The sequence below is a fragment of the Antechinus flavipes genome, chromosome 3 (assembly GCF_016432865.1).
Source record: "Antechinus flavipes isolate AdamAnt ecotype Samford, QLD, Australia chromosome 3, AdamAnt_v2, whole genome shotgun sequence".
Lineage (NCBI taxonomy): Eukaryota > Metazoa > Chordata > Mammalia > Dasyuromorphia > Dasyuridae > Antechinus > Antechinus flavipes.
In genome coordinates, this window is record NC_067400.1 from 558316197 (window position 1) to 558388285 (window position 72089).

Sequence of the window (72089 nt, forward strand, 5' to 3'; positions counted from 1 at the left end):
TCCTGGAATTCACATTCTTATTACTCTGCGCCCCTAGGGCCCCTTTTCCAACCTATTGGATTTTCCCCCTAAACTTTCATAATTCTCTTGCATAGTTTATTTTCTTGTGTTAGTTTTTGTATCTCTTTTTCCAGCTGGTTAATTCTACTTTTGAAGGTGTTGTTTTTTTTCAGTGATTTATTTTTTTTGTATTTGACCAATTATATTTTTTAAGGAATTGCTTTCTTCAGTCAATTTTTTTTCCTTCCTTTTCCAAGCTATTGACTCTGGAATATCTTATTTCTTTTTCATTTGTTTCTACCACTTTTATTTGCCTCTTAAAGTCTCTTATGAACATTTCTAAGAAGGCTCTTTGAGTCTGAGGCCAATTTATATCACTCTTTGAGATTTCCTGTGTGGACATTTTATCCTCATCCAAGTTGATTATTTCTTCTTCCCTGTCATCATAGTAGCTTTCTATGGTCAAGTTTCTTTTCTGTTTCTCGTTCTTTTATTTCTTCTTTACTTTTATGATTGAGTTCTGCTTCTGATATAAAGCGGTCACTGCCCCAAGCTTCCTGTGCAGCTCTGAGCCATGGTTTTCACTCAGGGGAACCTTGTATTTGCAGGGTGTAGCTTTGCATGCTTTTTTTTGCCTGATTTCTCAGAGTTTGGCTTCTGAGCTGGTTACTAGGGGATCACTCACTGTGTACTAAGTACATCGTACTAAGCCAGTACTGGGGGGTCTTCATTCCTAAGATGCTATGAGTAAGTCCCCCCTCATCCACTTTCCCAAAGTCTATCTGAGTTGTGCTGAACACCCTTTTCACCTCAGTGATACTCATCTCTTTTCAAGTATTTCCAGTCTACCTTGAGTTGGACAGTGATTTCATTCCATTACACTCTATTCAGAGGCTTGTTTTTAGGTGGTTTTAGGAAACTGGGAGAACTGAAACAGCTTCCAGGCTTTACTTCGCCATCTTGGTTCCACACTGGAAAGTTCTCTAGAATGTCTTTCTTATGGGAGAAGGATAAGACATGGTTGTTGGGTTTTGTTCAGGAAACGAGTTGTAGCAGTAGGCAGTTCATGAGAGTTGTTAAGGACCTAAATTAGTCTTGCTGAAAATAAAGAGTTGTGAACAATTCAGACTGATGTAAAGGAGAATAGGCTTCCTCACAGGATAGTGAGCATCCCTGCTAGATGTGAAGCTAGATGATTTTTGCTAGGGAAGTACTTATCTCTCTTTCCAAACTGTCCAAGTTAGAAGGAGAAAGGGAAAACATTCTTTCCCTGACATGTACTCCTACTCACTCTATGAAACTATATTTTGTTATCCATCCCTCCTTCTATTTCTTTGGAGCTTTTTTATTTTTCCTTAAGCAGAAAGTCATACATGGCTAACTATAACATGCTGATGTCCAAAAAAAAAATTGTGGTCTGCTTTTAGGGGATTTCTCTAGTCAAAATGATAGTCTTAGAATGGACTGTCTGTGAATTATGAAACCATTTCAGAGCTGTCCCTGCTTGTACACACACGATCTTAGTTCTGGAGAATATAATCAGAAAGACATCACAGCAAGAACTTTTTTCGACCTGATGGATTAAAATTATGAAGTTCTTTTATTTCCTCTTTGCATGATGTGGAAGTCACTGACCTTATGATCTGAAGTATTGTTGCTGAATGTGATAATTTTGAGAAGCAGAAGTATTCTGGGAAATAAAAGTAAAAGGAACCTGACATCCTGTTTGCTGCATTCTGAGGGGGAAAGGGTACAAGTCCAGTGGGCTTGTATGTAGGGCTATATTTTTCTCTTGGAGTATCTAGTCTTCTAAGTCTCATTTATCTCAGACCCCATACCCATTTCCCCTAAAATTGATGACAGCCTTTCCTCTCTTTGACTGTTTTTCTGTTGAACTTTTCTATGATTGTCTAAAAAACTTTATGTGCATTTATTTGATGTTATGGGCCAGAACTCTAAAACAAGGATTCTTATAAGGCATTAAGTCAGTGAAATTGATAAGATAACCGTTATCTAGTTTAGCATTGTGCTTAATAGTTCTCTAGTTCAGTACATGTACTTAATTCTACAAGATTTACACCTATGATAATGTAATTATAAGAGGGCATATAAGCTGGGACAAACTAAGCCAGAGTAAGAGCCAGAGCAGACAAGTGGAGTAGAGGCGGGAGCTCAAGCTCTTGGAGCCAAGGAGAGACACATTCATTTCATCGTCCAGCTTTGTGGTGACTGGAGGTTGAAGCACAAGCCTGGGGACGGAGAGAGAGATTCATTTCCATCTTCATCAGCTTTATGGTGGCTGGCCTGTCCTCTTGCATTTTCTCCACTGAAACCAAGTCCCTTCTGAAGGCCACGAGAAAGCTAGCTGAGCACATGGCAAAGGAGATAATAAAGACATTTGGACTTTAACACCTGGCTATTCTTGTTGTGATTACTCAACTGAAATGAAGGCTGCTCCAAAGAACCTCCAGAAAACCAAACCAGAACATTACAATTTGACCCTTGCTTTGTCAAGAAAGAAAAGGATGAGATACAAGAGATGTCAATGTATACCCTTGATTTTTCACCTTGATATACTTATGTTCTTGAGCATTCCAACTGTGAGAAATAGCAAATTCCTCCACCTTTTTATTCCATTTTCAACCTGTTTCCTTTTATTTCTTAAAAGCAAAAAAAAAAAAAAATAGAAAATTTATCTGTATTTGATATTGTTTCAGGGTATGCACTGTTTGATCAATGGGCTTCTTATTCTGTCTATTTACTTTCTGATTTATTCTCTTCCCCAGCAAATCTCATTTCATTTTGCTTCATTTCCTCTGGTTTTCTTTCTGTGGGTCACTCTCGTAATCCTTATGGCCAAGCTATTTTTACTCTGAGGTTTTGCCTATAGCAAGGAAGAAAGAAAGGAAAGAAGAAAGGAAAAAAAACAGGATGGATTTATTAATTATCAACAGTTTGCCCAACATTATGCTAAGCATTTTCTAAGTGGAGGTAGGTGCTCTTATTATGCCCTTTTTATACTTGAGGAAACTAAGGCAAATAGATGTTATAATAAAGACTGCAAAGCCTGGAGTCAAGAAGACTTATCTTCCTGAGTTCATATCTGGCCTCAGACACTGTACAAGTCATTTCATGCTGTTTGTGTCAGTCCCACATCTGTAAAATGAACTGGAGAAGAAAATGGAAAACCACTCCAAGATCTTTGCCAAGAAATCTCCCTATGAGGTCATGACAAGGTGGAAATGACTGAAATGACTGAACAACAAAAAGACATTTAGATGGTAAATAACTTGCCCAGGGTAACACAGATAGTGTCTGGCACCATATTAGAACTCAGGCTTTCCTGCTTCTAGGCCCAATGCTCTGCCTACTTCTCCACTTAGGTGCCTTAGACTTTGGTGGTGTTATTCTGTTCTTCTGGGTTCAACCCTTGGAGTTCTCCTAACTGGTAGTATTTCTTCATTATGTTCACAGCTATCTTCTTTTTACTAATATATAAAACCCCAGTAACCGGACTGTGATTTTGTGGCAGGACCTGGCGCTTGTACTCTTGCACTCTTGTACCCTTGCACAGGGTGGGCACATCATTTGTTCCCTTTCCCTCAGTAGCCTGGATGCTGCTATCATTGTTATACAATTATTGATGAAATAGCCTAGAATAGGCCTCACCTTCTGCTATCATCACTATCTTTTCACTCCATCACTACCATCAAGGCTAGTACTAACTTGGGTTCTTTCACTCTTTCCTTCCCCTTTTGTAATTCCCACTTGGGAATTGTCTTCCCTGTTGTGACCCTGAAAGAGTCTGGTGACATACTGGAGATTGTGTTAGGTCAGTGTTCCTGGGGACTCCCTTCTCTGCCACCCCCAATACATTTGGACCCTCTGGTACTACATCTGGATCTATTTCCTTCTGTGCCTACAGCAGGAACACTGACTTTGAACTTAGGGAAGGTGTACCTTGAAAAGTTCAGCAGAGTAAATATGGTCAATCAAATTGTGTTTTATGTGTGTATATTTTATACATACATATATGTGTGTATATGTATATTTTTAATATATATAAATATGTATATATATAAAATATACATATACCTATCGACATATATATGCCATAAAGATACACACATATATATTTCAAAGCCTTAATTAAATAATTTACTTATATGAGTTATAAGAATTAACATAATAAAATTATTTCTGGGTGGAAAAAGTAGAACTTCAGATTTTTCTGTTAAAACCCTTCCCTCCCCCGCCCCCCCTCCTGCCCAAACCTGTTTTGCAATATTAATTTTGAATGTGGGTTTGGGAGGAAAGTACTGTTCTTCTTTAAACTTTTTCTCCTTGGTTTGAATTTTTTTATGGTTCAAGTGCCATTTTTTGTGTAGGGGCCAAATACTTTTCAACATATTTCCAGGGAGCAGCTAGGTGTTGCAGTGGATAGAGCACAAGTCCTGAAGTCAGGAAGATCTGAGTTCAAGTCAGGCCTCAGACACTTAACACTTCCTGGCTGTGTGACTCTGGGCAAGTCACTTAACCCCAATTGCCTCAGCAAAAAACCAAAACAAAACAAAACACATATTTCCAAGCCAGCATAAAAAGATCTGACAACTGTGAGTACATGAGACCATTTGTGAGGAATTAAGAAGGAAAATGAGGAAAATGAACTTAATGTCTTAGTCTCAGCTCTTTTGTGGCTTCACAGCCATTCAGGCCCCATTTACCAGTCACTCAATCAAAGAACTTTTATTTGAATATAGAAGCTTTCAAAGGAAAAGAAGACAGAGTTTATATTTGAACCCTAATCTTAGGTAGGAAGGATGTCATCCAGTTTACCAAATACGGGCATGGAATGGTCAATCTTGGGCTCCAGAATAATTACTTTGGCAGCTGTACAGGTAAGAGATGGGAGGGGGGAGAGATGTGTGCACCAGACCAGTAAGGGCATCCCCTAATAATTCAGATAATGGGTAATGAAGTAGGGCAGTAGATGTGCAAGGGGGCAGAAAGGGACTCATATGAGAGATATTGAAGAGCAAGAAGCCACTCGATCTGGCAAATGAGTGGGCAGCTGGGAGAATGATAGGCGATGAGAATGACACTGAGATTGTGAATTTGGGTAACTGGTAGTATCAAGGTTCCCTCAACAAAAAATAAATGAAAAGTCAGAGGAGGGGTGGGTTTGGGGGTTAGGATAATGGGAGCAGTTTTTAAAATGTTGAGTTTGAAACGTGCATGGGACATCCAATTAAATCTAAATGAATGTAGGCAGGAGGTCAGGAGAGTGGTTGAAAATGGAAATACAGATCTGGCAGTTGTCACTTGGAAACAATCATTAAACATATCAGAACTATGGAAGTATCATTGAAAGAGCCAGTTAAAGACCCAGAAATTCAGATGTCAAGTTTGGCTTCAGCTACAAACTGATTGTATTATCTTAAACAAATTCCTTAAGTTCTCAGTTTTCCAGGGCAAGTCTTCATGAGGAAAAGCTACAGATGAGAGGTAGCTCTTTATTGATGGATTATGCTCTCTACAATTATTGACTCATAGATGTAAGAAAAATAAAAATATAATTATTATTACAGCTATATCCCTTTGTTTCTAAATCAGGACTATCTTGTTTTGATCTTTAAAAAAAATTTGTTGCCCAAGTTTGACTAATTACCATTTTTACGGTATAATTTGAATGGTGATAGGGCAAGTTCTACTTTTCTCCTTGTTTTTTCTTTTCCGGAAAATTTCTCTTAATAATCACTTCTGTTTTTTTTTTTTTTTTTTTTGAAAATGCTTTCACTTTCTGTTCTCCTGGGTGTCCTGTCTTAGTGACTCTCTCCAGTGTCGTGGGGTTTAGACTGCAGATAGACGAAGCTTCAGTCCTGTGGAAGGCTAGTTGCAGTAACATCTCTAAAGATGGAGGGGCTTAGATAAGCCCATGCAACAGAGAGAGCAGATACCACAAGTCCTGGAGAGCAAGGTTGGTGGGGAGTGCAGGGATGTGGGCATCCTGAGGGAGGAGAGAATGAGAGAAAACATGAGTTTGAAATGAAAACTAAGTGAGCCAAAGGCTATATGAAAGGAACCCATAGGAGTGATGTTAGGCACAATCTAGGCTAATCTGTTCATTTTAAAAATGGGGAAACTAAATGGCAGAGAAAATAAGGGACTTCTGTGGCATTAATAGTGGCTTCAGAATTCAGAGTAAGAGAGATTAAGAAGCAGAAAGAGACAAACACTGGCACAGTTAATCAATCATTAAGCATCTATTAAACACTTGCTATGTGTCAGGCACTGTATTATGTACTAGGCAAACAGAGACAACAATGAAAGAGTTCATGCTTCAGGGAAAAAATAAGGAAAAGAGATAAAAAACATAGCACCAAGGGGAGAGACTCATAAATTGTGAATCTGGCATGAAATATATGTAAACAGTAAGATATAGACAAAAAAAGTGTTGGGGACAGGGCAGGAGGATGGGGAAGAAGGAGGAGAGACAGAAACATAGACACACAGACACACACACACACAAAGAGAGAGAAAATGTTAGCAAAGACAAATGCAGCAAAGAAAAAAGAACAAGGAAGATAAGCAGATAACAAAAGGCAGGAAAAAGAGAAATAGAGAGAAGAGTTTTGCTGGGGTCTGATTATTCAGGTAATAAGAGAGATCAGAATATTTAGGTATATCTGATGATTCAGGGATCTTGAGTCAGAGGCTTCAAGAGTTTTAGGCAAGCATAAACTTCTGAAAGTCTCTGGAGTACCTAGGCGCCCCTAAGGTAGAGTATTAGTGTATTCTCTTTTCATTTACCTTTCTCTCTTTCATCTGGACCCACATCTTTGAAATCTTCCTATGGGAAATTCCCTTATGGGTGGCTCTTCAGGGCTTTGCTTGCTTTCCTTCCTCCAGGAAAGTGATATTAGGAACATTTGTTTCATTTGTATAAAATCTTTTTAATTAAGGTAATTGAAATTGTCCATTTTCCACTACTCTGTTCTCTAGCTCTTGTTTATTCATTTTTCACCTATCCATAAATCTTGGAAATAATATGTTCCATGTTCAAATTTTCTTGTAATATCTCTCTTCACATCTAGATCATGTATCCATTTATTACTTTATCTTGGGAAATGGTGTAAGATATTGAGATGTGCCTAATTTCTGTCATACTGCTTTCCAGTTTTCCCAACAATTTTTATTTAACAAATAATGAATTCTTAAAACTAAATCTTATCTTTATACTTGTATACTTTATATAACCTACAAGGTTACTGTTTGTCATTTTTATAACACAATAATCCATCACAGTCATCTACTATAACTTGTTTAGCTCCACCCCAATGAGTAAACATCCCTCAATTTTCCATTCTTTGACATTACAAAAAGAGGTGCTACAAATCTTATTTTTTACATATGGGTTCTTTTCCTTTTCCTTTAATCTCTTTGGAATACAAACCTAGTAGTAGAAATGTTGCTAGACCAAAGGCTATACACATGTTTAGGACACTTTTGGCACAATTGCAAATTGTTCTTCATTAGGATTAGACAAAATTAAAACTCCACAAACTCTGCAATCGTGGGCCAATTTATTTTCAAGTGAATTCTAGTTTTTGTTATTTTCCTATTCTGTCCTGTTAATAAATCTGATAGGTGTGAAGTGGTACTTCAAAGTTGTTTTAATTTTCGTTTTTGTAACTATTTGTAGTTTGGAGTATTTTGATTCAGCTATTGATAACTGATTTATTCTTTTGAAAAATGATTCTTTATACTTTTGATCATTTATCAAATGAAGAATTACTCTTATTCTTATAAATTTGGCTCTTACCAGACACTTGCTTGTTTCCTGCTTCCTTTTCAATTTTGTTTGTATTTGTTTTGTTTCTGCAAAACCTAATTTTATATTATTAAACTCCTCAACTTTGCCTTCCATGATTTTTTTTGTCTTTTATCATAAAATTATCTCTTATCCATAGATCTGACAGGCAATTTTTTTTCATGCTCCACTAATTTGCTTATTATCTCACTCTTTATTTCCACATCATGTACTTATGTGAATCTTAGCTTTAGTAAATGGTGTGAATTATTGTTCTATGCTTAGTTTGTGCCAGAATGCTTTCTATTTTCTTCAACTGGTTTTGTCCAATTGCACTTTCCATCCCCCCTTTTTTTCATTGATTTCCCTGATATTCTTGATAATTTTTCTTCCAGATGAATTTTTTAATTTTTTTCCAGCTCTATAATTCTGTTAATTTCAATAGCACAATACTGATGAAGCAAATCAATTTAGGTAGAATCATCATTTTTAGCATATTGGCTCAGTTCACTCTTGAGCAATACTTTTTTCTTGAATTTTTTATATCTGTTTTTACCTATGAAAAAGTAGTTTGCAATTGCATGCATATAGTTCCTTGATGTGTATTGACACCTTCAGAAAAAATGTACCATGTATTACAGCATAAAAACTTCAGAAACAAATGCAGAAAAGAAGGCATTCTATTCAATAAAGAACCTAGATTCCTAATTCATTCTTTCATTCATTCTAATCTACCTCCAGAAAGAGAACTGAGAAACTGAGGAAATGATACAAATGTTTTATATTATTTGCATTGAATTTAAATGGAACTTATCTTTTTATTTCTTTATGATTGTTTTTTTTTAGTAACATATAGAAATCTTATAATTTATATGGATTTCCTGCATTCCCTGAAAACTTTCTTAAAAGTGTTAATACTTCACACTAGTTTTTGAAGTTGATTCTCTATATTTCTCTGAGGATTCACTAAATTACTCTTCTGCAAAGAGTCATAGGTTTGTTTCCTCATTGAGCATTCTTAATGCTTCAAGTCTTTTCTTATTTTAATTCTGTAGCTCTCATTCCTAGTACAAAATTAATTTCTAATGGTGATAATAGATATCCTTTCTTCACTCTGATCTTTTTGGGAACTTTCTGTTCATCCACATTACCAATATTGCTTCCTTTTTGTTTTAGATAGATGGTAGTTATCATTTTAAGTACAAGCTACAATGACTCATATGGTTTCTAGGGTTTTTTACAGGAAAGAGTGTTGTGTTTCGTCAAAAACCTTTTCCTCCATCTATTGAAGTAATTATCTGTCTTTTTTATATGATCAATTATACCTAGAGTTTTTTCTAACATTGGACCAGTCCTTCATTCCTAATAAGATTCACCTGGTCATATTTCATGATCTTTGTGATAAACTATTTTCTTTTTTAAAAAAATTGCAGCAGAGGCAGCTACATGGTGCAATGGATAGGGTACCAGCCTTGAAGTAAGGAGAATCTGAGCTCAAATCTAGCCTCAGACATTTAACACTTCCTAGCTGTGTGACCCTGGGCAAGTCATTTAACCCCAATTGCCTCAGGAAAAAAAAAGCAACAATATTCATTAGAGAAATTGAAATATAGTTTTCTTTCTTTTTTTGTTGCTCCTCCTACTTCAGGTATTAAAACTGTGTTTGAATCATGTTATGAATTTAATTTACTTATTTTTTTCTCAAATACTTTATATGATATTAGAATTAATTGTTCTTCAAAGTTTTGGTAGAATTTACTTGAAAATCCTTTTGTTCCTTGGGATTTTTCCTCTAGGAAATTTATTAATAGCTTGTTCTAATCCTCCTTCTGCAATGGGATTATTTAAGTATCCTACTACTTCATCTGTTAATCTGGGCAATTTATTGTTTCATGAACACCTATTTTATTTAACTTATTAGTTTTATTGGTACATACCTGGAAAAGATAGGTATTAATTATTGATTTCATTTTTTTCTTCTCATTCTAAAAAAATTTAAATTGTGTTCTTTTATTTTCCCCACAAAACATGTTAGTTTAATTTATTGTTTCTTTTTTTATACTTTAATTTTTTTTGATCATTCCTTTCACTTTCAATTTTTTTGTGGTGTTTTGTGGATAATGTTTAGTGGGTTTCTATTTTGCTCTCATTTTTTTTTACATTGAATAATTCACTGATCTGTCATTTATCTTTTTTATTGATATAAGAATATATAACATATATACACATATAGATACATATATACCTACTCATATATATGTATACATAGATATATTTTTCCCCAGCTACTCTTTTGGATACATCATACAAATATGGTAGTTTTCTCACTTTTTTCATATTTAATGAAATTATTCATGATTTTCACAGAATTAAAATGAATAAAGAATTCCTCAGTTCTCTCTCTGGAGGTAGATTAGAAAGAATGAGAGAATGAATTATGAAGCTGTTCCCAAGGTTCTTTATTGAATAGAATGCATTTAATATTTCTTCTTTCCTGCATTTGTTTTTGAGGTTTTTATGCTGTAATACATGGTACATTTTTCTGAAGCTGTCATATACTGGTGAAAAATAGACATACTCCATTTTGTTTACACTTAATTTTTTTTCTTTATTGTATCTTGATGTCTCATAGAATCATTAGGCTCCACTTGCCCAATTCTAATTTTTAAGGATGTTTTTATTTGTATCTTGAGTGTCCCTGTCACCATAGCATGACATAAGGTTTTAAAATGCAGGATATGGAATTTATGTTTTTATCTTTAGTTCTGGGCAGAAATTTTCCAAATTAGCTGAAGATGAACCTATTCTAAGAAGATATAAAAGGATGCAAAAAACAGAAAATGAGACCTCAGTGAAATGAGGGATATTTGCTATTCTTTTGGGGAGAGAGGATGGAGCCACAAGATTCATTTAAATTATTTTCTGTTTTTGCCCTGACTCCTCTACTCTAGCTCCTTACTAGTCTCCAAATGCTACAAACCCAAATAACCTAGCCTTTGTACTTCCATAAATACAATATATATAATATATATATATATAGGCAGCTTCAGGGACAGAGTATATATATTTCTTTGGGGTTCTTCTTACATTTGACACCTTCCCAAAATACCTTCTGTGCCATATTTCCCCCAAAGTAAAAACAGCTTTTGATTGATGTTCTGTACTGTCCTATAGCCATGGCCACACCAGGGAATAATGAAGATGAACCACATCCTGATGACCCAAGAAGAAGAAACTTGGAAGACAAGTTAAAAGAATTGGGACTGGATGCCCAATGTTGGATACCTAAACTGCAGGAACACCTGGGTGTGACCTCTGTCCAAGCTTTACAACATGTACAATACAAGGAAATCCTGGCACTAAAATCCCAGGCAAGCCATCCTTGGGAGAAACGGGCACTGGAGAAACTTCTTTCACCGTGTAACAGTCGGGGATCAGAAGAAATGCAAGAGAAACACTGGGAGCTAGTGAAGAAGAGACAAGAGCAGGCACAGTCAGCCCTGAATGAACTGAGAGAGATGCAGGCAGCAGGTAAAAGCCGTGAGGAGGCGATTGTGAGGGAGAAAGAAGAGGAGCTGAGGCAGGCTATGGAGATCCCAGCCATGTACTGGCCTCTCTCTGAGAAACCCCTAGTGGAAGTCATAGAAAACATGAAGAGAAACCTCAGTCTCATGGAAAACACTCTGTCCCATAGAGAGAATCTTCCTGACAGGGAGCTCCTCAAAAGGGTGTCAGGTGGCCTAGCCCTGCAGGGGATTTACCAAACCAATCACCCAGAGGATCTTTTGGAGAGAAGAGAAGAACTGATCACACTTCCAGAGAACTTCTACCTGCTTAATCCACAACAGAGAAGTGGGATGGAAACAAAGGAGTTTTTGTCTTCTAGAGAAGAGTCCATATTTACCCAAGGCATGGAGATATTGGGCTTCAGTGTTAGCTTCTTGGCTAAGGGTGGAGGCTGGGGATTGAACCTAGAGGCCAGCACCAAGGACAGCAGATCTTCTGACTCCAGAGATGTCCAAAAGTCACACTCTGAGGAAACTTACACATGCATCACCAAGTTCAGCTATATCCCCCTGGCCTCCTGCCACTTTGCACGGGATCAGCTCCACCTTTCCAAGTCAGCTTTGCAAGAGTTAAAGAAGCTGGAGGAACTTCTGAGCCACTTGAATGGTGCAGAAACCCATCCCCTGCTGAAGCAGAGATGTGAGGCATTCTTTAAAAGGTTTGGCTCTCATGTGAACCAGGGTCCATTGCACTTGGGAGGAGTATTCTGGTGGAAAGCTGTAGCTGCAGGTTTCAGGTCAGAGGCACTGCATGACGTGAAGCATCAAGCCTCAGAAGCACTCGATATATACATTGGAGGCAGCTACAGTGGTTTTGGGGTGACAGCTGCAGCCAGTACAAATGTGTCAAACTCTCAGTCTCAAATGATTTCTCAGAATACAAGCTCCACTAATTTACAAACAAGATTGGAAATGTCTTTTTACCAAACAGGAGGCCCCCCAGAGGCAGATTCTCTCCCACAGTGGAAAGCCGGTCTTGTGGCCAGTAACCACAGCTGGTGTATCATTGACCGAGGGTATCAGCTAGTGCCTGTCTGGGACATAATTCTGTCTAACCACAGACAAGATTTTCAGGATCCTCTTCAAGTGACTCGTTGCCTCACAAGCATTTATACAAACCTGACTGGCAGACATGTAAGCATCCAGGATGGAGAGGAGCTACTGAGTGCAGGGAGGGATGCCAGGTCACTAATAGAAGAAGTGAAATCCTGGGAAATCACTGAGCCTCAGGAGAAACTGATGAGACTGATCAATTTTCAGCAAAAGCTGAGTGAGAAAACCAGAAACTATAACATCTGGATTAATATCTGTCTTACAGACCCAACTTTGCAGCAGTTCTTGGTGGACGTTGTCAATTTTTGCAAGGACTTCCCAGTTGAAGAAATCAAATGCATTAAATACGAGTTGCGCAGCCTTTTGTATCCTCATATCTATCAAGTGAAGGACTTCCCACAGAGGCACTCAATTATGCAGTGGATTTTCCACTCAACAAAGAAGAAACAAGATATCCGTGTCACAGAGTTTGATGATTTCATTCAGCTCTTAGAAAAGGCAAAGAATGACCTTCTTGAAATCAATCACACCTCAGAGTACTTAGAAAAGTTAGAAGAAGCTCAAAGAAAGGCCACTTATGAGCTCAGTTTGTCTCTCAGATCTTTTCTGAAAGCCTTAAAAGAGACAGAAGAGACAGGCATATATCTATTGCTACTCTGCATTGCAGCTGGTGCAGGGTACAAGGAGGAAAGCCAAACCTTCCACTGTCTCCTTGGATATGAAGAATTAAATTTCCTGTTATGTGAAATGAAAGAAGCCCATGAAAAATACCAGGGCCTTCATCAGAAATCTGAGTATAGGGCTCAAGCATTCCTACTGCTCACAGGGCTCACAGTGACTCCTGGACCTATTGCTGTGTCTGCAGAAGAAAAGAAGCAATGTTTAGAGCTTATGCAATCTCACATGGGACAGTCATGGTCCAAAGAAGTACTTCATGTCCTCTTGAAACCGAGAGTCAGTCATGATTGGGAAACTCTGGAGAAAGACCTGAATTTGCTCATCAATGGAGAACATGAGGCTACAGTGAACTGTCTACAGATAGAGCAGGTGAAAAAAGAATTAGAAAGTATCTTTCAGGGAAAGAAAAAGACCCAAGAACCAGAACCCTGTACCATCAAACAGCATGAAGTGATACAAAATTCTGACTTTCTAGACTTAGCTAAGAGGCTTGGGCTGGAGGATTTCTATCCAAGGAAGATGGGCCGAGCAGATTTCCATGTGATTTACAAGGCTTCTGTGCATGACAGTCAGCCAGACACAGAAAGACAATTGCCATTTTATTTCCTACAGAAGCTGTTGATGCTGGATTACCGACTGAGATACTTGGTGTGCAAAGGTGATGGAGACACAATGGCCAGTGGGACACTGACTCTGACAAATCTTAAAGAGGATACTTCAGATCCTTATGATGATTTGTTTGATGACAGTGACACTTCTTCTGTTCTCTTGTCCCCAGACCAGCCCCATATTCACCCAATGGATACTCAGATGATGATTTTTCACTGTGCAGATGATTTCATGAGACAATACATTTCAAACAAACTGGCCATTTGTCAGTTTGCTCTCCCCTTTGTGGTGCCCAATCCCTGTTCTTCAGTAATAGAATTCCCACTGTGGTCTCTCAGCCAAATCAAGAGAAGCTGGAGAGAAGTGAGGAAATTAGGGGAAGAAGACACAATCATTAACTTTAATAACCAACTCATCTCCCAGGCACCCATCCCCATTGTGTCCTTTATAAGGGTTGTGAATTCTGCTTCTTCTTCCAAATCTCAGATCTTGAACTCTCTGCTGAGTAAGCACAAACACGATGTTTTTTTCCACCGTGACTGCCGAGGCAACAGCAAATCCTGCCTGTTAATGGGAGGTCTTGTAGAAATCTCCTGGTTCTGTCCAGGGGGGAGAGAGGAGGACAGATTTGAAAGTTGTGTTGCCTTCACTAATCTGCATGGAGATGCCAAAGATCACGAGGCGCAGCTCAGATTCCTGCAGGACATTGCTTCAGTCACAGTGGTCCTTGTATCTGCTTCTGATAAAAGTGAGAGCACCAGGAATATGGTCCGAGACCTGTGGAAGTCTACCAAACCTTTGGTATGTTTGTTTGATGACAAAGAGAAGAGTGTGGGCAGTGATGTTGGTGAGAAAGTGAGGATTGGGATCAGGAATAGAAATGAGGCTGAATTAATGGATGAACTCTCAGGTGTCATCAAGCGGTTGCTGAAATCTTCAGGTCCCTTTCTCACTCTGGAAGATGGTGCTAAAATTGCTCGCCAGCATGGCTTTCTTGTAGATGTGGACAGGAAGGAATGTCGAGAGGCCAAAGAAAAGGCAGAGGTTGTGGTGGCCCTCATGAAAGAAATAAAATTGTCTGAAATGAAGGAGAAATTGCTGCCCCTTCAGGGAGAACTTTGGCACCGGTGGTGTAAGAAGGATAAGGAGCTTTGTCACCTGAGAGAGAAGGGGAACCGCAGCCTTGAACAACACAAAAGTGAGATTGAGGAAGAAAAGCAAGGCATAAGACAGGCCCAGCTACAGAAAATATGTCCTCTCAATGACTTGATGCGATCAGTACTTGAAATCCTTCACTCTCACTCAGGGAAGGACAACAGCACCAAGCTGTACTTCCTTCAGTGGCTCAGCATGTTTATGGACAACTTGACCAGAGGTGAGTTGGAAAAACTCCAGAAAAGGTACAACCACCTGTGGTCCTTGAGGCTGGCAGAAAAGCAAAAGGGATCAGTGAATGTGTCCTTGAAAGATCACCAAGTGGAACTAGAGTCTGTCTCCAAGGACATCAGGGATTCCTCCTTGGGTATTGAACATCTCCTGAGAGAGGTTGGCCAGATCTATGAAGCTTTGGAAGAAACTTCACCACAAATGTATACTTTGTCCTTCTCCCTTCCTGAAATTGCTGCTGACCTGATGATTTCTGGGTACCCCATTGAGCTGATGAATGGGGATGCTTCCTATGTACCCCTCACATGGGTAGCAGCTGTTTTTGACAGATTAATTGAGAAAACTGGAGATGAAAAGATCTTTGTTCTCTCTGTTCTTGGCCTCCAAAGCACAGGGAAGTCCACTCTGTTGAATGCTATGTTTGGCCTGCAGTTTAATGTCAGTGCAGGGCGATGCACAAGGGGAGCTTACATGCATTTGCTAAAGGTGGAGAAGACACTCTGGGAAGAACTGGGCTTTGGTTTTATCCTTGTGATTGATACCGAAGGACTCCGGGCCCCAGAACTCGCTTGTAAATCACAGAATCGGGACAATGAGCTGGCCACCTTTGTTATTGGACTTGGAAACCTGACCTTGATCAATATATTTGGAGAGAATCCTTCAGAAATGCAAGATATCTTGCAAATTGCTCTCCAGGCCTTTCTGCGAATGAAACAAGTGAACATTTCCCCAAGTTGCCTCTTTGTTCATCAGAATGTGGGTGAAATCACTGCCAAAGATCAAAACCTGGAAGGAAGAAGGAGACTGCAGCAGAGACTGGATGAAATGGCAGTCATAGCTGCAGAACAGGAACAGTTGTCAGATATCAGCCACTTCAGTGATGTCATTCGGTTTGATGTTAATAGGCATGTCCATTACTTTGCCCATCTGTGGGAAGGGGATCCTCCAATGGCCCCTCCCAACCCCAGTTATAGCCACAACATCCAGGAACTAAAAAGAGGAATTCTTTTGGCTGCCAAAAAGGAATCTAGAGGCAGCATCCTGAAGGTTTCTGAGGTGAAAGTCCGCATCCAGGATTTGTGGAAAGCCTTGTTGAATGAAAACTTTATCTTCAGCTTTAGGAATACTCGGGAGGTCATGGTCATGATCAAACTTGAGACCATGTATAACCAGTGGACTTGGAACCTAAGAAGTCATGTGTTAGGGTTGCAGAACCAACTGACCAATCAGATTCAGAATGGGGAAATTCAGGATCTCCCAAGAAGTTTGATTGAAACGAATATTGCAGAAAAATATGAAGCTGTCAGGCAAGAGCTTCAAACTTATTTTGATGAAGATCCAGAGAATGAAATCCTGATGCAGTGGAAGGGAAACTTTGAGAACAAACTGAGAAATCTTCAAGAGGCACTTGTTTCAGAAAGCATTAGAAAGTCCACTGATCTCCTTAGTGCAAGGAAAGGTCAAGATAAACTGAATAAAAAGAAATCAGAATATGAAAAAGAGCTCTTATTAAGAAGCAGAGATGTGGCTCTTTCCTATATGGGTAAAGAGGTAAGTGAGGAGGAGCTGAGAGAAATATTCATTCCACTCTGGATAAAATGGGTCCATGAAGTATCCTCAAATTCTCCTCCTGTGGAAGATCCCCAAATTGATGTGGATTTGGAGAATGTCTTTCTGGACCATTTTAAACAGGAGTGCACTGTAGTAAGCAAACTTTGTGATCGTGACCGTTGGAAACATTTTTCCATTAATTATGAGAAACATGTGAAAAAGAAGACGAATTGGAAAGATTTTTTCTTCACACTCTCCTTATCAGGGAGTGATAAAGTGGCTATAGATGAAGCTACGAAGAAGATTATTGAACTAGTCATGGAAACTATTGAATCTAAATTGAGAACGGGACTGGATTATAATAAAAGTTACTTCCATGAACTACTGCAATTGATAGACAAGCACACTGATTCTGCATCTGAAGAAGCAAGATACACATTTACAAATGAGTACAAAATAGATTTGTCCTTATGCTTATGCCATAGAGCAGCAGCTTTTTTTAGGGACATGCACACAGCCTTCAAGAAAGCCCATTATCCTGTCATATATCAAGAAAACAAGAGAGAGGATTTCTTTATGTGTTTTAAGATTTCTTGCCAAGGTGCAACCTCTATCACAGCATTTGTTGACTTCCTGTGGAGTAAGCTCATTGCTTCCTTACATATAGCCATTCCAGAAAAGATAGCCCTTGACCTTGCTGGGAACATTAGGGCTAACTCTCCTGCCTTTAATGGAAACAGATCCAACTTGGAGAAACATATTCTCATCTCTTTGGCTGAAGAAGACAACTTTGAGGATTATTGGGAATACATTCATACACCAAAGACATTTTTTGAGAAATACATTAAAAAAGAGATCAGTGTGAGTAGGGGAAATGAGACACTGAAGAATTTTGTAAATAATAATCTGGAACATTTTAAGAAAATCATTTTCTCTGCTATTCATGAGTCAACTCTGGTGGCTAAGGACCAAAATAATTCTGCATCTGTGTGGCTAGACACATTGTGTAAAAATCTAGGGAGTCATTTGACCCTTCCAAGAGAAGAGCTAAGAAATATTGAACACCAGGAGATAACTGACATTGAATTCCTCAAAGAAGCCATGAATGAATATCTAGATACAAAAATCCAAAATTTTAGAGAAAATTGGGAAAGGATGTTTCTAACGAAAATTGATTCTGACACTCAGACCATGCTCTCTGATCAGCTTAGTGGCTGTTGGAAGCAATGTCCTTTTTGCAAAGCAATTTGCACAAATACGGTCACAAATCATTGTGAAGACCACAGTGTCCCCTTCCATCGTTCTAAGGCTGTTACTGGCACATATTGGCACAAGACTGATGAGTTTTCAATTGATTTCTGTACCAGTAGTGTGGCAAGTAATACTGTGTTTATTCTTCCTGATGATAGACGTATCCCATATAAGACTTATCGTGAAGCAGGTGGTGAATATGCCACATGGAGCATCACTCCAGACACATCTGCCCAACCATACTGGAAATGGTTTGTGTGTCACTTCAGATCAGAATTGGAAGAGAAGTACAAGCTCATATTCAAGAACAAAGGTCAGATTCCTGAAGATTGGCCCAAAATCACCAAACAATATGTGCTGAATGACATGAATAAATAATGATTCTTAGTGACACCGAGAACCCAAATGCAGAGCATTATGAGAACTTGTTCTCCCAGGAATTTTTCCAAAGATGAATATTGGAAACATAGCATTACTAGACATAATGCAGTAATCATCAAAGCTCTGTACCATTGGTTTAAAAAAGTGTGAATTTTTTCAGCGTAGACAACCAAAAACCCAAAACACTTGTTCATAGTCTGAGATTTCAATAAACAAAAAAATATAAATTATTTATAGATGAACCTTTTTTGGGAAAAAATTGTTGGAAAACTCTCAAGAAGAACTTCATAGAAATAGAGTATCAGTCAGCATCAAATATCAGTGTAAGTAAAAATAGATGTATAACCTCCATAATAAAAGAATCTAACCTTAGAAAATTATCAAAGGAATAGAAAAGATACCTTTCTTTCTATCTTATCTAATCTTATACATACATTATATAATATTGAAAATATTTTACTCCTAAAATTAACATAGATCTTATAGGAAGCATTTGGGTTAAATGGGAAAATATTTTTACATCAACTATTTGTGACAAGGTACAAAAAAAATCTTCAATTAACAAATACATAATATAAAAAAGTTCCATTTTCTATTAGATTAAATGTTGAAAGGATATAAATGTATAGAGTTCAAAAGAAAATGTTGAAGTTTTTAGTAACTATTAAGAAAATAATCCTGAAAGCCACTATTAATAGAAACCAGAATTGCAACAACCCAGAGGTTTTACCTAATACCAATCTAGCTGGCAACAATGACAAGAGATAAAAGTAATTAACTATTTTTAGGCAGTGGTATTGTGGAAAGGCAGATAGAGTAAAGGTACAAGATTACAATGTAATTGGGAAAATATTTAACAAACTACATGAAAATACAATAAAACACAGATAATATGAGGTTCTTTAAATCAATATGCATCCACACAGATTGATATTCATGACTTATTCATTTCCCTTTCTATTTGAATTTGACATATTGTACCAAAGCATCAATGGGTGGGACTGTGTTTGCACATAACCATTCTGGAAAATTATTTAAAATTACACAAATTAAGTGGTGAACATGTACATATCACTTCATTCAACGATTCTGTTCTGAGACATAAACCCTGAGATTGTCAAAAAGAAAAAAAGAAAGATTTGTTTCAGGCCAAAATAATTCCAAAACCACTCTTTATGGAAGGAAGGAACTGGAACAAAGTAAAGTCTATCAATAGGCAATTACTGAAAAAATTGTGGTTTCAATGTAGTGACATATTGTGAAATATTAATTATAGAACAATCATTTATTTTTATTCATATGCCTTAATTACACATATAATTTAGTTCTTATAAATCATAGTAGATTAAGAAGTATATATGAGATTTTCCATCCCTTGATAGGTCATTGATTCCAGCTATATCCCCTGTTAACCAAAATTATCCCTGCTATTGGAAGCCTTTTTTTATTTATGTTTCTTATTTCTATTATGAGCCTTATTGTAGATTTAAGTCATAGTTATTCCATGATCAAATATAAAGGAAAATACCCTGAGGATTGCTCACTGTCAAAATTCCCCATTCTCATGAAAATTTCCTATTTCTGTTAATGAGTGCTTTTAAATATAGGTTTCCTCTTTGACTATGGAAAATCTCAAAACCATCTGAACCCCACTGAGAATCAACATCATATACTAATATGGGATTCATGTTTCTCTTTTATTAAAAAATTAAATGAATATGCAATAAAACAAAATTAATAGTTGTTTTTCTAAGTTATTATGCTTTCACGTAGATTTATATTCAGTATTTATTTGTCCCTTTTTCTATATGAATTTGACATGATGCACCCAGTATTTCACCAATATACTAATATACCAATGCACCAATACAGTTTGATGTTTCTCATGTCTATCTATTAAAAGTGCTTTGTCAATTCAGTTCTGCTTCCTTGTGCCAACTTGGACCAACTTTTTTTTTTTTGATAAATTGCTAGGCATGGCTAATAAATGGATTTTGTTTCAATTTATTTTGGTATCAGTCTCCTTCATTTACAGATTTGAATCATGACATCATAACAGGTAAAAATGATAATCATGCTGAATCCAGAGAAACATGAAGAAAGTTTGTCAATTGATGTAACATGAAGTTTTATGTATACACACACACACACACACACACACACACACACACACACACACATATATATATACAATGTAAATTTAAAAAAGCAACTAAAACAAATCAAAATGAATGTTTGCAAATTACAGAAAAGATATGATATACTTCTACCCAATTTAAATTTTTTTTTCTTTTCACAACAGGGGCAGCTAGGTGGTGCTGGCTTATGAAAGGCAACTTTTTAGAATCTGTGATATATAGAGGGCCATTAATTGCTTCTTAGAAGAATTTGATGTCCATTAACTCCTGGTGTCCATTTTAGAAGAGTCACATGACTTCCCAGATGATAACCCACTATGCCCAGCCATATATATACAGAATTGTTTTTTTTTAGGGTCAAATGAGTACTCCCAGTGATCACACAGTATTTTTAACACTACAGATACAGATTAGTTTTGGTCCTTAGAAACTGTGGTCCTCTCATGAGTAGTAAAGATAATGACTTTCTTGAGAAAACAGAAACTTTTGTTGAATTTTTTTTTCATTTTCTCATTCACTTTATTTCAATCATATTCCTTGACATATACTTCAGTGTAATCTTAAAATGGTATTTCATTTTCCCCTGATTATACATAAAGGTAATTTTTATCCTCCATTTTTATAAAAGTTTGAATTCTAATTTTTTCTTCCTCCTTTTCTTCCCTCTTGTCTTTCTATAATGATTTTCAATTTGATATCATTTTCATATATACAATCATATAAAATATATTTCTACATTAGGCACAGTTGCAAAAGAAGAAACAGATCCAAGAGAAAAAACCACCACCAAAAAAGGAAAGGAAAATTCAATCTGCATTCAGAGCCCTAGTTCTTTTTCTGGATTTGGATAGCATTTCCAACATGAATCCATTATAATAGTTTTGGATTATTATGTTGCTGAGAAGAGCTCAGCTACTCATGGTTGAAAATTACACTGCATTGTTGTTACTGTGAACCAGGTTTTTCTTATATCTGCTCATTTCACTTTGCATCAGTAGGTACATGTCTTTCTAGTTTCTCCTGGAATTTGCTGCTTATTATTTCTCATTGCACAATATTATTCCATTACCATGATATATCACAGCTTATTCAGCCACTCCCCAGTTAATGGATATCCTCTCAGTTTCCAATATTTTGCACCATGAAAAAGGCTGCTATAAATATTTTTGCACATACATGCTATCTATTACTTCTATCATATATCTTTTGCTGAGTCAAAAGGTATTCACAGTTTGGTTACCCATTGGGCATCATTCCAAGTTGCTCTTCAGAGTGATACCAACTCTACCAATAATGCACCAGTATCCCAATTTTCTCATAAACTGTTCAGCACTTATCACTTTCATTTTTTTTAGTTATGTGGGCCAATCTGACATTTCAGTGTCATTCATAATTTTTAAATTTTGGAGATTGAATCTAATGCCTCTAACTCTTTTCCCACAGCGATGAGATTATGTTTCTCCAAGTTGATTCTGTTGCCAAAGAAGGCCAGGTCAAGAACTATCTTGCTTCAGATGACTTTAGGGAGGATAGTAGTTTTAGAAAACACTGTGACGGACGTTGCACCTTGGTAGGAAACCTGAAAGGTCATGAGGTAGTCTTCTTTCTTATTTTCTATATATGTAACAATATTGTTCTCTTGAATGATGAATACATATCCTCAAATTTATCCATTGTTTTTTATACACACATACACCCCCCCCTCCCCCATATATATACATGAAAAAAGAGAGAGAAAAGAAGAGAGAGACACAGACATACAGACAGACATACAGAGATTAGGAGGGAGAGAGAAATAGACAGACAGACGGACAGACACACATAGAGGCAGAGATAGAGAGACAGAGACAGATTAATTTTGTTTCATTTGCAAATGTGTATCTAAACTCATTCTTTTCCAACTACCTTTGTGACAACAGGCAAAGCACTTGACTCTCTATTCCTTAATTTCCTTAAGTGTTTGAAGTAGAGGTTCTTTCACTTCCCATTCAGATGTTATGAAAACTTTCTACATACTCATAAATGGATGAAATAACTTACCCCAAAATTGCATCTTTTTTGTGTATCCACATATAGCATTTAGTAATATGCCTTGCACATAGTAGGTTTTATGTATACATATAAATAATATACATACACATATATGTATATGTATATGTATATGTACATATACTGATATAGAATTTCCCAAAAATCTTGGTTCAGTTTTAAGATTTTTGCGGGAACAGCTAGTGTGTATACCAAAATTTGCCTCAATCACTAACTGTTAGATCTTGGGCAAGTCCCTTCATATTTATTTGCTTCAGCTTACTTGAGGGGCTATTCCCTCCATCCTTCATCCCCATGACACTCACCCAAAAATAGGCCAAAAAAAGTATGTGGGATGGTCCATATATTTCCCAGAATTTATTGGGCCATAATAACTTCCTATGACCAGACTCCAATTTCCCCAAATCCTCCACAGGTTTTTCTGTAGATTATAATTACCTTGTTGCCATGTTTAATCCTTTCAGTCTATTCCAACTCTTCCTTTAATATAGAAGTGTTTTGTCATTTCCTTCTCAATGGAAGTCTCTAAGACTTGTTTTACAAATGAGGAAACTGATGTAAACAAGGTTAAGTGACTTGCCCATTTTCACATAGTGTCACAATATTTGAACTCTTCTTCCTGACTCCAGGCCAATCCATTGTTAGACTTACCTGCCCTGGAGGCCTTTAGACAAACTCTGATCAGGAGTCCTCTGATCTCTGTGCATTCTGAGAAAGGTAGTTCAGATTCTGTCACTGTGCAGACAGGATTCCAAGTAGCTCCAGGACTTTGAGAACTGTCAGACAAGTGGGGTGTGTCACTATGAATAAGTCAGAGACTGCTGGTGTTCATGTCAGAGAAGTACATCCTAACCACAAGTGTTCCCTACCTTTGAGTCTCTTCTGTATTATTCTTATGAGTGGCTCTTCTTTCCACTGAGCCTACACACATTTTTTAAAAAAATTATAGCTTTTTGTTGATAGAACATATGCATGGGTAGTTTTTCAACATTGTCCTTTGTAATCACTTCTGTTCCACCTTTCCCTTCCTTCCCTACAACCCCTCCCATAGATTAGAGGCAGTCTCATACATATTAAACATGTTAAAGTATATCTTAAATACTATATATATATACATATTTATACAATTCTCTTGTTGCACAAGAAAAATCTTATTTAGAAAGGTAAAAATAACTTGGGAAGAAAAACAAAAATACAAGCAGTCCACATTCATTTCCCAGTGTTCTTTCTCTGGGTAGAGCTGGTTCTGTTCATCACTGATCAATTGGAACTGAATTGGATCTTCTCATTGCTGAAGAAACCCACTTCCATTAGAATTGATCCTCATATAGTATTGTTGTTGAAGTGTATAATGATTTCTTGGTTCTGCTCATTTCACTTAGCATCAGTTCATGTAAGTCTCTCCAAGCCTCTCTGTATTCATCCTGCTGGTCATTTCTTATAGAACAATAATATTCCATAACATTCATATACCACAACTTATATAACCATTCTCCAATTGATGGGCATCCATTCAATTTCCAATTTCTAGTCACTACAAAAAAAGGGCTGCCAGAAACATTTTTATACATATAGGTCCTTTTCCCTTTTTTAATATCTCTTTGGGATATAAGCCCAGTAGTAACACTGCTGGATCAAAGGGTATGCACAGTTTGATAACTTTTTGAGCATAGTTCCAAATTGTTCTCCAGAATGGTTGGATCCGTTGACAACTCCACCAACAATGCATCAGTGTCTCAGTTTTCTCACATCCCCTTCACCATTCATCATTATCTTTTCCTGTCATCTTAGCCAATCTGACAGATGTGTAGTGGTATCTTAAAGTTGTCTTAATTTGAATTTCTCTGCTCAATAGTGATTTGGAACACTCTTTCATGTCAGTAGAAATAGTTTCAATTTCATCATCTGAAAATTGTTCATATTCTTTGACCATTTATCAGTTGGAAAATGGCTTGATTTCTTATAAAATAGAGTCAATTTTTCATATATTTTGGATATGAAGCCTTTATCAGAACCTTTAACTGCAAAAATGTTTTCTCAATTTATTGCTTCCCTTCTAATCTTGTCTGCATTAGTTTTGTTGTGCAAAAGCTTTTTAACTTGATATAATCAAAATTTTCTATTTTGTGATCAATAATGATCTCTAGTTCTTCTTTGGTCACAAATTCCTTCCTCTTCCACAAGTCAGAGAGGTAAACTATCCTATGTTCTTCTAATTTATTTATAATCTTGTTCTTTATGCCTAAATCATGGACCCATTTTGATCTTATCTTGCTGTACGGTGTTAAGTGTGGGTCAATGTCTAGTTTCTGTCATACTAATTTCCAGTTTTCCCAGCAGTTTTTGTCAAGTGGTGAATTCTTATCCCAAAAGTTGGAATCTTTGGGTTTGTCAAACACTAGATTGCTATAAATATTGACAATTTTGTTTTATAAACCTAACCTATTCCACTAATCAACTAGTCTATTTTTTAGCCCATACCAAGTGATTTTGTTAACTGCTGCTTTATAATACAGTTTTAGATCTGGTACAGCTAGGCCATCTTCATTTGATTTTTTTTTTTTTTCATTAGTTCCCTTGAAAGTCTTGACCTTTTGTTCTTCCAGACGAATTTTGTTGTTATTTTTTCTAGGTCATTAAAATAGTTTTTTGGGAGTCTGATTTGTATAGCACTAAATAAATAGATTAGTTTAGGTAGTATTTTCATCTTTATTATATTTGCTCACCCAATCCAAGAGCATTTAATTTTTCCAGTTGCTTAGATCAGACTTAATTTGTGTGGAAAGTGTTTTGTAGTTTTGCTCATATAGTTCCCTTGGCAAATAGATTCCTAAATATTTTATACTATCAGTAGTTACTTTAAATGGAATTTCTCTTTGTAATTCTAACTGTTGGATTTTGTTAGTGATATATAAGATGCTGATAACTTATGTGGGTTCATTTTGTATTCTGCAACTTTGCTAAGTTGTGGATATTTCTAATATCTACTAATTAGTAGAATCTCTGGGGTTCTCTAAGTATACCATCATCTCATCTGTAAAGAGTGATAATTTGGTTTCCTCATTTTACCTATTCTAATTCCTTTAATCTCCTTCTCAACTCTTATTGTCTGTGATGACCACGTATTTTAAAATCAGCCGGAGTCAGGAATTCAGGTTAGGGGAAAATCATAGATCTTTATTCTTAGTGGAGGTGAAGAAGGATCGAAGTTGAAGGGGAATTGAAGGTGAAGGGGGATCAGAAGTGAAGGGGGAGTTGCGATAGCAATGCGAGCAGCTGTGACAAGAAGCCAGCCAGCAGTCTCTCTTTCAGCTTCCCTTTGCACTCCCCTGCCTCCACCCACCAAAATCATCATTTCCTATACAACACATCAGGACTTGCACAAAGAGTGGGCGGGGGACATTCTTTCTCCAAGCATATATATTAATAGAGTATGGTCCAATTACTAGTTAGCCTCATGTGCTTGGGACCTCAGTGCATCAACTCGAACCTCAGCCCATTACATCTCCTGCTTTCTTTTGTTTTAGAACACAAGTGATCATGCCATCCCTGACTCTTCAGGGAGGTCAGAGCCCCCAAGGGGAGGTGATCACACCCTCCCTGACTTCTCAGGAAAGGAGGTGAAAGCACTAAAAAGGAGATAATCATGCCCTCCCTGACATCTCAGGAAAGGAGATGAAAAGCACCAAAGGGAAGTGGGGGTTGCTAATGGGTTTCTGGGCTGAAGAGTCTTATTATGCACAAATCCATTAGCATGGGAGGTATTACGCAAGCACATAGCAATAACGCAGAGGCTATTAGTGATGACTCTTCTCTCAGTCAGTGGAGGCTTGATGTGGTGTACCAAACATGAATTGTACAAGCAAGTAGTGATATAACAAACAATATAAATCAACATGGTGTTGTAAAAGATTGCCAGAAGTCCTAGAAGGAGGGTATGTAAACAGCAGTCACACATACGCTTTCTTCAGCAGCCAAGAGATAGTCCAAAACCAATCTATTGTCCATTGCTTCACATGTCAGGGAATCCAATAATCCCCCCCAAGTTTTTGAAGTCCTGCAAAAGTCTTTTTATGTGTTAGGGAATCCAATGATTCCAGCAGATTTTGAAGTGCTGTAACAGTCTTGTTACAGACTCAGAAAATTTCTCAGAAAATCCAATGATTCCTGAGGGCTTTCAAGTCTTATGCCTCAAAGAATCCAATGATTCCTGAGGGTTTTGAAATCCAACAATTTTCGATGTCCACGAGTCAAACACCATAACTGCCACACTCTTTCAATGGTAAGCACAATCAGCAACAGAACCACCCGATATTTCTTGGGCCTTCTCCTTCGTTTCAAGGGTGTGTTCCATCTCTCTGTGATGGACAAGGCAAATATGGCTCATTAGCACCCATCTGATTCCTTCTTCATCTGTAGAAATACAAGCAAATCCTCTCCCCCAAGCAGTTAACCTATCTGGTCCCTTCCATTCACCACTTTCTGGGTCTCTCCACATCACCTGGAGATTATCTAAAGATAGTGGAGCTGCTCCCACTGGACACTGCCCTTATAAAACTTGTCTGCTGGAGCCAGTGCATCTTTGTCAAAAATCAAGAAGTTAATAGTATAAAGGGTTAGATTTAAAGGTTCTCTAGGGTTACCTGTGGCTCCCCCTTTCTTTTGTTTTTGGAACAGCGTCTTAATATCTCTGTTTCTCCTCTCTACTATTGCCTGTCCTTGGGGATTAAAGGGTATGCCAGTGGTGTGTAAAATCTTATACTGTGCACAAAAGTGTGCAAAATGTTTGGAGGTGTATGCAGGACTATTGTCTGTTTTTATTGCTTGTGGCACACTCATTATGACAAATGCTTGCGTGAGGAATTCAGTGACCACTCGGGCTGTCTCTTTTGCTGCTGATATGGCAAAAGTGAATCCTGAAAAGGTGTCTACCACAACGTGGATAAAAGATAGATGACCAAAAGATTTATAATGGGTCACATCCATCTGCCAGATTTCATTGGGTCTCAAACCACAAGGATTCTTTCCTGGAGGCAGTATAGGAGTGTGGAAAGGAAGGCAAGCTGTGCATGTTTTTACTATGATCCTAGCTTCCTCTCTTGTTATACCAAATTGTAAACGTAAAGCTCGAGCAGCCTGATAATATTTAGAATGAGATACCTGGGCTTCTTGGAATAAAGGAGTATTGATCAACATAGTTAGAAGGTTATTTGCCTTTGAATTACCATCCAAAATAGGACCTGGAAGTCCATTATGAGAGTGGACATGCAAAATATAAATCTTACCTGGATGCTTCTCAGTTGCTCTTGAAGTTTCTTAAAGAGCTGATATATATTAGAAACTGCAAATGTTATTTGGGCTGTGGCAATTCTTTGTACCACACCTACTGAATAGGCTGAATCAGGTATTATATTTATGTTTCCTGGGTAATAAGTGAGAGCTAACATGATCACATATAATTCGTTCTGCTGAGTGGACTGAAAAGGAATTCTGACTACTCTCTTTATAGTTAAATCATGAGAGTATACAGCACAAATATTATGTGTGGATGTATCTGTAAAGACAGTTGGACCTTTAAGAGGAACTTTAGAAATTTTTTCTTCAAGAATCCATTGCCAATTATGTAATAGTCTGGTTATCTTTAATGGAGACCCTTGTGTAAAATTTGGAGCCATGGCTAATAAAATTTGCCACTTTGGGATGGTCTCACAGCACACATTAATTTGTGTATTGGTGTAAAAGGTGTATATCTTGTCAGGTCTTGTCCCAGATAATTGTACTGCTCGCTTAATGGCCTTTAATAAAATTCTAGTCACATAGACTGGGTAAGGAGTAAGGCTTTGTTCTGGTTGTGCCGGAAGGTTCACCTACTGTATCACACTGTCTCCTTGATGAAAGACTGCTGTGAGTGCCTCTTGTGTGGCAAAAACTGATCTTTCCAAGGGTTTTTGAGTGACTCTTTCAACCACATTGGATAAAGCCAGTTCAACTTTTCTCAAAGCCTCTTGAGCTTCTTTTGTAAGCTGGCATGGTGAGTTTAAAGCATTGTCTCCCCTTAAAATTTCATACAATGGTTGTACCTGATAGGTAGTCAAGCCTTACATTGGTCGTATCCATTGGCTATCTCCTATCAATTTCTGAAAATCATTTAAAGTTTTTAGCTTCTCTGTTCTTAAGGAAAGTTTTTGTACCATAAGCACCTTAGGGTATACTTTGTATCCTAAATATTGAAAAGGAGCATGCCTTTGAATTTTTTCTGGAGCTATGTACAATTTGTAATTCCTTAGTGTTTCTATGGTCTTTTGTAGACATGCTTCTAACATTTGTTCCTCAGGTGCACATCCCAATGTATTATCCGTATAATGTAATAGCATAACTTTTGGAAATGCTTTTCTTACTGGAGCAAGAGCCACAGCAACATACATTTGACACATAGTGGGGCTGTTTTGTCTATTCCTAGAGGTTTTTCCCTTTCTTCTGTAACTTATCCTATTTCTTAAGGCCAACTGTATTATATAAATAGAATGCCTTGATGGAAATTGAATGAGGACCGTTTTCATTGTAATATGTGGAGAGCTGTTGCCCAATTAATGTCCAATTATCTGGAGAGATTTACTCTTCCTCTAAGAACCAAGGGGAAATGTGTTTTAATGTACCAAGAAGTCTAGCTGTCTGTTCCCAAGTTATAAGTAGCCCTTGTCCTTCTATCAGCTTAAGCAGGCTTTCTATAGAGCCACTCCTGGGTGGGAGTGGGAGGGTTGGGGTGGGGGATGGAGAATCTTTAGCTAGTATCTGTCCCATTTCAGCCAGAAAAGGTTACTAGTTTAGTCTTTAAGAAAATAAGTTCCCTGTTTGTCTATTATACTCACCTAAGTTCCTGGTCACTGGAGACTTCTTCAGTGAAAGTAGGGTCCTTGGTTCCCACGTTTGGGTACCAAATGTGATGACCGCATATTTAAAGTCAGCCAGAGTCAGGAATTCACGTTAAGGGAAAAATCTTCAATCTTTATTCTTTTTGAGGTAAAGGGGGATTGCGATAGCAATATGGGCAGCTGCGACAGGAAGCCAGCCAGCAGAGATGAAGGGGGATTGCAGGTGAAGGGGGGGGTCGCAATAGCAATTTGAGCAGCTGTGTCAAGAAATCAGCCAGCAGTCTCTCTTTCTGCTTCCCTTTCCACTACCCTGCCTCCACCCACCAAAATCGTCATTTCCTATACAACACATCAGGACTTGCACAAAGAGTGGGCGGGGGACATTCTTTCTCCAAGCATATATATTAATAGAGTATGGTCCAATTACTATTTAGCCTCACGTGCTTGGGACCTCAGTGCATCAACTCAAGCCTCGGCCCATTATACAAAGGCATAATCTATATTTTGTATATTGAGACCAAACAGTTTTCAATATCAACTTCCCAAGTCAGGATAAAAAGGAAAATGACATTAGATCTGGCAACTGTGTGGGTACATGAGACAAGGGTCAGTGAGGAGCTAAGAATGACAAGGAGGTTGTGAACCTTATGTCTTATTCTAGCCATTTTTGTGTCTTCAATAGCTGTTCAGGTCCTGTTTAGCAGTTACTCAATCAAAGAGCTAATATTTGAATCTAGCAGCTTTAAATGAATAGACAAGTGAGATTATCTTTGAATCCTAAACTTAGGTTAGAAGGATGTAATACAATCGAACAAAAAGACGTGGTCAGCTTTGGACCCCACAATAATCATTTGATAGTTGTACAGATAACTTATGGGAGGGAGGAGAGATGAGTCTTTGAGACTAACAAGGATGTCCCTCTAATCATCTAAACAATGAGTGATGAACTAGGGCAGTAGACATGCAGTGGGGGAGAAGGGGGCTCATATGAGAGATTCTGGGCAGTAAGAAGTCATTAGATCTGGCAAAGGGCACATGTAATGTACAACTGTGAGGAGTTGAGAATGACATTCAGGTTATGAACTTGCCGGGAGCATTGTGGCAGCCCCAACAGAAATGTAAAGACAGAAGGCTGGCGGGTTGGGGGTTAGGATGATGAGGACAGTTTCTAAAATGTTGAGTCTGAAAAGTGCATGGGATATCAGATTAATTGTAAATGAAGAGTAGGAAGTTTGTGATGTGGTGTTGGGGGTCAGGAGAGAGACTGAACCTGGAAACATAGATCTGGTTGTTTTCATTGGAGACAATCTTTAAACATATGTGTAATGAGTTCAAATGTTGGAATTCTTGTTCTTCTCAGGGCACAGCCGGTTTAGCTTAGAGCCCTCCGAATATCTCCAAATCCAAAGGTTCTGTCCGTTAGCCTCTGCCTCTGCTTTCTTCAGCCTCCAACCAGCACAGAGATGGAATGAATCTCTTGTCTCCTTCACTTGGGGCTCGGCTAGCTTTCTGGTGAGTCTTTCAGACCAGCTTGGTCTCAGTGGGGGGGCCTGCAGAAGCCCAGCCACCTACCACAGTGGTGTGAGATGAAGATGAATCTGGTTGTCCACTGAACTCTCACTCGTAGCTTTATCCTCTGAAAACTCTTCGTCTGCCACCAGAGTCGCTCCTCTCCAGTCCAGCTGAACTCTCCTCTGCAACCAGCCAGCCAAGTGGAAAAATGTATTCTCTCTTGCCTTGCCTTGGAGAGAGGGCTTCTGGCATAACTCCACTGAAATCTGATTGAGAGCCTCTGTCTGTTTCTTTTATCCAAGAGGGAGGAATTGTGGGATATGAGAGAGAGGATTATGGGTTTTCTCCTATAGTGCTCTCTGGCCCTAAGAGCTTCAAGGGAGGTGTGAACTCACAAAGGTACAAAGTTTACTTTGTGAAGCTGCCATACTTGTGAAATCCAATGATAAAGGTGCAAACACAAGCATTGTACTAATTAGTTCTACTTAGTACCTTGTTTTAGGTTCTGCCCAAAACATCTTGTAAGATTAGATCAACTCTAATTAGTTAGCAGTTTGTAAGGATTCCAACACATATGGGAACTATTGATGTATCATAAAAGGAGCTAGCTGAAGAGTCCAGAAGGTCAGAGTTCAAGTCTGTTCTTAGCAACAAATTGACTGTATTATTTTAGGTAGTTCCTTAACTGTCAATATCCCAGGGCAACTTTTTATGAAGAAAAGTTGCAGATGAGAGGTAGTTCTTAATTGTTAGAGTTCTCTACAGTAATTGATTCATAGGTCTGGAAAAAATAAGAACATCATTATTATTACAGCTGTATTTCCTTGGTTCTAAACCTGGATTATCTTTTTTTTTTTAATTAAAAAAATTAATGTTTCAAAATCTATCTAATGACCACTGTGGCTATACTCTGAGTGGTGGTAGGGCAAGTTTCATTTTTCTCCTTGTTTTTCCTTTTCCTGTGATTATAATGATTATTAAGAGAAATCATTTCTGTTTTTTTGAAAATGCATTTACTTTCTCTTCTGCCTTAGTGGCTCTCTCCAGTTTCAAACTGCAATCAGATAAAGCTTCAGTCCTGTGGAAGACTAGTTGCAGCCAGCATCTCCAAAGTCAGAGGGGCTTAGATAAGCCTATGCAACAGAGAGAGCAGATACCACAAATCCTGTAGAGCAAGGTTGGTGGGGAGTGCAGGGATGTGGGCATCCCGAGGGAGGGGAGAATAATAGAAAAAGAGTGAGAGAGAGAAAAGAGAGATAGAGACACATTAACAGACAGAGGCACAGAAGGAAAAACAGACAGAGAGGAAAAAAGAGGAAGAGAGACAGAGAAATTGAGACAGAGACACAGAAACAGAAAGAAACAAAGAGAGAGAGAGAGAGAGAGAGAGAGAGAGAGAGAGAGAGAGAGAGAGAGAGAGAGAGAGAGAGAAACACAGACAGACAGAGAGACAGGAACAGAGACAGAAAAAAAAACAGACATGAGCCAGGAAGAGACAAAGAGGAAGGATTAGCAGTAACAGAAAATGTCAATATTAATTAGAGAAATTGATCTATAGTCTTCTTTCTTTTTTGTTGCTCCTCCTACTTTATGTATAAAAAACACGTTGCTTCATAGAATTTGATAATAGCTCTAGTTATTGATTTGTTATGTTATTGAAATTCATTGTTCTTCAAATTTTTGTTAGAATTCACACTTTTGTTTGTTCGTTTTTTTCTCCTAGGAAACTCCTTTTTAGCTTGTTGTATTCCTTTTTTAAAGATAGAATTATGTAATGGGCTGAGGCTTGAGTTGATGCACTGAGGTCCCAAGCACATGAGGCTAAATAATAATTGGACCATACTCTATTAATAGATAAGCTTGGAGAAAGAATGGCCCCCACCCACTCTTTGTGCAAGTCCTGATGTATTGTATAGGAAATGACGATTTTGGTGGGTGGAGGCAGGGGAGTGGAAAAGGAAGGGGAGGAGAGACTTTTGGGATTGCTATTGCCACGGCTTTTCTGTTTGTTTTCTCTTCTTCTTTTTGCTGAGGCAGTTGGGGTTAAGTGACTTGTCCATGGTCACACAACCAGGAATTGTTAAGTGTCTGAGGCTGGATTTGAACTCAGGTCCTCCTGACTTCAGGGCTGGTGCTCTACCCACTGAGCCATCTCCTCCCCTTCCTCTTGACTTCAAGGCTAGTGCTCTATTCACTGAGCCATCTCCTCCCCTTCAAGGCTAGTGCTCTATCCACTGAACCACAAACAGAAAAGCCGTGGCAATAGCAATCCCAAAAGTCTCTCCTTCCCCTTCCCCTTCCACTCCCCTGCCTCCACCCACCAAAATCGTCATTTCCTATACAATACATCAGGACTTGCACAAAGAGTGGGTGGGGGCCATTCTTTCTCCAAGCTTATCTATTAATAGAGTATGGTCCAATTACTAGTTAGCCTCATGTGCTTGGGACCTCAGTGCATCAACTCAAGCCTCAGCCCATTACAGAATTATTTAAATATTATTTTTCTTCTGTTAATGTGGGTAATTTGTAATTTTATAAACTCTCAGCTATTTAAGTTAGCTCGTTAGTTTTATTGGCATCTTACTGGGAAAATAGCTACTGATTATTGTTTTAATTTCACTTCCCTTATTGTTGTATTCACTTAAAAAATTTTTGATACTGTTAAGTTTGTTCTTCTCTTTCTCAATAATTAAAATTAGGTAAGTGTTCCTGTATTTTCCCCATAAAAACATCTGCTAGTTTCATTTATTACTTTAATGCATTTTTCACATTGACTTTTGTTCATCATTCCTTTCATTTGAATTTTATTTTGGTTTTTAATGGTAGAGTTTTATATCACTGTCTTTCTACCTTTTTTTTTTTTAACTCGGCTTTTAAGTCTTATTTAAAGTAAGGCTCTGTTTCTAGTGTGGAGGGTGCACTTTCCCAAGCTTCAAGTGTTTTGTGCAGCTGTTTCTAGAACTCCTTTTAGGAACCTGGCCATAAGCACTCATTTCCGCTCCGGAAATGTTAGAAGCGTTCTCCGCCCACTACACTTGTAAGATCTAGTGTTCTAAAACAACAGAGTCCTTATTTAGTGTTAATAAGGCGACCTCTAGTGTTCTGAGGCCTCCAGAAGCTACCATAGCCACCACTGCATATTCTTGGTTTGCTGGTTTCTCAAGGCCTTCTCACCTCACTGACAAACCTGCAGATCTTGCAAGTTGTCTTTGGTGTCTCTGGTCTGAGAGGTCTAGAAACCAGCAATGCTGCTGATGATTGAGAAATTGCTAGTCCAGTTCCTGCTTTTGGGGCCAGGGCCAGGACTGAACATAGGACTCCCCTGACCTTCTAAGTTGTCTTTGACTGGAAAATGTTCTTCTCCATCTTATTGTGTATTCTGATGCTATACAGTTTGTTTAGAGTCATTATTTAAAGGAATTTGGAGAGGTTTGGGTAAGAGGTTGAGTGAGTTCCTATCTTCCATTTGCCATCATGGCTCTGCCTCCTCTGGTTTTCTTTTAGTTATTGAATGCCCAGTTCATTGATCTGTTATTTCTCTTTTCATTGATACAATCACATGTATGTTTGTGTACATGCATATATATTTATACATCTATATGTATGTACACATGTATCTATTTTTTCCTAAGTATTCTTTTGGATACATGTGGATGCATGTAGCAATTCATCAATTTTGCTATGTTGTCTTTTGATTTTCATATTTAATAAAACTATTGATTTTTTCCCATAGAATTTAAAGAAATGAAGAATTCATAGCTTCTCTCTCTGGAGATGAATTAGAATGAATGAATGAATGTTTAATCTATGCATTCAAAGTTCTTTATTGAATATTTTAAAAATTTTATTATGGTCTAAAAATACACTAATATTTCTGCTTTTCTGTATTCATTTCTAAGCTTTTATGCTGTAATACATGCTAAATTTTTGTGAAGTTTTCATGCATACCCACTCATTTCTGTCCCCATATAATTTTTTTTCAGAAGTCTATCATCTCTACCTTATCCAAATTTCCTCTCTGTATTGACCGCGGATTTAAAATCAGCCGGAGTCAGGAATTCAGGTTAAGGGAAAAATCTTCAATATTTATTGAAGTGAAGAGGTGAATAAAGATTGCGATAGCAAATATAGGCAAGAAAGATTGCGATAGCAAATATAGGCAGTTGCGACAGGAAGCCAGCTAACAGAGAGAGACGCAAGCCGAGCCAACCGTGGCAATGGCAATCCCAAAAGTCTCTCCTTCCCCTTCCTTTTCCACTCCCCTGCCTCCACCCACCAAAATCGTCATTTCCTATACAACACATCAGGACTTGCACAAAGAGTGGGCGGAGGCCATTCTTTCTCCAAGCTTATATATTAATAGAGTATGGTCCAATTACTATTTAGCCTCATGTGCTTGGGACCTCAGTGCATCAACTCAAGCCTCAGCCCATTACACCTCTCCTTAACTTCTTTATTCATTTTATGATTACATTTATTTGATTCTGATAGGGGATAAATTGAAGTCCCCCATTAGTATAGTTTTACTTCCTATTCTTAAAGGAAAAGCTTATTAACTAGTTAAGCTTTTTCTTTAAGAATTCAGACCCTCTCTTCTTTCTCTCCTCCTCCCTCGCTCTTCTCTCTCTCTCTCTCTCTCTCTCTCTCTCTCTCTCTCTCTCTCTCTCTCTGTCTCTCTCTCTCTCTCTCTGTCTCTCTCACATATACAGAAGCACAGCTATTTACATTTATTCTACTTCTGACCATTGCTTCCCTTCCCTTCCCCTGTTCTTTATTGCCCTTCTTCACTCTGTCCTCTTAGACTCATTCCCTTTTACTTTCCTGTTTAGTCAGAGAAATTTCCTGTCTCATTGAGTATACATATGTATGTATGTGTACACAACTATCATACACATTGACTTACATAACTATGTATCTGCGTGTATATCTGTATCTCTACATATTGTTTTCTCTTTGAACAAATTCACATGAGAGTAAAGTTCAAACATTGCCCACTTTCACCCTTTTCCCTCTCAACTGTAAATACTCTTCCTTGATTATCTGTTTTATATGAGAAAAATTTCTTCATTCTTCTTCCTTTCATTTTCTCCCAATGCATCCTTTATTTCTCACCCTCCATTCTTTTATTAAGATTATCACAAAACAATTATGCCCTCTTTCTATGGAGAGTCCTTGTAACTGATTACATAATGATAAAGTTCTCATGTATTATTTCTCATTTGGGAATGTAAACTTTTTTTTTTTCCTGAGGCAGTTGGGGTTAAATGATCTGCCCAGAGTCACACAGCTAGGAAGTATTATGTATCTGAAGCCAGATTTGAACTCAGGTCCTCCTCACTTCAGGGCTGGCACTCTATCCACTGTGTCACCTAGTTGCCCTATAATGTCTGTGCTACCTTTCTGGAGGATCTCTGATGGGCCTAGGTCTTATGGTGAAGAAGTGTTGAAAGCAGGAAGGCCATCACAAGTCTGGTCAAAGATGGAGTCTCAAGCCTGAAGTCTTCTCTGTGTCTGTGGCTAAGAGAGTCTTCTGTGTCTGAGACTCCTTTAAACAGCTTAGTACAATTACATCACTACAACACATTGAGCATGTGTAATCATGACTATGACATTAAGTATATGTTTAGAGAACCATTATCTCACACTGAGTAGGTGCTTAACTATAAGCATCCTGCTGTCCTTGATTCAACCTTTTCAGAGTTCCAGCCCTCTACACTGCCCCTAAATGTAAACATTTTAACTTTATTAAGTTTCTTATGATTTCTGACTTTTATTTACCTTTTCATTCTTCTTTTCAGTCTTGTGTTTGAAAATCAGATTTTCTGTACAGTTTTTTCACTTTAATGCTTAAAATGCCTCTATTTCATAAATATTGATTTTTTTTGAAGGAATATTTACATTTGTTGGGAATATGCTTGATTAGAATCCCAGCTCCTTTGCCTTCAGGAATATCATATTTACAACTTTTTCTTCTTTTATTGTGGTTATTGCTAAATCTTGTTTGAATAACTCTGTGTTTACATAATATTTGAATACTTATTTTCTGGATGCCTGGATTATTTTTAATATGGCCTTGGTTCTGCAAGTTGGTTATGGTATGATTGGGAGTTTTTGTTTTGAAATCTGTTTAAAGATGGTCATCTGTGTAGCCTTTCAATTTCTATTATACCCTTCAATTCTTAGGGTGTTGTGGCAGTTTTTCTTTCTTAATTTACTGAACCTTGTCCGTATTCCTTTGATAATGGCTTTTGGTTAATCCAATAAGGCTTAAATTATCTCACTGCAATTGCTTTTCTATTTTGTTTATTTATCTGATAAAATAGTTCACATATTGTCTTTTTCAAAAAAAAATGTCTTTTATTTGTTGTTTTGTGTTTTTTGTGTTTACATGATCATTTCTAATTTTAAGGAATTTTTTTTTTAGTGAAATTTTATTTTTTTCCCCATCTGGCCAATTTTGCTTTTTAAGAATACATTTACTTCTTGTTTTTTGGGTACCTTTAAATAAAACTCTTATCTCTCTATATTGAGGTTAGGAACTTGGGTAACAGCTAGTATCGTGATGTACTCAACCAAAAAAAAAAAAAAAAAAAAGGAAAGTCAGAGGAGAGGTGGGTTTGGGGCTTAAGATAATGAAGGCAGTTTTTAAATTGTTGAATTTGAAATGTGTATGGGGCATCCAATAAATGCTAAATGAGCAGTAGGCAGTACATGATGTTTGATTGGAGGTCAGGAGAATGACTAAAGCTGGAAATATAGATCTGGGTGCTTTTCACTTGGAGATAATCATTCAATTATGATTGATTTATCATTCATCAGAATTATGGAAGTGTCATAGAAAGAGCCAGCTAAACACTCCAGAAGTTCAAATTTCGTGTCTGATCTCAGCTACAAATTGATTGTATTATTGTAAGTCCTTAACTTTTCAGTTTCCCAGGGTAAGTCTGCATGAGGAAAAATTGCAGATGAGAGAGGTAGTTCTTTTTGAATGGATTGAGCTCTCTACAGTAATTGACTCATAGATCTAAGAAAAATAAAAATATAATTGTTGTTTCTAAATCTGGATTATTCCTTTTTGATCTTTAAAAAATTATGTCCAAGTTTGACTAATTACCACTTTGCCTTATAATTTGAGTAGTGGTAGGGCAAGCCTTATTTTCTCCTTGTTTTTCCTTTTCTTGTAAATTTCTATTAATAATCACTTCTGTTTTTTTGAAAATATTGCACTTTCTGTTCTCCTGAGTGTCCTGCTTTAGAGGCTCTCCCTAGTGTTTTAGACAGCAGGCACATGGAAGGTTAATTGCAGCCAGCATCTCCAAAGACAGAGGGACTTAGACAAGTCTGTGCAACAGAGAGGGAGAACAGGTATCACAAAGTCTGGAGAGCAAGGTTGGTGGGGAATGTAGGACTGAGGGCATTCAGAGGGAGGGGAAAATGAGAGAAAGTAAGGGAGAAATGGAGACTAAATGTAGTACGGGAGGTATGAAAGAGACTCACAGGAGTGATGTTAGAGACAAGCTAGGCTACTCTGTTCATTGTAAAAATGGGAAAACTAAGTGTTAGAGAAGAGAAGGGATGCCTGCAGCATTAATAGTGGCTTAAGGATTCAGAGTAAGAGAGATTAAGGAACAGAAAGAGGCAAAAGGTGGCACAGTTAATCAGTCATTATAACATTTATTGATTATATGTTATGTGCCAGATACTGTGTTATGTACTAGGCAGACAGAGACAACAATGAAAGAGTCCATGCTTGAGGGAAAAAGTGAGAAAATAAGAGCATAGAACCAATAGGAGAAATACATAAGTTGTGAGTCTAGCATGAAAGATATGTAAACAGTAAGAGAAAAAAAAGAGTTGGGAGCAGGGTGGGGAGATACTGAGAAGACAAGAGAGACAGAACCATTTCATGCGTGCGCATGCACACACACACCCCCACACACACACAGAGAAAGAAAACAGCAGAGACAGAAAGACGTGTGGAAAAGAAAGAAAAAAAAAAAGGAAGATGAGCAGATACCAAAAAACAGAAAAACACACAAAAAAGAGAGAGAAGAATTTTTCTAGAGTCTGATTAATTAGGTAATAAGGGAGATGAAAAGGTTTGGGCAGATCAGATGACTCAGGGATCTTGGGTCAGAGGCTTCAAGAGTTTTAGGCAGGCATATGCTTCAGAGGGTCCCTGGAATACCTAGCTGCCCCCAAGATAGAATATCAGTGCATTCTCTCTTCCATTTTCTTCTCTTCCCTCACCTGGACCTACATTTTGAAGTCTTTATAATGATGGCTCTTCAGGACTTTGCTGTTCTTCCCTTCATCCAGGAAAATGATTTTGGAAACATTTATTTTATTTGTATAAAATCTTTTTAATTAAACTAATTGAAATTGTCCATTTTATACCGCTGTTCTCTAGCTCTTGTTTATTCATTGTTCTGCTATTCATAAGTCTTGTAAGTGATAATTTCCATGTTCTTCAAATTTTCTTGTAATCTCTCTTTTTATATCTAGATCATGTATCCATATCTTACTTTATCTTGGGAAATGGTGTAAGATATTGATCTGTGCCCAAGTTCTGTCATACTGCTTTCCAGTTTTTCTATTTTTTAAAACAAATAATGAATTCTTAAACCCAACCTTGATTGTCTACTTCTCAACTACAATGTTACTGTTTGTCATTTTTATAACACAATAGCAATCCTTTGCAGTCATTCACTACAACTTGTTCAGCTACACCCCAATTAATAAACATACTATCAATTCTTTGACATTACAAAAAGAGATGCTACAATTTTTTTTTTTACATATAATTTCTTTTCCTTTTCTTTTAATCTCTTTGGAATATAGACCTAGTAATAGTAATAGTATTGTTAGAGCAAAGGGTATACACATTTTTATAACCATTTTGGCATAGTTCCCAATTGTTCTCCATCATGATTAGATCAAATTACAACTCCATTGTTTTCCCATCAATTCTAGTTATTGTCATTTTCCTCTTCTGTCTTGTTGATGGATCTGATAGGTGTGAGGTGATATCTCAGAGTTGTTTTAATTTTCATTTCTGTAATCACTTCTGATTTAGAGTATTTTAATATAACTTTTGATGGCTTTTTTTTATTCTTTTGAAAACTGTCTCTTCCTCCCTTTGATCATATATCCACTGAGGAATGGCTCTAATTCTTATAAATTTGGCTATTACCAGATACTTGCTTGTTTCCTGCTTCCCTTTCAATTACGTTTATATTTGTTTTGTTTATGCACAACCTTCCTACTTTTATGTGATTAAAATTATCCACTTTGCTTCCCATGATCCTTTTTATCTCTTATTTTTTCATGAAATCTGACAGGTAGTTATTTTTTTCAGGCTCCACTAATTTGCTTATGATTTTACCCTTTATGTCCAAATTACATATTTACATGTACCTAAGCTTGGCGATATTTCTTGAATTCTTTATATTTTACTTATGTAAGAGTGTTTTACAATTGCATGCATATAGTTCCTTGATGTGGCTTGACAGATAGACTCCCAAGTGTTTTATATTGTTTGCATTTAATTTAAATCAAATTTATCTTTTTATTTCTTTATGCTTGGTTTTCTTGGTAACATGTAGACATCTTGTAATTCATGTGTTTTTATTTCATTCCCTAAAACTTTCTTAAAAGTGTTAATGATTCACATTAATTTTTAAAGTTGATTCTCTAGGTTTCTTCTAAGTTTTTCTAAGGATTCTCCAAGTTTCTTTTCTGCGAAGAACAATAGATTTGTTTTCTCATTTACCATTCTTATTGCTTTAAGCTTTTTCTTGTCTTATTTCTACAGCTCTCATTCCTAATGCAAAATTAATTACTAATGCTGATAATGCATATCCTTTCTTCACCCTGATCTTATTGGGAAAGCTTCCTGTTCATCTCCATTACCAATATTGCCTCTCTTTATTTTAGATAGATATTAGTTATTATTTTAAGAAAGAGCTCCAATTACTCATATATTTTCTAGGTTTTTAGAGGAATGGGTGTTGCGTTTTGCCACAAGTCTTGCCCTCCATTTATTGAAGTAGTTATATAATAGTTTTTTAATATGATCGATTATTCCTAGAGTTTTTCTAATGTTGGACCAGTCTTTCATTGGTAGCAACTTTCACCAGGTCATATTTTATGATCGTTGTGATATACGATTGTAATCTCCTTGCTATTTTTCTTTCTTTACTTTTTTTTTTTTTTTTTTTTTGTGGTTGAAGCAATTGGGGTTAAGTGACTTGCCCAGGGTCACACTGGTAGGAGTGTCTGAGACCAGATTTAAACTCAGGTCGTCCTGACTTCAGGTATTTTTCTTTTTTAAAAATTGTGTTGTGTGACCCTGGACAAGTCACTTAACCCCAATTGCCTCAGCAAAATAAATAAATGAATAAAAATTAAAAAAAAAATTGCATCAATATTGATTAGAGAATTTGATCTATAGTCTTCTTTCTTTTTTTTTTTTGTTGCTCCTCCTACTTTAATTATCAAAACTATGTTTGTGCAATGGTGTGAATTTAGTTTACTTATTTTTTTCCCCAAATAATTTATATAATGTTAGCAGATTTCCTCTGCGCTGAAGGGTCTCAGTCCTCATGTAGAGTTCCCTCACTATTTGTGGCCCTCTACATCTCCCACTTTCTTTTGTTTTAAAACATAATTATACATAAATCTATCAGCATGGGAGGTATTACACAAGCATGTAATAATATAACATAGACTAGCAGTGTGTTCATTGATTTGTTCTTTTTCTTTATTTGATGTAAGTATTCATGTATTATCACATACATATATACAATTAGATTTACATATACACATATGTGTCTATGCATATGTGTAACTATACATACTTAGGTATGTATATATTTATTGTTTTAACTATATCTTACAAATTTTGATATGTTGTCTCATTGTTTTCATAATTAATGAAATTATTGATTGCTTCTATAGAATTAGAATTAGAATGAATAAAAAAATTCATCAGTTCTATCTCTGGAGATGAATTACAATAAGAATGAATGAATATTTTATCTCCCCAGGTAGTTTATAATTAATTACGTTAATATGTAAGTTTTATTGTATTATGATCCTAAAGGAATGCCAGGTGAAGTCAAAAAGGTACTGAGGATTAGGTGAATGGGTATGACTAAAAAGAAAGTCTGAGCAAAGATCTATCACAGTAAATCAGGCAGCCTCTCAGAGAATTGAGAACATGATCAAAGTGGTGCTGGATACTACTGGCTGCCTGGGAATAACATAAGCATTAATAAGGCATAAATTTTGTATATAGTGGTAAACAGAATTACCATTAAGACTTGGCTTGGCCATTCTCCAATTGATAAATGGTCAAAGGATATAAATAGACAATTCTCAGACAAAGAAAGTGAAACTATTTCTAGCCATATGAAAAGGTGCCCCAAGATATTATTATTCAGAGAATTGCAAATTAAGACAATTCTGAGATAACACTACATCCCTGTCAGATTGACTAGAATGACAGAAAAAGATAATGCTGAATGTCAAAGAGGATGTGGGGAAACTGGGATACTGATACATTGTTGGTGGGATTGTGAATGCATCCAGCCATTCTGGAGAGCAATCTGGAACTATGCTCAAAAAGTTATCAATCTGTGCATACCCTTTAATCCAGCAGTGTTTCCACTGGGCTTATATCCCAAAGAGATTTTAAAGAAGGGAAAGGGACCTGTATGTGCAAGAATGTAAGCCTTCTTTGTAGTGGCTAGAAACTGGAAAATGAAAGGTTGCCCATCAATTGGAGAATAGCTGGGTAAATTGTGGTATATAAATGTTATGGAATATTATTGTTCTGTAAGAAATGACCAGGAGGATAATTTCAGAAAGGCCTGGAGAGACTTACATGAACTGATGCTGAGTGAAATGAGCAGGACCAGACGATCATTATATATTTCAACAACAATACTATATGATGATCAATTCTGATGGACGTGGCCCTCTTCAACAATGAAATGAACCAAATCAGTTTCACTAGAGCAGTAATTAATTGAACCAGCTACACCCAGTGAAAGAACTCTGGGAGATGACTATGATTCACTACATAGAATTCCCAAACCCTCTCTTTTTGTCCACTTGCATTTTTGATTTTTCATAGGCTAATTATACACTATTTCAAAGTCCAATTCTTTTTGTGCAGCAAAATAACTGTTTGGACATATATACGTATAATATACTTAACCTATACTTTAACATATTTAACATGTATTGGTCAACCTGCCATCTGGGGGAAGGGGTGAGGAAAAGGAGGGGAAAAGTTGGAACAAAAGGTTTTGCAATTGTCAATGCTGAAAAATTACCCATGCATATATCTTATAAATAAATAGCTATAATTAAAAAAAGAATGATAGCATGAATAGAAGTATGACACGAGAATCAAACCTGGGCTCAAATTCTAAATCTGATGTTTAGTAACTATATGCCCAAGAATAAATCACTTAACTTAAAAAAAGAAAAGACTTGGCTTGGGTTTCTGAACAGAAAGGGTAGGAGAACTACAAGAGAATTTAGAGGCAACAGCATTATATTGATCCCTCAGAAAGTCAACAGTAGGTCAAACACTTTCAATAGCTTTCTTTGACAAAGAATATTGATGAATAGATGGCAAGGATCTCCTTTAATCTTGATGGTGATAGGGACAGCACAATTGAACAATCCTATATCTGAAGATGAAACAAGATAATTAGACATGTCAATTTTTAGATGAAATTGAAACCATTTATAGTCATATGAAAGGGTGTACTAAATTACTATTTGCAGAGAAATGCAAATTAAGACAACTCTGAGGTACCACTACACACCTGTCAGATTGGCTAAAATGACAGGAAAAAACAATGATGAAAATTGGAGGGGACATGGGAAAACTGGGATAGTAATATATTGTTGATGATATTGTGAATGGATGCAACCATTCTGGAGAGCAATTTGCTCAAAGGATAATCAAACTGTGCATGCCCTTGGATCCAGCAATTTTTCTATTGGGCTTATATCCCAAAGAGATCTTAAAAGAGGGAAAGGGACTCACATTTGCTAAAATGCTTGTGGCAGCCCTTTTGGTAGTGGCAAGAAACTGGAAACCAAGTAGCTGTCCTTCAATTGGAGAATGGTTGAATAAGTTATGAAAATGAATGTTATGGAATATAATTGTTATATAAGAAATGATCAGCAGGATGATTATAAAGAGGCCTAGAAAGACTTCTATGAACTGATTCTAAGTGAAGTGAGCAGAACCAGGAAGAGATCATTGTGCATAGCAACAGCAAGATTATACAATGATCAATTCTGATGGACGTGGCTCTTCTCAACAATGAGATGATTCAGGCCAGTTCCAATGATCTTGTGTTGATTAGAGCTATCTACAACCAGAGAGAGAACTGTGGGAACTGTGTGTGGATTGCAGCATAGAATTTAACCTTCTTTTGTTGTTTGCTTGAATTTTATTTCCTTAATTTTTCCTTTTTGATTTGATTTTTCTAATGCAATAAGATAAATATGTGTGTCTATATTGGATTTACATATATTTCTACCATGTTTAACATATATTGGATTACTTGCCACTAGGGGATGGGGTGGAGAAGTGGTGGAAAATTGGAACATAAGGTTTTGCAAAGGTCAAAATTATCCTTGCATAGATTTTGAAAATAAAAAGCTTAAAAACAAAGATAAAACATGACAACATAAAACAATGTCCTCCTATGAACTTTAGACTTACTCTCACAAAAATACATATAGATTTGATGGAAAGAAGACTCATTCATAAGAATAATATAGAAAGGACTCAAAGATAGGGAATACATGTGCTTAGGGTATATTTCTCTGATATGAACACTAGCTTTCTCTTATCTATTCACAGATGGTCTTCAATGACACTCTCCTTGTCTGACAGCTCTCAGACAAGGGGACAGACCTGCTTGAAATCATGCCCATTCACTGACAAAGCTTTAACTACCTTTCTCAGCATGTACTGAGATTGAAGACTCCTGACCAGAATTTAGCCAAAGATGACCAGAGGGCAGATGGGTATCACCCTGAATACAGGACCTGGCCTGGATTTTATACTCAGGAAGATGAATTCAAATGTGGCCTCAAACACTTATTGTGTGACACGAAGGAAGTTATTTAAGCTGATTTGCCTCAATTTCCTCATCTATAAAATGAGCTGGAGAAGGAAATGGCGAACCACATCTGTATTTTAAATGAAGGGTTGGGGACAACTGAAATGATTAAACCACATCAGCAAGGCTGTTATAACCTGCAGAAAAGCTCATGGGGAATAGTGGGGAAATGGAGTGTGGTCACAAGAACCTGTTATGGTCCAGTGAATTCTGGGAAATATATAGATCATCTCTCAGAAGTATTTTTGAGGATTTTTTCTTTTTTGGAGGGGATAGAGTTAGGGGGAGAAGAAAAACCAGTGGAGGAAGCTGAAGCAAATAAAGGCAAAGTGACTTACCCAAGACCTCACAACTAGTAATTGAGCCAAAATTTGATAAAGATACAGGTTGTCCCTAAAGTCTTAAAACTTCCCCAAGACTTTTGGGAAAACCTATATTATACATATGTGTGTATGTAACTGTGTATGGATGTGTATGCTTGTGTATACATACATATATATATATGTAAAATCAACAAATCAATATATGTGTAAGTGTATATTTATAAAACCTACTATGTGCAAGGCACTTTGTTAAAGGTATGGACATACAGAAAAGATGCAATCTTGGACAAGTTACTTCATCCATTTTCCAATATGTTGAAAGTTTTCATAAGATTTGAATAAAAACTAAAAGATGCTTTACTTGAGTTTCTCAATGAGAAAATTATGGATTAGAGAGTCAAAGTACCTTGTCAAAATCAGACAGGTAATCAGCAATCAATGATTCTAGGTATATATTTATAAACTGAGCATAAAATTGATCTCTCTCTCTCTCTGTCTTTCTCTGTCTCTGTCTCTCTCTCTGTTTCTCCCTATTTCTCTGTCTCTCTTCCTTTCTTATTTTCCTATGTATATAACGATATTATTTGTTCTCTTGAATGGTGAATACATATTCCAAAACTTGTCCTTGTTTTTTGACATGCACATACACACATATACAGATACATATATGTAAAGACTACCTCATGACTTTAAGATTTCCTTTCCAAGTGCAATGTCCATCACAGCATCTTCCAAAACTATTATCCTTCCTAAAGCCATTTGTAACAAGAGAGTTCTTGACCTGGCCTGGTAATTTAGACCTAAGTGTCTAATCTTCTTTGACAATGGAATCAATTTGGAGAAATTTAGTCTCATCCCTGTGGTGAAAGAGTTACAGGCAGGAGATTCAATCTCCAAAAAATAAAAATTATGAATTACATGAAATATCAAATTGGCCAAAATATTGGGGAAAAAAGGAAAACGATGTGTTGAACAGGATATGGGAAAATTGGGACACTGGTACATTATTGGTAGAGGTGGGAAGTTATTCAACCATTTCATTCTGGAGAAAAATTTAGAATTATGTCCAAAACGCAAGCAAATTATGAATACTCTTTGACCCAGAAATAGATCATAAAATGGGTGAATTTTTTATGTGTGTAAATATATTTATAGCAGCTCTTTTCATGGAGGCAAAATATTGGACATTGTAGGGATGCCCATTAACTGGGGAATGGCTGAATAAGCTATGGAATGTGAAGATACTGGAATACTATTTGCAATAAGAAATGATAAGCAGGTAGAATGCAGAAGAACCTGGAAATATATATATCTACAGATGCAAAGTGAAATGAGCAGATCTGGGGAAAAACGTGCATTGTAACAGTAGCATGGTGTTATTGTCAAGTATGAATAACTTAGCTCTTCTCAATAACATAAAGATCCAAACCAATTGCAGTGAAATCATGATGGAAATGCTATCCACATCCAAGAAAGAACTAACGGGCTCTGAATGCAGACTAAAGCAAAGCATTTTCATTTTTTTCATGTTTATTTCTCTTTGATCTATCGCTTGTTTTACAATTGTGACTAATGTGGAAATATGTTTTACATGATTGTATGTATGAAAACTATATCAAATTGGAAATCATTTTAGAGAGTAGAAAAGAGCAAAAAATTCAGAACTCAAAATTTTATAAAAATGTAGGCTAAAATAGCCTTTTTGTGTAATTGGGAAAAACAGAATACTATTTTTTTAAATTATACTGAAAAACATATCAAAGAATATGGTTGACAGGATACAAAATAAATCTACACAAATAATCAGCATTCTTGAATCCCAAATTGAGGGACATGATATTGATTCTCACAAGGGTTTACATGATTTTTAGATTTTCCATTGTCATCACAGAAGCCTAGCTCTTAATCATTAACAGGAATGAAGAATTTTCTTGAGAATGGAGAATTGTGACAGGTCAGCAATACTCAGGGTGTTTTCCATGATTTATATTTGATCAAGGACTGTGACTATGACTAAAATATATAGTAAGTCTTTTTTTTTTTTCCCCTGAGGCAATTGGGGTTAAATGACTTGCCCAAGGTCACATAACTAGGAAGATTTGAACTCAGGTCCTGCTAAGATCAGGGCTGGTGTTATATCCACTGTGCCAACTAGCTGTCCTAGATAGTAGGGCTCTTAATAGAAATAAGAAATATAACTGGAAAAAGGTATCTAATAGAAGTAAGAATTTTGGTTAACTGAAATCAACGCCCTGCCAACCTATAGAGAATCTCATATACACTTCTTAATCTGCTATGATTTATAAGAAATAAATTTGTGTAATTAAAAGGCATATGAACAAAAATAAATGATCAATAATATTTTACAATACACATCATTATATTAAAATGTCACAATATGTTCAGTTATTAGACTTTGCTTTGTTCCAGTTCTTTCCTCCCATAAAAAGTGGTATTAGAACTATTTCTGTGTGAAAGAAACCTTTCTTTTTTCTTTTTGACATATTCAGGTTTTATGCCTCTCAATAGAATCACTAAATCAAAGTATAAGCATATTAGCCACTTTATTGCATAATTTAAAATTACTTTCCAGAATGGTTATGTGCATACACAATTCCACACATTGATACTTTGGTGAAATATGTCAAATTGAAACTGAAAGGGAAATGAATAAGCCATGAATATCAATCTCTATGGATACATATTGACTTAGAGAACCACATATTAACGTTATCTGCTCTTTTTCAATTAGTTTGTTAAATATTTCACAATTACATTTAATCTTATAATTTTACTCTATGTACCTTTCCACAATAGCACCACCCAAAGTAAAATTTTGATTATTCTTATCTTTTGTCGTTATTGCCAGTTGGATTGTATGGTATGAGATAAAAACCTCTGGGTTATTTCAATTTTGATTTCTAGTAGTAGTGGTTTTGTGGATTTTTCTTAAGATTGCTAAGAGTTTAAACATTTTAAAAAATGGAACGTTTTCAGTTATGTATTTGTTAATTGAAGGTATTTTTAATCCTTTTCAGAAATAGTTGATGCACCCATTTGACCCAACCTTTTCCTATATGAGTTATGCTCATTTTTTTGGATAAAATATTTTCAATTTTACATAATTTTTGCTTTATAACTACACATCTCTCTAATATATTTAAGAATTATACTCCTGGTCATAGATAAGAAAGGTACCTTTTCCATTTCTTTGATAATTTTCTAATATTGTGACCTTTCAGAATAGAGGTTACACACCCATTTTTGCTTACACTGATATTTGATGCTAGCTGATACTCTAAACCTAATTTGTATAAATCTCGAAATTTTTCCAACAATTTTTTCTAACAAATGTTCTTCCATAAATAATTTATAATTTTGGTTATTAAAAACTCTTCTCTGTTGTCAACTCAGTTGGGGAAAAGTCATTTTTTAAGCAATGATAGAGTTCTGATGATTAATGTTATGATACATTGCAATATATCTGATAGTGTTATGTCTCCAGTATCCATTTTTGGAAAAAATCATTCCTCAGAGAACAAGCTCTCAAAATGCCCTATATTCACACTTTTTGGTGTCTTATTCAGATCATTCAGCACATCTTCCTTGCAGATTCTAAACCATTTTTCAGGAATTTGACCTCTATTCTTGAATATGATCTTGTACTTCTCTTTCAATTCTGATCTGAAGTGGACATATATAATTCCTCATGTTGATTCATATTGTTTGTTACATCATCACTAGCCTGGGCAAACAATTAAAAAAACTAGAAAGAAAACAAAATAAAAATCCAGAAGTCAGCACAAACACATACAAATTGGAAATGAAGGGAATGATTACCATAATTTAGAGTAAAACAAATAACCTTTAAGTAAGCATTAAAACTAGCAGGTCTTTTTGTGGGGAAAATGGAGGAATACTCGGGTAACTCGAATTTTTGCAAAAGAGAAGAACAATTATGGGTACCAAATATAAAATGATGAGTATGTATACCATCAAGGGAGATGAAACTAAAACAAAAATTAATGGATATTTTGTCCCACTAAATGTCCCGGCCCATGGGACGAGAGTGTGGACTCTGAAAGAAAAGAGCAGGGGCAAGGGATAGGAGACGCATAGAATGGACACAAGACAGGCTTTCTGATCAAGTTTTGTTTATTGTGGGCAAAAGTACAAGTATTTATAGCAAGAAGAAAGGAAGTAGGAGTCAGACAAACTCAGGACAGAGGGGCCCTAGACAAAAAATTAGTTGCTCGCCAAAGGACAAGTTGACCAGGGGTCTTTGGTGATGTATCAAGCTCCAGGATGTGATTAGAAGGGGCCTAGATGTCTGTCTATTCAAGGTTAGAGTAGTCTTAGGATGTGGCCTTATCACTTGTAGATTAGTGCTGGCTTCCCACAACTAAATACCAAAACAATTGACAAATGAAATGAAAAAGTTGATTATCTATAGAAATATAAATTTTCCAGATTAACAAAAAATAAAAAGAATATTAGAAAAAAAGATATATGTAGAAAAAACTAATGAGAAATAAAAAAAATTATATCAAATATTGAAAGAACAATTAATTCTAATACTATATAAGCTATTTTGAAAATAATTTGAAAAAAAATAGTTAAACTAGGAGTCCTTCTAAATTCTTATGTACTTGGGAATCCATCTGTCAAGACACATCAGAAACAATATGCATGCAATTACAAAACATTTTTACATAAATAAAAACATCTAAAGAATTTGAGCAGTATTAGTTTCTTAACAGTGTGCTGAGCCAGTATCATACAATGCTGATTCTGTTTTAATTAAATTAATTTACTTATTCTGTGCCATACCATTCAATCTACCAAAGAATTATAGAGTTAGGAAAAAAATATAAAATCCATTTGAAAGAACAAATGATCAAGAATTTCAAGGAAATCAGTGAAACCGTGTAGAAGGAAGGTGGTCTATCAATACCAGATTTCAAACTATATTTCTATCTGGTAATCATAAAAACAATCTTATATTGCTTAACAAATAGAGTGATTGAGCCATGGAATAGATCAGATACACGATTCATGGAGACAAATGATCACCTTATAATCTAATATTTGATAAATCTAGCAATTCAAAATTTAGGATCAAGAACATCATATCTGACCTAAACTTCTGGAGAAAAATAGGAAGCAGTTTGGCAGAAATTAGGCAGAGACCAATAATTCACACCATAGAAAAAACTAAGGAATAATTTTATGATGAAATAGGAGATAAGAAAGGATTAGGGAAGGCAATGTGGACAATTTCAATCGCATAAAATTAGAAAGATTTTGCAAAAAAAAAATGCAAACAAAATAGTAAATGAAGGAGGAAATTAGGGAAAATAGTATAGCAAGTTTATCTGATAGAAGTCAAATTTATAAGAATTTTTAACAAGTACATAGTAGAGAAGATCTGAACATTTTTGTAATCAGAAAAGAAAGAATGAAAAGATAGGAAGAAATTGAGGATGAATGACTGAAAATGATTGCTGAAGCAAGGATCCAGAGGAGAAAAGAGGGAGTGGAATCAAAGGAAATGCCACTGAGATCAGAGGAAAGTAGGACAGGACTAGTTATTCAACCAGTTCTGAATCTACTTAACTGCTCTAATATACATGAAATCTTTCTCCATCTTGACGGAAAGGATATTAATAAGGGCTTTGTACAATGTCTTGATGAAATGTAGATATTATCATAGATATTAATAATAAGACAAAATGTAATAAGGATTAGTATGATTATACTTGGCTTAAAAAAAACTCACCAAATGAAATTACAGGAAGAGCTGGTCTAAACTATCTGTGAAAAAGGCCTGGATATTTTAGTGAATCCTAAATTGAATACTAGTAAATGGTGAGATGTGGCTATAAGAAAAACATGTGTGCTTCTTAGGGGGTAATTTGTTTTTAATAGAAACAGGACAAGAAAAGAGTTTTTTGGTTCTCTATTGTCTGCCCTAGGAATTTGAGACAGCACATATATAGTGTAGAGATGTTGACAAGTTGTAGAATGTCTATAGGAAGGTGACTTTGATGGTAAATGGAAATAGGATGATTATGTTCAACTATTTGAAAGACCATTCTGTGGAAGAGTGATTAAATGTTTTCTTCTTGGCCCTAAGAAACAATACTAGGAAAAAATTATAGGGAGAAAAATTTTTGTCTCAACATAGGGAAAATAGTCATAATATTTACACCAACCAAAAACTAGAATGCTTGTTTCTGAGATTGCAATTTCTGGCTGGAGACATTCAAGTAGAAGGGAGAGGGCTCCTTGGTGAGGATATTGTAATTTTGATTCATACACTGGATAGGGCTTGGAATAACTGAAAGATTCCTCAAAACTGTGGATTTTATATCTTAATGATTATGTTACTTTTTATGTAATCTATGGCCCAGAAGGAAAATTTTGAGTTCATATGGATTCAAACTTGGGGGTTTCTCCCTTTTGACCTCAAGTAAGATTTCCCTTAAAAACATCTATATTTGGATCTTAAATATATTTATCTATCACTAAAGAGAAAAGGCCTTCGGGTTTCATAGAATTGTTAATGAAAGCAACACATAAAATATAAGGCAGATTTTATCTAAACAAATATGTAAACTACAATGGTGAACATAGTCAAAATCATGTTTTCTTGATCTACATTGAACCTCTACCTAGCTAAGGACTTGAACAGCTTTACACTGAACAGAGTCCCTCACAATAAAGTAAGAACTAGATGATAATGATAGACCCCTTTTCCTCCAATAAGTTGCCTTCCTAAGAAATCTAACAATCATATAGACTAAATGGAACTTTCCTGATTTCTTTGAAAGCATATTGAAGATTAATTCTTTTCTGATATATGCCATGAATATATCTCACAGGAGTAGTTGAAAACAATACCTTGGTTATATGGAATCTGTGTCCAACTAGTTCAATTCAAACCTAAAAACAAACTTCATGATATAATATTTGAAGAAATTATAAAGGGAAACTGTAATTATGGGTCCTTCAGAAGGAAACATAGAAATTAAAAGCATACACTATTCCATTTAAAGTAACTACTGATTGTATAAACTATTTAGGAATCTATCTGCCAAGGGAAAAGCAGAAACTTTATGAGCAAAACTACAAAACACTTTCCATACAAATTAAGTCTGATCTAACCAACTGGAAAAATATTAAATGCTCTTGGATTGGGCGAGCAAATATAATAAAGATGACAATACTCCCTAAACTAATCTATTTATTTAGCGCCATACCAATCAGACTCCCAAAACACTATTTTGATGACCTAGAAAAAAATAACAACAAAGTTCATATGGAAAAACAAAAGGTCAAGAATTTCAAGGGAATTAATGGAAAAAAAATCAAATGAAGGTGGCCTAGCTGTACCAGATCTAAAATTATATTATAAAGCAGCAATTATTAAAACCATCTGGTACTGGCTAAGAAATAGACTAGTTGATCAATGGAACAGGTTAGGTTCAAAGGACAAAACAGCCAATAAATTTAATAATCTAGTGTTTGACAAACCCAAAGACCCCAGTTTTGGGGATAAGAACGCATTATTTGTCAAAAATTGCTGGGAAAATTGGAAATTAGTATGGCAGAAACTAGGCATTGACCCACACTTAACATCATACACCAAGATAAAGTCAAAATGGGTTCGTGACTTAGGCATAAAAAATGAGATTATAAAGAAATTGGAAGAGCATAGGATAGTTTATCTCTCAGACCTGTGGAAGAGGAAGGAATTTATGACCAAAGAAAAACTAGAGATCACTATTGACCACAAAATAGAAAATTATGATTATATCAAATTGAAAAGTTTTTGTACAAACAAAAGTAATGCAGACAAGATTAGAAGGGAAACAATAAACTGGGAAAACATTTTTACAGTCAAAGGTTCTTATAAAGGCCTCATTTCCAAAATATATAGAGAATTGACTCTAATTTATAAGAAATCAAGCCATTCTCCAATTGATAAATGGTCAAAGGATATGAACAGACAGTTCTCAGACAAAAAAATTAAAATTATTTATAGCCATATGAAAATATGCTCCAAATCATTATTAATCAGAGAAATGCAAATTAAGACAACTCTGAGATACCACTACACTGTCAGATTGGCTAGAATGACAGGGAAAGTTAATGCTGAATTTTGGAAGGGATGGGGGAAAACAGGGACACTGATACATTGTTGGTGGAATTGTGAACACATCCAGCCATTCTGGAGAGCAATTTGGAACTATGCTCAAAAAGTTATCAAACTTTGATCCAGCAGTGTTTCTACTGGGCTTATACCCCAAAGAGATACTAAAAAAGGGAAAGGGACCTGTATGTGCCAAAATGTTTGTGGCAGCCCTGTTTGTAGTGACTAGAAGCTGGAAAATGAATGGATGCCCATCAATTGGAGAATGGTTGAGTAAATTGTGGTATATGAACATTATGGAATATTATTGTTCTGTAAGAAATGACCAGCAGGATGAATACAGAGAGGACTGGCGAGACTTACATGAACTGATCTAAGTGAAATGAGCAGAACCAGGAGATCATTAGATACCTCAACAACGATACTGTTTGAGGATATATTCTGATGGAAGTGGATCTCTTCAATAAAGAGAACTAATTCAGTTTCAATTGATCAAGGATGGACAGAAGCAGCTACACCCAAAGAAAGAACACCGGGAAACGAATATAAACTGCTTGCATTTTTGTTTTTTTTCCTGGGTTATTTATACCTTCTGAATCCAATTCTCCCTGTGCAACAAGAGAACTGTTTGCTTCTGCAAACATATATTGTATCTGGGATATACTGAAACCTATTTAACATGTAAAGGACTGCTTGCCATCTGGGGGAGGGTGTGGAGGGAGGGAGGGGAAAAATCGGAACAGATGTGAGTGCAAAGGATAATGTTGTCAAAAATTACTCTGGCATGGGTTCTGTCAATAAAAAAGTTATTAAAAAAAAGAAAGCATATACTAATTACCATCTGAAAGAGGTCTCAAAATGAAAACTCTCAGGAATGTTATAATAAAATTAAGGAGCTTTCATATCAAGGGAAAAATATTGTAAAGGAGCCAGGGAAAAACATTCAACTATGATGGGGCAACAGTCAATATTGTAAAAGATTCAGCAAGTATCATCTTAAAGCACTAGAGGGAATAGAACATAACATTCTAGAAGGTAAAGAAGCTAGGAGTACAACCAAAAATAATCTACCCAGTAAAACTGAATATAAACTTTCAGGAGGAAAAAGAGATATTTATTGAAATAGAGAACTTTCAACAATTCCTGATGAAAAGAATTGAATGAAATAAATGAATGAATAAAAAATTTGACATTCAAATACAAGATTCAAGAGAAGCATAGCAGGTAAAGAAGAAAAAGAAATCAGGAAGGACTCTATAAAGTTAAACTGCCTTTATTCCTATATGAGAAAAAGTTGCTTATAACTCTAAAGAAATTTGCCATTCCTCAGGCAGTTTAAAGGAGTCTACATCAATAGAAGAAATGAATGTGAGACATTATATTAGGATGATTTCCGTTAAAAAGGAAAAAAAATGAAGGGAGAAAAAAGAGGAATGCACTAGGAGAATGATAAAGATAGATGTAGAATTGGGAAATATTTATCGCATTAAAGAAGTCTGCAAGGAAGAGATTTTATAATTGAAATGGTGACAATAACAGGCAATGTATGATTATCATTCTTTTTGGAATTGGTTCAAAGAGAGAAGAAAACACACACACACACACACTCTAAACTGGGTATAGAAATCTATCTTACCGATATGGAAATAGGAGAAGGGAAGAAGAGAGATGGGAGGAAGAAATAATAAAAGGGAAGTCAACATACGATTTACAGAAGCAAATAAATACAAATAAATAAATATAGTAACCTTGTATTTGACAATTATAAAGACAAGATTTTGGGATAAGAATTCATTATTTGATAAAAAAAAATATGTTGGGAAAACTGGAAAGAAATATCACAGAAGGTGAGCATAGACATATCTTACATAATTTATGAAAAGAAAGTAAAAATTGATACAGAAGTTAGATATAAAAAGACATTATAAGAAAATTTAAAGAACATGGAACATTACTTATCAGGCTTATGAATGGGTAAACTATATGAATAAATAAGAATTAGGTAGCAGAATGAAGAATAAAATAAATCATTTCAATTACTTATATTAAAAAGGTTTTGTACATATCAAACAATTATAGTCAAGATAAGAAGAAAAGCAGAATATTGAGAGAAAAATTTGTATCCCTCATGATCTGATACAAAATGAAATCGTCCCGGGGGTCCTCAAACTTTTTAAATAGGGAGCCAGTTCACTGTCCTTCAGACTGTTGGAGGACTGGACTATAGTAAAAACAAAAACTTTGTTTTATGGGCCTTTAAATAAAGAAGCTTCATAGCTCTGGGTGAGGGGGATAAACATCCTCGGCTGCTGCATCTGGCCCGTGGGCTGTAGTTTGAGGACCCCTGGAAGAGCAATGTTTCAATGATAATCAACTGTGAAAAAGTTACTTTGATCAATAAAATAGTCAGCCACTAATTCAAAGGGTTCATGATATAGAAAGTATGTGAGATCTGCCCATAGTAAGTGACTATTATATGCACTGTTCATTCATTTAATGCTGTTTATGCCTTATAGCAACGTGCATGTACAAGTGAACACACAAGTGTAGTTTTAAAATTTCATAGTGCATACGTGTATAACTCTATGTGTGTACATATACATCCAAATCAGCCTTTACATAGCACTTTGAGCCTGGCAAAGTGTTTTCCATATGTTATATCATTTGATCCTTACAACAACCCCATGAGACAACAACAAACTCTTTTGCTATACATGAGAGAGACAAAGAAGAGATAAATGTGACTAGATTAAGGTCACAGAGATAGTGTCTGAAGCAGCATATAAATGTTTGCTTTTCTGACTGGGCCCATCACTCTCTCCACCTGACAATCTTTGTTTCTCCTTTTCTGTATCTTTTACTAGCTCTGTATCTCTATGTCTTTATTCCTTTTTGTCCCTATTCCTCTCTCATGCTCATTACACTCACAGATTTCCTTGTGTGTGTTATTTGCTTTGTCATATCTTTTGTCTCTTGATACCCCCTACGTCTCTCTAAGTCTTGGATCTATCAATTCCTAATTTTGTGAGTTGAACAAGTCATTTTCCCTCTCAGAGACCCTGCAGCATCAGCATGGGGAGGGATTAGATTAATTGTCTTCGCTCTCTGTGCCTCTTAACACACTGTGGAGTTACTGTGGTAGCTCTTTCTCAAATCAGATGAAAGACCTCTCTGCAGATTTATAATATATAGCTGTAGGTCACTGTCAGGTTTGCTCTTCTTTTTACTCTCTCAATAAATGATTCAGTAATGCACACAAATGCAAGTTCAGTAAAGATACAAATTCATTTATCTGCATTACTGAATGCAATGTAGTTTTTTGTCATCAGGAATACTCTTATTCAGTAATTATTGAAAGCACATCAACTATTGTGGGATTTGGTGATTATATTTTGAAACCAAATGAGGAGGCTCATTCTTGAAAAAGTTGGGAAACCAAAAAATAGAAAGAACATGGAGGAACGGGGAATATCGGTGATGACCTGTCCCCCTTCCCCTCTTGTAATATGATCCATTTCCATATCAACAAATATAACTCCTGCTTAGTAAATAGGAACTGCATGACTATATGCAGGTAAACTCCAGTCACACAGATTTTATTCCTTTTTTCAGAATCCTCTCTTTCCCAGAAGGGGCAGAAGACATGGCATCAGAGGGAATAAATGAAACTGCTTTAACAAGCTCAACCAACAAGAACGGACAAAGATAATTTTCCTGAAGAAGAGAAGAACAGCAAAACCCTGAGGAATCACTATGAGAGTGAATCTCTCATAGAAAGATTTTAAAAGTGTGGGTTCAGGGGAGGGGAAGAGAGAAAAATGAACGACAAAATGCACTGATATTCTTTTTGAAGATTACCCAGGTGCCCCATCGATTCTTTGAAGTACATACCTGCCAGAAACCCTTGAAACCTGTGACCCATGATCCCTGAGCCACCTGATCTCCCCAAATCTTGACAAAGAATATTGAGAAATGGATGGCAGGGCCCTCTGACAGGGACAGCAGAATCAAACAATTCTATATCTGAAGATGAAACAATGTAATGGACAAGTTGAGAAAGAACAATTCTCTCTCATAAATCTAGGACTTACTCTCACATATATACATATAGACTCAGTGAGAAAAAAAATAAGTAAACTAGAGATTCTACCAAATTCTTACCATGATGCATAAATGATTTTAATGCCCAAAAGAGAATGAACAACACAAAAGAAAGACTACAGATTAATTTTTCTATCTTTATTGAATATTGATACAAATTTAAAAAAACAATAAGGGAATTATAATAGCTTATAACAAATGTAATGAAATATGACCAGGTGAAACATATTAGGAATGGAGGACTGATTCAATGTAAGAGAAACTCTAGGCATAATTGATCATATTAAAAAAAAAGATTATATGATAACTTCAATATATGAAGGAAAAATGCTTTTGACAAAACACCCATTTCTATAAAAATGCAAATGTGAATAATTGGAGCTTTTTTCTTAAAATAAGTATCATCTATCTAAAATAAAGAGCAAGCAGTATTGGTAATGGAGATGAACAAGATGCTTTCCCAATGAGATCAGGGTGAAGAAAGGATATCCATTATGAAATATCCATTATGAACATTAGTGATATATGTTGTACTAAGAACTATTGCTATAGAAAGAAGACAGAAAAAACTTAAAGCAATAGAATTGACAAAGGGGATATAAAAATATTACTCTTTGCAGTTGATATGGTAGAGTACTTAGAGAATTCCAGAGAATCAATTTACAAAAGTAGTTGAAGCATTAACCCTTTAAGCAAGTTTCAGTGTATAAAATAAACCAACCTAAACTTATAAGATTCCTATATGTTGCAAATCATGTTTGTGCATAAAGTGATAGAAGGATTACTTCCATTTAAATTAACTGTAAACAATATAAAATACTATGGAGTCTCCCTGCCAAGACCTAACAAGTAACTATATACAGTCGATTATAAAACACCTTTACATAAATAAAAGAATTTGAGAAATGTTAATTGCTGAGGAATGGACTGAGCCAATACTATAAAAATGATAATTTCACCCAAATTAATTTACTCATTCAGTTTTATATCATTCACACTACCAAAGAGCTAGAAAAAAAATAATAAAATCTATCTGGAAGAAAAATGATCAGCAATATCAAAGAGATCAATGAAAAAAATGGTGACAAACAATGGCTGGGAAAAATAGCAAGTACTTTGGCAGAAACTAGACATAGACCAATAAATTACATAATATGAGCAGCTAAGGTCCACTGGGATATGTGATTTCTACATAAAAGATGAGATCATAAGCAAATTAGTAGAGCATGAAAAAAATTTACCTGTGAGATCAATGGATAAGAGAAGATTTTAGAATAAAATAATAGAGGGGATCATGGAAGGCAAAGTGAATAATTTTAGTCACATAGAAAAGTTTTGGAGAAAAACCCATAATTGGGAGGGAAGTAAGAAACAAGTCTGCTTGATAATAGCCAAATTTATAATAAATGCTATTCTGCATTTATTAAATGATCAAAAGATATGAAATGGCAGTTTTCAAAAGAATAAAAATTATAGTCATATTAAAATGCTATAAATCACCAATAAAGAAATGAAAATTAAAACAGCTCTGTGGTACTATCTCACACCTATCAGATTGGTTAACAGAATAGAATGGGAAAATGAAAAAAATTAGAAGTGATATGAAAATAAATTTGTCCACCATTTCACTGTTGGTAAATTGTTGCATTCATAATAGAAAACAATATGAAACTGTGCCAAAAGTTCTATAAAAATGTGTGTATCCTTTGGCCTAGCAATGCCATTACTATTAAGTCTATATTCTAAAGAGATTAAGGGAAAAGGAAGCAAACCTATATGCAGAAAAAAAAATTATAGCAACTCTTTTTGTGGTGTCAAAGAAATGGAGAATATCAATTAGGGTATAGTTAAGCAAGTTGTAATTGATGACTTTGATGGATTATTATTGTGCTATAAAAAATAATAATGACTTTGTAGTTGACAAGTATAAAGACAAGATTTGGGGGATAAGAAATTGGTAAAAAAAAATTATTGGCAAAATTGGAAAGCAGTATAGAAGAAATTGGATTTCTGATCAATATCTTACACCATTTCCCAAGATAAAGTAAAAATGGATACATGACCTAAATATAAAGAGAGAGATTACAAGAAAATTTGAAGATCACAGAACATATTATTTATTAGCCTTCATAATAGGTGAACAATGTATGAGTAAAGAAGAGTTATAAGTGTAAAATAGAACATTTCAATTACTTACTTTCATTTAAAGGGTTTGAATACAAATAAAAAAATGTTACCAAGATCACTTTCCTGGATGAAGGGGAGCATAGCAAAGCCCTGAAGAGCCACTCATAAAAGAATCTGCGATACTGAGATTTTAAAGGTATGGATCTGTGTGAGGGAAAGAAAGGAAAATGGAAGAGGGAATGCAATGATACTTTATCTAGGAGTCAGCTAGGTGCCCCATTAACTCCTTGAAACATATTTCTGCTCAAAACTCTTGAAGCCTGTGATCCAACATCCCTGAGCCGCTAGATCTCCCCAAAGTCTCTGGTTTCCTTCCTTTCTTAAGTAATCTGACACTTGCAAAACTCTCTCTCTCTCTCTCTCTCTCTCTCTCTCTCTCTCTCTCTCTTTCTCACCTTCCTCCCTCTCTACTGATCTTTCTTATTGAACAGTAATATTCCATTACATTCATATACCATCACTTATTCAACCATTCCCCCATTGATGGAAATCCATTCAGTTCCCAGTTCCTTGCCACTACAAAAAAGGCTACTATAAACGTTTTGGCACATGTAAGTCTTTCCTAGATTTGCTGAAATCAACTTCAAGACTTCTGGTAAAGTATAATATATTCTACTCCAACTTTTTACCTTTGCTCCATACACCTTTTTCTCCTTCAAATGTGTTTCCTATAAACAATGTATTGTAGGATTCTGGCTTTTAATCCACTCTATTATCTGCTCCTGTTTCATGGGAGAGTTCATCCTATTCATATTCACAATTGATTACTAACTGCATTTCTCATTAGCCTATTTTTCCAGGTTGTACCTTTCTCTCCCCTTTATCCTTTCCCTTCTCTTCAGTGTTTTGTTTCTGACCACTATCTCCAAATGTTTGGTAGCATTCACTTGTGAATCCACACGATCTTGGAAATGTTTTCTTAGGGAGTTCATTAATGGCTTTTTCAACTTCTTTTTCTAAAATCAAAGTGTTTAAGTAACTTATTTCATCTTCTGCGAATCTGGGCAATTTCTATTTTTGTAAATATTCAACTATTTTGGTTAGATTGTAGACTTGCTGCTATACAGTTGGGCAAAATAGTTCCTAATTGTCACTTTAATTTCTTTGTCATTGGTGTTAAGTTCACCATTTTAATTTTTGATGCTGGTGATCTGTTATTTTTTATCTTTTTCTGATTAAATTATCCAAAAATTTAACTATTTTATTGATTTTTTTCATAAAACCTACTCTTTGTTTTATTTATTAATTCAATAGTTTCCTCAGTTTTAATTTTATTAAAAAGCTTCAGAATTTCTAATTTGGCATTTAATTGTGGGTTTTAAATTTGTTCTTTTTCTAGCTTTTTCTTTTAGTTCTGTGCCCAATTCATGAATCTCCTCTTTTTTATTTTATTCTTGTAGGTATTTAAAGATATAAAATTTCCCCTAAGCCCTGCTTTGGCTGCATCCCTTAGGTTTTGGTATGTTGTTTTATTATTGCTATTCTCTTGGATGAAATTATGGATTGTTTCTGTGGTTTGTTGTGCCACAGTTCCCTTTTATTGTCCTTTCTCAGTTTCCCTAATTGTCCTAACTCAGTTTCCCTAAATTGTTCTGCCTCAGTTTCCTTAACTGTTCTGCCTCAATTTCCTTAACTGTTCTGCCTCAATCCCCTTAGTTGCAACTCCCCCCCTCTAGTTCATTAAGAATGAGGGCCACTGGCTCTAAGGTTATAAATTGTTAATATAAGACTCATGATAAGGGGGAGTTCAGACTTTCTTGCTCTTAACTCCTTCTGTCCTCAAGAATTTATGGCACCTGACTTCCGGCCAAGATGGCGGAGAGGAGGCACACAGCTGTGTAAGCTCCCGTTTTTCTCTCACTATCCATTTCATTACAAGCCTCTGAATTGATGCTTGACTGAAAAAAACCCCACAAATAGTTACCAAGAGAAGCCATCCTTGAGATTCGCCAAGAAAGGTATGTTTTTACTGGAGGGCTGGGACGGTTTTAGATCGGGCGCAGGCGGGGGGCAGCGGCAGTGAGAGCACGGGAGCAGACTGGAGAGGGGGTGGGGGTGTGATCGCAGCCGTCTCTGCGGGGGGAGCTTCGCTACAGGACTGGATACTTTGCCCTGGCAGAGAGTCAGCAGCCCAGCAGAGAAGCTAAAAACACTGGGGGTGAAGAATACAACCCCAAACAGCTGGAGTCTCTCGGGACCTGGCCACCCCTCCCCCTCCCCCTGCGTTCCCCCCCCTCCACAATGACTCAGCACGCTCTCGGAGTCTCAGAGCGCAGGCACAGCACAGTTGGACTAGTGCCTCACTGCTGCCCCGCAGTCTGTAGAGGAAGTTCGGTAACATCACCCAGCCTCTCTCCCCAAAAAGCAGACTCCAATTAGGGTTTTTTTCTTTTTTTCTTTTTGCTAGTTTGTCTTTGATTATTAGACAGAATGAGCAAGAAACTGAAGAGGACTTTAACCCTTGACAGCTTCTATACAGAAAGAGAGCAGACTCTGAATCCTGAGGAGACTAAAAACAGACAGTCTCCAGGTGAATCCCCAAAGGAGGAGATCATCTGTTCCTCAGCACAGATGAATCTCATGGAGGAAATTAAAAAGGCTCTCACAAGGGAGCTAGAAGAAAAATGGGAAAAGGAGAGGGAGGCTAGGCAAGAGAGACTGGAGAAGTCATCCCACTCATTTTAAGAGAGACTGGATAAAGAAATAAAATCCTTGAAAAATAGGATTGGTGAACTGGAAATAGAAAATAGCTCTCTAAAAAACAAAATTGGCGAAATGGAAAAAAATTCCACAGAACAAAAGAACTCAATGGGACAATTAGAAAAGGATTTTAAAAGAGTGAGTGAAGAAAACACTTCATTAAAAATCAGAATTGAACAATTGGAATTGAATGACTTGAGGAGACAAGAAGAATCAGTCAAGCAAATCCAAAAAAATCAAACAATGGAAAAGAATGTGAAATACCTTCTGGGGAAGACAACAAACCTGGAAAACAGATCCAGGAGAGACAATCTGAGAATCATTGGACTCCCAGAAAAGTATGAAAAAAAGAGGCTGGACACTATTTTCCAGGAAATTATCAAAGAGAACTGCCCAGAAGTCATAGAAACAGAGGGTAAAATAGACATTGAAAGAATTCATCAATCAGCTATTGAAAGGGATCCTAAAATCAAAACACCAAGGAATATAGTGGCCAAATGCCAGAACCCTCAGATGAAGGAAAAAATATTGCAAGCGGCTAGAAAAACCCAATTCAAGTATCAAGGAGCCACAATAAGGATCATCCAGGATCTGGCAGCATCCACATTAAAGGATCGAAGGGCCTGGAATATGATATTCCGAAAGGCTAAAGAACTTGGTATGCAACCAAAAATAACTTACCCAGCGAGAATGAGCATCTTTTTCCAGGGAAGAAGATGGACATTCAACGAAGTAAGCGAATTTCACCTATTTTTGATGAAAAAGCCAGAACTTAACAAAAAGTTTGATCTACAAATATAGAACTCAAGAGAAATCTAAAAAGGTAAAGATTAATCTTGGGAACTATATTTCTGATATAAAGATGTATAAAGAATACATGTATACCTTGTTCTAGAAAGTAGATGTGGAAAGGACATTGTACCAGAAAAAGGGTAAAGTGGGGGTAGTACATCTCATGAAGAGGCAAAGGAAACCTATTATATCTGAGAGAAAGAATGGAGGGGGATGAATATAGAGGGTATCTTAATGCCTTCAGAATTGGCTTTAAGAGAAAAATTTTAGACATATTCAATCTATGGTGAAACTTCTCCCACCTCATTGAAAAGTGAGAAGGGAAAAGTGAAAAGGGAAGGAATAAGCTAAGCGGAAGGGAATACGGGAACTGGGAGGGAAAGGGGTAAGATAGGGGGAGGAATTCTAAGGCGGGGGGAGGGATACTAAAAAGGGAGGGCTGTGAGAAGCAAGTGGTGCTCACAAGCTTAATACTGGGAAGGGGGGGAAGGGGGAAAGAAGGGAGAAAAGCATAAACAGGGGTTAACAAGATGGCAAGTAATACAGAATTGGTCATTTTAACCATAAATGTGAATGGAGTTAACTCCCCCATAAAGAGGAAGTGGTTAGCAGAATGGATTAAAAGCCAGAATCCTACAACATGTTGTTTACAGGAAACACACCTGAAACAGGGAGATACATGCAGGTTAAAGGTAAAAGGTTGGAGCAAAATCTACTATGCTTCAGGTGAAATCAAAAAAGCAGGGGTAGCCATCCTGATCTCAGATCAAGCTAAAGCAAAAATTGATCTAATTAAAAGAGATAAGGAAGGGCACTATATCTTGCTAAAGGATAGCATGGATAATGAAGCAATATCACTATTAAACATACACGCGCCAAGTGGTGTAGCATCTAATTTCTTAAAAGAAAAACTAAGAGAGCTGCAAGAAGAAATAGACAGCAAAACTATAATAGTGGAAGATCTCAACCTTGCACTCTCAGAATTAGATAAATCAATAAGAAAGAAGTCAAAGAGGTAAATAGAATACTAGAAAAGTTAGATATGATAGATCTCTGGAGAAAATGTAATGGAGACAGAAAGGAGTACACTTTCTTTTCAGCAGTTCATGGAACCTATACAAAAATTGACCATATATTAGGACATAAAAACCTCAAACTCAAATGCAGTAAGGCAGAAATAGCAAATGCATCCTTTTCAGACCACGATGCAATGAAAATTACATTCAACAAAAAGCCAGGGGAAAGTAGACCAAAAAATAATTGGAAACTAAATAATCTCATACTAAAGAATGATTGGGTGAAACAGCAAATCATAAGCATAATTAATAATTTCACCCAAGAAAACAATAATAATGAGACACCATACCAAAATGTATGGGTTGCAGCCAAAGCGGTAATAAGGGGAAATTTCATATCTCTAGAGGCCTATTTGCATAAACTAGAGAAAGAGAAAGTCAATGAATTGGGCTTGCAACTAAAAATGCTAGAAAAGGAACAAATTCAAAACCCCCAGTCAAACACTAAACTTGAAATTCTAAAAATAAAAGGAGAGATCAATAAAATTGAAAGTAAAAAAACTATTGAATTGATTAATAAAACTAAGAGTTGGTTCTATGAAAAAACCAACAAAATAGACAAACCCTTAGTAAATCTGATTAAAAAAAGGAAAGAGGAAAATCAAATTGTTAGTCTTAAAAATGAAAAGGGAGAACTCGCCACTAACGAAGAGGAAATTAGAGCAATAATTAGGAGTTACTTTGCCCAACTTTATGCCAATAAATTCGACAACTTAAATGAAATAGAAGAATACCTCCAAAAATATAGCTTACCCAAACTAACAGAGGAAGAAGTAAATATCCTAAACAGTCCCATCTCAGAAAAAGAAATAGAACAAACTATCAATCAACTCCCTAAGAAAAAATCCCCAGGACCAGATGGATTTACATGTGAATTCTACCAAACATTTAAAGAACAATTAATTCCAATGCTAAATAAACTATTTGAAAAAATAGGGATTGAAGGAGTCCTACCAAATTCCTTTTATGACACAGACATGGTACTGATATCTAAACCAGGTAGGCTGAAAACAGAGAAAGAAAATTATAGACCAATCTCCCTAATGAATATTGATGCTAAAATCTTAAATAAAATATTAGCAAAAAGATTACAGAAAATCGTCACCAGGATAATACACTATGACCAAGTAGGATTTATACCAGGAATGCAGGACTGGTTCAATATTAGGAAAACTATTAGCATAATTGATTATCAATAACCAACCAAACAAAAACCATATGATCATCTCAATAGATGCAGAAAAAGCATTTGGTAAAATTCAACATCCATTCCTAATAAAAATACTTGAGAGCATAGGAATAAATGGACTTTTCCTTAAAATAGTCAGGAGCATATATTCAAAACCATCAGTAAGCATCATAGGCAATGGGGAAAAACTGGAACCTTTCCCAGTAAGATCTGGAGTGAAGCAAGGTTGCCTACTATCACCATTATTATTCAATATTGTATTAGAAACACTAGCCTCTGCAATGAGTCGAGAAAGATATTAAAGGAATTAGAGTAGGCAATGAGGAAATCAAACTATCACTCTTTGCAGATGATATGATGGTATACCTAGAGAACCCTAGAGATTCTACTAAAACGCTATTAGAAATAATTCGTAATTTTAGCAAAGTAGCTGGATGCAAAATAAATCCCCATAAATCCTCAGCATTTTTATACATCACCAACAAAATCCAACAGCAAGAGATACAAAGAGAAATTCCATTCAGAATAACTGTTGATACCATAAAATATTTGGGAATCTATCTACCAAAGGAAAGTCAGGAATTATATGAGCAAAATTACAAAAAAATTTTCACACAAATAAAGTCAGACTTAAATAATTGGAAAAATATTAAGTGCTCTTGGATAGGCCGAGCGAATATAATAAAGATGACAATACTCCCTAAACTAATCTATTTATTTAGTGCTATACCAATCAGACTTCCAAGAAAATATTTTAATGATCTAGAAAAAATAACAACAAAATTCATATGGAACAATAAAAAGTCGAGAATCTCAAGGGAATTAATGAAAAAAACATCAAATGAAGGTGGCCTAGCTGTACCTGATCTAAAATTATATTATAAAGCAGCAATCACCAAAACCATTTGGTATTGGCTAAGAAATAGATTAGTTGATCAGTGGAAAAGGTTAGGTTCACAAGACAGAATAGTCAACTACAGCAATCTAGTGTTTGACAAACCCAAAGATCCTAACTTTTGGCATAAGAATTCATTATTTGATAAAAACTGCTGGGATAACTGGAAATTATTATGGCCAAAATTAGGCATGGACCCACACTTAACACCATATATCAAGATAAGATCAAAATGGGTCCATGACCTAGGCATAAAGAACGAGATTATAAATAAATTAGAGGAACATAGGATAGTTTATCTCTCAGACTTGTGGAGGAGAAAGAAATTTGTGACCAAAGATGAACTAGAGACTATTACCGATCACAAAATAGAAAATTTCGATTATATCAAATTAAAAAGCCTTTGTACAAACAAAACTAATGCAAACAAGATTAGAAGGGAAGCAACAAACTGGGAAAACATCTTCACAGTTAAAGGTTCTGATAAAGGCCTCATTTCCAAAATATATAGAGAACTGGCTCAAATTTATAAGAAATCAAGCCATTCTCCACTTGATAAATGGTCAAAGGATATGAACAGACAATTTTCAGATGATGAAATTGAAAATATTACCACTCATATGAAAGAGTGTTCCAAATCATTATTGATCAGAGAAATTCAAATTAAGACAACTCTGAGATACCACTACACACCTATCAGATTGGCTAAGATGACAAGAAAAAATAATGATGAATGTTGGAGGGGATGCGGGAAAACCGGGACACTGATGCATTGTTGGTGGAACTGTGAACGAATCCAACCATTCTGGAGAGCAATTTGGAATTATGCCCAAAAAGTTATCAAATTGTGCATACCCTTTGATCCAGCAGTGTTTCTATTGGGCTTATATCCCAAAGAAATACTAAAGAAGGGAAAGGGACCTGTATGTGCCAAAATGTTTGTAGCAGCCCTGTTTGTAGTGGCTAGAAACTGGAAATTGAATGGATGCCCATCAATTGGAGAATGGCTGGGTAAATTGTGGTATATGAATGTTATGGAATATTATTGTTCTGTAAGAAATGACCAGCAGGATGAATACAGAGAGGCTTGGAGAGACTTACATGAACTGATGCTAAGTGAAATGAGCAGAACCAGGAGATCACTTTACACTTCCACAACGATATTGTAAGAGATTGTATTCTGATGGAAGTGGACTTCTTTGACAAAGAGACCTAATTGAAATTCAATCGATAAATGATAGACAGAAGCAACTACACCCAAATAAAGAACACTGAGAAACGAATGTGAACTATTTGCATTTTTGTTTTTCTTTCCGAGTTGTTTTTACCTTCTGAATCCAATTCTCCCTGTGCAACAAGAGAACTGCTCGGTTCTGCAAAAATATATTGTATCTAGGATACACTGAAACATATCTAACATATATGGAACTGCTTGCCATCTAGGGGAGGGGGTGGAGGGAGGGAGGGGAAAAATCAGAACAGAAGCGAGTGCAAGGGATAATGTTGTAAAAAAATTACCCTGGCATGGATTCTGTCAATATAAAGTTATAAAATAAAATAAAATATTAAAAAAAAAAAAGAATTTATGGCATCACCCCTTCTACATATTCCAAAGCATAAGAGTATCTCGGACACCTCATGGACATCTTTACTTTTGTTTATTTGTATATTCTGACTCTGGATCTCAAATTTATGACCCAGAAACTTCCTGCTCTTTCCTTTCTTTGTTTCAAGGCCTATAAAAAACCTGGGATCCTCACATTCACCACTGGATACTTTGAGATGAGAGTCCTGTCCAGTCAATCATAGTCTCCAATTAATAAAATATTAAAAACTCTCTAATCTCTATCTTGCCTCAGTTTCTCCAGCATTACGTTTTGTAGGCTTTACACCAGATATTAGGAACTGAGAATAAGAGTAGAGATTAGAGACTTTTGGGTCTCTGCCTTCGGCCATGGGGTGGATAAAGATGTGAGTTGTTATTCTGGAGAGGTGGCTCTCTGGATTTGTTTCCAGAGTCTCCAGGGAAGAGAGCGGTTTTCAGTTGGTTCCGTGCCCGATGGTACACACCTTCATATGTTGAGAGAGTAAGTTTCTATGTCTGTTTTAGGACATCTGATGTGTTTATCTGTTTTGTCCATTTATGGTAGCATCTGTATTCTCAGAATAATAAAATGCTGATGGGCATCAAATTCTGAGAAGGATATCATTCTGGGATGCTGGAAGATATCCTCTGAGTGTCTTGTGAGACACATCTGGTTCTTTGTGCCAGTGGAACAACTTTGGGTATTCTAGAGTATAAATCTGGTTGGGTGTTCTGACACCATCTGGTCTGGTTCTGATTCTGGTTGCCTCCGGTCTTGGTTCTGGTTCTATCTAGGCATTCACTGTGAAGGCAGAGAAATGTATCAAATGGACTTGGAAGATTAGAGAAGCTCCATTTGGATTCTGGAAAGGAAGAATCTCAAGCTGAAACAAACTGATCTGTGTGTGTTAAATGTTTATTTAATGTTGTAACTGCAGTCTGTGTGTTCTGTATTCTGTGTGATTTGTGTTCTATGTTCTATGTGATTTGTCTGTTTTGTTAATTTAAGAGCTCTGTTAAGTTTTAAGAACAATGATTAAGAAATTTGGGAATTGGGTATTTGAAAATTTGCTTGTGATTTTAAACTTTTTAACCTGATATACTAATTTGTAAGTAAAGGGAAAAAAATCTGGGCTGAAGAAATTTCAGAGCCTGCTACAGTAAAGGGCAATAAAATCTTATGTGATTGAAACTCAGGCAGGAGAAAAACATTTGATTAGGAACTTTGGGATGATTCTGAAAATTGTGAGAAATAATTTTACTATTGCCTGTGCATGCTAGATTTGTTTATTCTGAGTATAAGATCTTGGAATTTGTTTGAATATTGAACCCTTTATTACTAAATAGAAAAAAACCATAGCCTACTTTAGTTAGAGAGGAAGGGAAAGAACAATAAAATTCAAACTTACCTTGGGCTTGGCCATAAAAACTGCCTGGACAGATAAGAGAGAGATACTAATTCCTGTCAGACAAACACTCAGGCAGAAAAAAAACTTCTGTAAAAAGTTTGGTTTGATTCGGTTTATTTGTTAACATAAGTTATACTTTAAATCTGGATCTGCTGGACATGTGTGGGTTTTATAGAGTTTTTGAGCTATTCACTATAAGTGTGAATCTTACAGGTTTTGAAGGAAAAAGGAAAGAGGAATGCAGGTGATTTATGAAGGATTGATTTGTAGGAGCAATTAAAGGTTTGGATGATTTTAGGGAATATGAGAAAGTATTGGGAAGATATTTGGGAGTTGGAAAAAGAGGTGAGGGGGAGAGAAATGGAAGAGGATCCTTTGTCTTCAAAGGTAAAGATTCAATTCACACACCCCCACCCCCCTACTGCTTTCTGCTACTTTAGCAAGCAACCAGTTAGGAAAGTTGTTGGTGATTGTTTAAGGCATGTAGCTGAGGGAAAGAGAAGAGTTAAGTAGGAAAAGAAAGAGAAAAGTTTTTTAAATAGAAGGATTTCTGTGTAAAAATTGAATGGGGACCTGAGGGAATTTTTGTCCAGGGGTGCAGGAGTGGGGGAAGGGTGGCCACATGGAATCCTTTCCTCCCTTCACACCCCTACATATGTTCCAGCCATTTTTTTTTATCCAGTTACTTTCAGTGCAGCAAATTGTGATTTAAAGGGACAGGATTACTTTTAGGCTAAATGAGTGAATATTTGTTTCTTTATACATAATGGTTTTCTTGTTTGAGGAATATGGTCATAAATGTGATCCACACTTTGGTGGGATTATTTCTAAAAGTTTAATTGCTATTTTTAAGAATCTTTCAGATTTTCTTATGTGGTATTTGGACATTCTGTATAATTTTTAATTGATTGTATTGTGTCATCCTGAGGTTATTTAAAGGGCTTCTGAAAATAATAGTTCTTTCTTTGTCCTTTTAAAAATGTTTGTTATGCACAATATGCAATTTGGGATATTTTTTCTATGTATTAGGCATTTTAAATGTGAACTGATTTGTATGTATAATGTTCACTTATGAAATATCTACTTGTATATGATAATTGTTCTAAGTTGTGAACTTCCTGGGACTGATTCCTACTGCTATCAATATAAGGTTATGATAACTATTTGTTTAGGATTTATCTGAACTTTGATTAATGGAATCTGTTATTGGAGGTAAAATTTCTTGGGCTTATAATTAGTTAATGCTTTTGGGGAGTTTTTAAAGCTCCACCTTCTGAGTGTTAGTGGGACAATTGATTGGAATAAAACTGGATTAAAGCTATTTTATCCTGTATGTGCTGAAGGTTGAGTTTTGACTGCTTCTTTATATTTTAGTTATGTTTTTGTGTTTTTTCCTTCTGTGACTGATCTCTATGATGATGGTTTAGTATTTGGTATGATGAGGTTTAGATTTGGGCTACCCAAATGAAATTATGTTTACTGATGGTCAGGGAGTTAAATGAGATCTAATGGCAGGTTCGGGGTTCAGGGAGTCAAGTGGGGTTCCCCTGCAACCTCTGTGGATTCGGCACAAGGGTAGGGAGTTTTAGGGAACTCCCATCTGGCGACGTAAGAAGTTTCTGAAGAGTAATTTACAGACCTGAAAACCCAGATTGATAAAAGAGGTTTTTTATTATGGGGATTGGAAGTAAGGTTAAAATCTGGTTAAGGAAATAGGGGAGGGTAAAGAGAAGATAGCACTGGAAACAGTATTCCAGTGGGCAGAAAGATCCTGGCTGTAAAGGGCACTGCCAAGGTCCATCTGCAAAAGCCTTAATTGATAGAAGCTCATTATATTGCTTGTCTTGGTTGGGGGTTGGGAAGTCTGAGCAGATCATCAGAATGGGAGCTGGGACAGCCCAAGTTGGCTCAGAGTCAGTGGGGGCTGGGACAAGCCCAGATCTCCTATTGGAATTCAATTGCTGTGAGAAACAGCAAGTTCCTCCACCATTTTACTTCATTTCCAACCTGTTTCCTTTTACCTCTTAAAAGTAAAAAACAAATAGAAAATTTACCTAGGCCCTGTATTTGGCATTGTGTCAGGGTAGCACTACTTGATCAATGGTCTTATTCTGTTCTAATCTATTCACTTTCTGATTTATTCCCTTCCCCAGAAAATCTCGTTTCATTTTGTTTCATTTGCTCTGGCTTTATTTATTTTTTTTTCCAGCCATTGTTGTAGTCCTTAGGGGCAAGTTGTTTTTACTCTGAGTCTTTGCTTATAGTCAGGAAGAAAGAACGAAGCAAGGAAAAAAAGGCAGGATGGATTTATAAATTGGCCCCAGTTTGCCAAACACTATATTAAGCATTTTATAAGTCTTTGTGTAAAGTAGGAGCTCTTTTCATGCCCTTTTTACACATGAGGAAACTAAGGCAATTAGATGCCACAATGAATAGAGTGCAGGATCTGGAGTCAGTAAGACTCATCTCCCCGAGTTCACATCTGACCTCAGACACTTGTGTACTATGTGACCCTGTGCAAATAACTTAATTCTGTTTGTGTCAGTTCCACATCTGTAAAATAAACTGGGGAAGGAAATGGAAACTTGCTCCAAGATCTTTGCTATGTAAACTCTGTGTGACGTTATGACAAGTTGGAAATAACTGAACAGCAGTAAAAAGACAT

At 36.1% G+C, this 72089-nt stretch overlaps 1 protein-coding gene and 1 long non-coding RNA gene across 2 annotated transcripts; both read left to right on the plus strand.

Annotated features, from left to right (window-relative positions):
- Window positions 1-5831: 5831 nt before the first annotated feature.
- On the plus strand, window positions 5832-45382 carry LOC127555382 (uncharacterized). Its single transcript, XR_007952205.1, has 2 exons — window positions 5832-5977; window positions 44751-45382. It is a non-coding gene; the product is annotated as an uncharacterized LOC127555382 (long non-coding RNA).
- Window positions 5971-20292, plus strand: LOC127555376 (interferon-induced very large GTPase 1-like). Its single transcript, XM_051987620.1, has 2 exons — window positions 5971-6778; window positions 10985-20292. Exon 2 carries the CDS (start codon window positions 10987-10989, stop codon window positions 18280-18282), a length of 7296 nt encoding a protein of 2431 aa, XP_051843580.1. The 5' UTR covers window positions 5971-6778; window positions 10985-10986; the 3' UTR covers window positions 18283-20292.
- Window positions 45383-72089: the final 26707 nt, after the last annotated feature.

Excerpts from the sequence above, each read along its gene's own strand:
- LOC127555376 (XM_051987620.1), top strand. The coding sequence starts at position 10,987 with ATGGCCACACCAGGGAATAATGAAGATGAACCACATCCTGATGACCCA.